At 42.9% G+C, this 72089-nt stretch overlaps 2 protein-coding genes across 6 annotated transcripts; one reads left to right on the forward strand and one right to left on the reverse strand.

Annotated features, from left to right (window-relative positions):
• Positions 1–24474: 24474 nt before the first annotated feature.
• LOC132387772 (zinc finger protein 551-like) lies at positions 24475–41557 on the reverse strand. 5 transcript variants are annotated; one of them, XM_059960134.1, is made up of 5 exons: positions 41515–41557; positions 37800–37968; positions 36561–36690; positions 29229–29357; positions 24475–26297 (listed from the first exon to the last, which is right to left on the reverse strand). In XM_059960134.1, the coding sequence occupies exon 5, from the start codon at positions 25888–25890 to the stop codon at positions 25036–25038; it is 855 nt and encodes a 284-aa protein (XP_059816117.1). In that variant the 5' UTR covers positions 25891–26297; positions 29229–29357; positions 36561–36690; positions 37800–37968; positions 41515–41557; the 3' UTR covers positions 24475–25035. The 5 variants fall into 5 exon arrangements, with proteins under 5 accessions (XP_059816117.1, XP_059816116.1, XP_059816118.1 ...); XM_059960133.1 differs by having other exon boundaries at positions 29224–29357; XM_059960135.1 differs by lacking the exon at positions 36561–36690 and having other exon boundaries at positions 29224–29357.
• A 25111-nt stretch (positions 41558–66668) lies between these two features.
• On the forward strand, positions 66669–67622 carry LOC132387775 (C3a anaphylatoxin chemotactic receptor-like). The gene has a single exon (XM_059960139.1). The coding sequence runs from the start codon at positions 66669–66671 to the stop codon at positions 67620–67622; it is 954 nt and encodes a 317-aa protein (XP_059816122.1).
• The last annotated feature ends 4467 nt before the right edge of the window (positions 67623–72089 follow it).

The raw sequence follows: 72089 nt of genomic DNA on the forward strand, positions 1-72089 counted from the left end.
TAAAAAAAAAACTTACCCCTGATAACTCTGTGTACCTATTCCCCAGCAGCCTATACCTGTGTCCTCTTGTGGGAACAATTTCAGCCCTGCGAAAAGCCTCTGACTATCCACACAATCAATGCCTCTCATCATCTAGTGCACATCTCTCAGGTCATTTTCGCTCCAAGGAGTAAGAGCCGAGTTTACTCAACCTATTCTAATAAGGCATGTTCCCGATTTCAGCAACATCCTTGTAAGTCACTTCTGCACCCTTTGCACCTCTACATTTCAGTCCTCATGAAGGGTTTTGCCCCGAAATGTCGACAGTGCTTCTCCTTATAGGTGCTGCCTGGCCTGTAGTGTTCCAGGAGCGACCAACTGCTCACCGGTACGTGAGTCGTGGGACCCGGATGCCTCGCTCGAAAGTGTCAGAATGTCGCCAATCCACTGACACTCATACCTGTCATTGTCTTGCAGCCGGAGTGCAGCACCTGATCTGTAACTTTCTGTGGTTAGGCAAAACAACTTTTTAAATATTGAATGAAAATGTTCAAATTAAATAAATCCATTAATTTAAATAAATAAGTGCGTAGTTCAGTTGATGAATTGATCGAAATTAGACCCACCGAGGCAGCGCTTTTCATGTTCCAGCATCATTTATCTGAATATATTTCGTCTCAGCAATTCTAAAGTGCTACCTGCACCTGCATGTCTGCAATCTTATGTTCGCCGATCCAGTCACATATTCCTCAATATGCACTGGAATTTATTCCAGTTATGTCCTACTTAGAAACAATATAATATTCATTTGGATTTTCTTATGACAGCATAGACGGCTCTGCAAGATTGCATGCATGTTTTATTGATAAAAAAAATATTGCGTTGTTCTGTGCAACACAGAGTTTGCGAGTAGGAAAGAGAGGGAACCTTAAGTTTCACTCTTAGCATCATCCCAAGTTACACATTGCAGCACGTGGCTGATTGATGAACTGCTGAGACACTGGCGTCATTAATTACGTCACAGCACAACCCCGAATATTTCGCTTGTCAGGGACATGGTGGACGAAAGAAGTTACTGCTGTGCTGCTAGGTACAATGTCCTATATCACACTCATCGGGGCAGAAAAACGAGATGTATTGAGGTGTAAGGACAGCGATTGATGAATAGATCGATATTACAATGTGAACACATCACCGGCACATGTTGGAGTCATGAAAAATCAGAGCACAGGAACAAGTCTTCTGACTCACTTCTTCTGCGCTGAGCAAAACACCGAATGAAACTAAACTCTGATGATTGGACATGACCCATCTCCATTCATTCATTGCATGCGTATGTGCTTTAATTGATTATTTACGTTATGGGAAGCTAGAGGTTATAGCTTAATAGATGGCAAACCCGTAACATCAGCTCCCTTGGTGAAGTAAATACTTCTGAAGACAAGAGAAAACACTGAAGGATTAAACAATATCTGAAGGCTCAGTTAAAGACATCCACGGAAGTGAGCAAGGCCGGTGAGTTAGACAAACTAGAATCAAGCTGCGTGGTGAAATAGAATAGAGTCGTGGAGGTCGGAATGACAGAGAAACCTGCAAACCGTACACCTATAGACTGGGTCATGACGCAGCAACAGGATCAGGATTTAGCAAAGGTACAAAGATCAGATTATTCTGAACAGTGTGGGAAATATCGAGTGATACAGGTACGGAATAGGTGGATTAGAGATGCCAGATTGAGAAAGAAACCAGATGATGTATTTGCACCATGACATTTGTGGGCATCAAGGAGCAAGGAGGAGAAATAGAAGGAGGGATGGAAGATAAACCGACGGTGGCGCCTGCACCAGCGCCCTATATTAAGATAAAACCATTAACTCTCTCATTAACTTTACGCCTGAACGATATTCATCATGCCTCTAACTTGGAACAACTCATAATGTTTATAAGTCGAAGAACTACCTACCATGGTTCAGAAGCGCAGAAACCTCTCGGATGAGTGGCAAAATGTCTTCTAGAAAAGAAGACAGCAAGTCCAGTTGCTTTGATTTACTAAGGTTTGGAACAGACGACGTACTGGAGCCATAACACTTCTGGGCACCATGAAACATACAGAATCATGGAACAGATAAGAAATCTATGTCAGTGGACAAAATTTCGGGAAGATGTACATTACTGTAATAATCGTTTGACTTGTGCCCAGTGATAACCCAGATAAATCGGCTAGAGAAGTATTTTAAGATATGCCGTGTACAAGGACCATGTGTTAACCTACATGTGTATTCTGTTGGATCTTCGCTTCCATCCCCTGGAACACTGAACCAGGTCCTCGATGTGGATAGTGGATGTGTTCACCAAGTGGAGCGAGTCCCTCCCAACTGGACAATGACGAGCGATGACGTAACAGGCAGGATTTTGCACAAGAGAGTTTTTACCCTTTGGGGATTGCCAAGAACTCTGGAATCAGATCATGGTCCCCGCTACACCACACAGGTGACACAAAACCTAATGACACTGTTTGGGGTAAAATAAGAGGTTCCATATCCCTATCGACCACAATCCAGTGCGATTGTTGAACGGATGAACTGGCCTTTAAAGGCAACGTTGTCTAAAACGGCTAATCTGTCATAGATCACTGTCTTATCCTATGTTCTTATGATAGTAATCAACACAGAAGCATCCTTTCCTGCATTTAAACATTTGGGTAAAAAAGTAAAAGAGTTAGTATTCCTGCTTGGTTAGATTTATCACAGGCCGAGTATGACAACATTGGAAAGGACAAATGCAAGCAGCAACTAATTAACTCTAATAAGGAGGCCCAATATAATGCGGCCCATAATACGTGACGGAAAAAAACGGCAGAGAAGCTTATTTCGAGGTGGGAACTAACCCGCGGGCGTTGGAAATAGGACAAAAGGAGATGATGTCATTGCATCAGCCGAGCCCTTTTACACCTTCGCGATTGGTGGGGACAGAGCCAGTCCATTAGTATATGGGATTCAGATCGTTGCAAACAAGTTGAGCTGGTATCATATTACCAGACCTCTTGGAGACAGTCAATATCCTCTAGTATCTGAGTTCCAGAAAACATATTGTCAATGGGATGCTCTGGTCCAAGATGAGATGATCCTCATACATTTACGTTTCAGGCAATGGTTGGTAATGGAGATAAAGGAGCAGTTGCTCCCTCAGTAAGTTGGGCAACAACTTCCAGTTTGTAACTGGAGATTAAGAATAGTTCACATCTTTGCACTTCCCTGAGCAAAAGCTGAGACTCTGCAAGGGGGAAACAGATGGGATACTCTGTTTGTTACGTGGTCTTCTAGAAATAAACTGGGTGATAATTGATCTGATATGAATTGATTTTAACGAGGCGTTAAAGTTATCCATGGTAGGAACATTTATAACGCCAGAAGGTTTGAAATCCAAGGAACGCTGGCTGATGGATTCGGACGTGGCATCCAAAGAAGATAAAGGATGACTGTGGTATGAGCTTTTACTCCCTGGATGCCGGTGACCAGTGGAGTCTTGCAGAGATCTGTTCTGAGACCCCCGGCTTTTAATGATTTTACGAACGATTTGGACGAGGAGGTGGAAGGGTAGTTTATCGTATTTTCAATGAGGTGGAAGTTGGTGAAACTATGGAGAGTATAGAAGGTTGTCACAGATTACAACAGGACAGTGACAGGACGCAGAGCAGCGCTGAGAAGTTACAGATGGACCTCAACCTGGAACGTCAAGGAGTGATTGACTTTGGAAGGATGAATTTGAAGGCAGACGTGACACTTTCTGGAGTCGACCGAGGACCGCACGTTAGTAGGAGTTCCACAATGGAAACAGAGTGATGAGACTTTTTCAATAAACCGAGACCCGCTTATCGCTACGTGGTTCACCGTAGGCACGAAGCGGTGAACTGCAAGCGCAGGAAGAACTGTGATTGACACGTGAGCATGAACACTTCCGCTGTTCTGCACCTACTCATAGTGACGCTCGAAAGGCAGTATACCTGAACGTAAATCAGGAGAGAAAGAATACAACTTCGTGGCAAATAATAGAACAGCCTGGGAACCTGCGGAAAGTTCACAGACTCCACTTGCTACGTTTGTTAAAAGACTGAATGAATGGGAAAGAGTGGTAGAATTGTGGCAGGTTTTAGAATATCTTTAAAGTTAAATAGACTGCATCGCACGTCACGGGTGTGGGGTGGTCAGGTCATTTAACGGCAGAGGTCAGGTTTCTGCCAAACGGCCCATGTGTGCGATGGAAAACATTGTTCTTCAAACTGTCCACAGTCTTCACGAATTTCCTGATAACACGTTCAGTTTTTGATCACAGGTCTCTGTAATATCGCCGTGGATCTTTTGCAATGTATGCAGGAATAAGTGCAGTCTATTTTATTGTAACACGTGTCAGTTGTCACTGAGATTTCCATCACTCAGACCGCCCGGAATGACTGGAATGAATGAAAGAAAAGATGAAAGAATGTTCCCCTTTAATAAAGAAGTTTTCTCCATTTTACCTGCCAGAACAAACACCTTCCCTCAATTTCAGAAGTGAATGTGCTCCGTCAAATGTTACAAAATAAATCCACTTCAAGATGAATGCCTACTTTAAATGCAACACAGATATTCAAAACATATCCTATTTAAATAGCTCAAGCCAAGTATCATGGCAAATAACATGGCAAATACGAATCATATATTGTTTAAAGTAAATAGATTATAATTTCCCTTGAGGAGTCAAATTCGTGACATGGGAACAGTGAGTAAAAATAGTTTAATGGAAGTGTTTGTGCAGTTGGTTGTCACTAATGTCCCTACGTGACAGCCATGCTAATTGCCTCAGTGGAATTGATCTCTCCTCAATAAAAGTCTGCTAAACCGATCAGAAGTACATCCCAGCAGCTGAAACGTTCCGTACAACTGAACGCTGCCTCTGACGGAATATGGGATATCCGGCGATTTACTACATCGCGGGCATTTTCTATCCCACACTTGTAGCGGTTGGTGTCGCCGGTAAGATGGCAGAGCTGGTTACTTTATGTATGGTGTCGTTGTTTTGCTGTTACTTTGCTGCGGTATCCGCACTGTTACTAAGCACAGATGCTACCACCGGCTGAAAAGTGTTTCCGAAAATGGAGGATTCAAACATCCCATGGTTTTATTTACATTTTCCATATTTCGATAGCAGTGTTTTTTTATGTCAATTAAGTTAGTGCCGCTATTGTCCTGGCTTCATAATTTCACCTCTTTAGGCTTTCTGAAGTGATGCTGGTCTCTGCTTTTCTAAGCCTGAGTCTCTATGTCTGTCTGAGTGCAGACAGTTCGCCCTTATAACAACGCGGCAGCTTATTGTAATGACGGTCCGGTCTAATTTTTACATGTAGATCTGTTCTTCTGGAAGTCCGTAAATGAGAACTGGTGCTTTATATCTCCTTGACACCACTTTATCACCGCTCCAAACAATCCCTTCAGCCATTTCACCTCTAAAAACGGAAATTGTGTTGTTTACAGGACGATCAACTGCTCACCGGTCCGTGAGTAGTGAAACCCGGATGCCTCGCTCTAAACTGTCAGAATGTCGCCAATCCACTGGCACTCACGCCTGTCATTGTCTTGCAGCCGGAGTGCAGCGGCTGGATTTCCGCTTTCCAATTCCAAACAGACCATACCCTCTAAAGCATCGGTAGAATGGGGCATTCTGGGAGCTGACCATATTTACATTTTGTTTCCAAATTTCTTGTAGTTAATTTAACGGCTATCGTGATCCTATCTCGGGGAAAATGCGGACTCTCCAAATGCATCACCCGTTACCTGGTTGGAATGGCAACAGCAGATCTGATGGTGGTTATCGTTGTTGCTTTAGTGGAACAGACCAACAATATCTACATTTATTCCAGGTCCCTGCTCATCACTCCTGTATGCGCCCTGACACTTGTATTTGTGGCTATGACTCAGGACTGTTCTGTTTGGTTTACGGTCAGTTTTACATTTGATCGCTTTATCGCAATATGTTGTCAAAAGCTGCAGGAGCGATACTGCACTGAGAGAACAGCGACGGTGGTGATTGTGACCGTGGTTATAGTGATCTGCGGGAAATGTGTTCCGTTTTACTTTGCCGTTGAACCTTACGTCATAATTGATAACACGCCGTGGCGGTGCACCGCCACATATGAATACGCCACTTCACCCGTGTGGAGAGGATACCAATTACTGCTCAGTATTTTAACACCAATGGTACCAATCGGATTAATCCTGGTGTTTAACGGGTTAACCGTAAGACATATCGTTGTGGCAAATAGAGTCCGCAGAAGGCTTCGGCACAGCAGCGACAATCAGAAAGATGCCGAGGTGGAAAAACGCAGAAAATCGATGATTTTGTTGTTTGCTATATCAGCTAATTTCATATTATTTTGGATGCCCTCTGTCGCACATACCCTAAAATGGCAGAGGGAAAACTATTTTTACGAGGATAGGTATTTGAGTTCCCCGGAATACATCCTACAGCAATTTGGTTACATGCTGCAGCTTCTCAGCGTGTGCACCAATACTTGTATCTATACACTGACACAAAGGAAATTCAGAGAAGAACTGAGGAATGGAATGAGGTATGTGTTTACATTAAATGGCCATCTGTGTAGATAACGCCCACGTTTAATGACAATTCAGAGTTTTCAAATAAAGCCGTTTTACAACGAAAAGGTTTGGCAAATATATCATAAATTCAAACCATCATATGCCTGGTCAACCGGAAATTGCAGAATTGGTGGAAGATTGCTGAATTCATACTGTTCAGGTAGGTAGCATAGCAATTGCTCAATGCTGCTGGCCTGATTGTTACATTGTTTGAATTATGATCCAAACAATCACACACACTCGACTGTCACAAGGGCAGGGGTGGCTTCTGGACGCTCCCTGTTTTGGATGTTGAAAAATGGACAGGGTCGGGTAACGGAGTGTAAAGGGAGTGTGATGGCAAACCGGCGATACTATCGCGGTTGCAGAAAGGGAGGACAACGTGGGGCGTTTGCTTATTAATAAATGGTGAGGCTAACACTGAAACATGAAGGACGCGATCACCCCATCTGGACTATTCTATACAGCCGCTCACCAGATCAAAGAAATAAATACAACGGGGACGGTAAATAGCAGATCGGGAAGCGGATATTGGACAGCGGCCATGTTATTGACACGTCTAACTGAAACTTCGCAATATTATTTGCCACCTTCCCAGGGTAAAAGTTCTAGGTATGGCATAATTTCTCAGTTGTGTCCAGGAAGGATTCATGTCACTATATGAAGACAGGCGGTCCTGCGAACAGTCCATACCGGATGTAATATTAGAAAAGGAAGCGTATCCGTTGACAAATCTCTCGGTGGGTCAGCATTTCAGAGCAATAGGGTAGATCTGCCCTCTATTTACCTTGAACAAGGTTAGGACTAGGGAGCAGGGAGTATGTTTAATTGGAAGTCTGCTTCCTGTCAGGAAATTGGGAACGTACATTGGGAAATGATGTACTCAGGGAAATGCGCAAGAGATGTGTGGAGATTGTTTAGGGAACACTGACATGGGTTTCAGTGAGGGCTTGTCTGATTGTCGCAGGGAATGGATGATAGCATAAAGTAATCCTGGGTGACAATAAAGTTGGAACAACTCGTAAAGAGGAAGAAGGAAAGGTTCATAAGGTTTAAGGAGAAAGGATCAGGTAGAGTGAAGGAGGGTCACAATGCAAACAAATGAGAATTTACCAATGGACTTAGAAAAGTTAGAAGGGGACTTGATATGTCCTTGGCGTGTTGCCGTCTGAACAACAGGAGGATGACTAGAAAGAGTGTGGGCTGATCGGAAATAAAAGAGATAAACTTGTGCCTGGAGTCCAAGAACGCAGTGAAGCTCCTCACTGAATACATTGATGAAATTGAATACAAAGTAAATAGGTAGATATGTTAGAACATTCCGACGCTGAGAAAGAGGATGCGCTGGAAACTTGGAAAACTCTATGATAGATGAGTCCGCGGTGATGGAAGGGATATAGTCCAGATGATTTGGGAAGGGAAGCGAAGACTGCTGAGCGTGTGGACAGGACACTTGTCTTTTCCCTGGCCTCGGGAGTAGAACTGGTAGAGGGTGGCAAATGTTATTCATTTGTTGAGGCAAGATAATAGCGATACTCGTTTCATTATAGGCCAGTGAGTCTTTCATCAGTAGTGGGTGAACTATTGTAGAGGATTATTGAAGATGAAATTTATGAGTACTTGGAGAAACGTAGTCTGGCTACGGAGAGAACGTGGCTCTTTGAGAGGTATGTTGTCCTATATGAGCCAGATTGAATTATTTGTAAAAGTGAAAATAAGACAAACAAAAGAATCTGAATAGTCGATGTTGGTGTATTAATTCAGATAGTCAGGGGGCATGGAATCTAGGTAATCCTGCGTTGATTCATAATTGGCTTCCTAATAGAAGGCAGATAATGTAGTGGATAGAGTGAATACTGGCTGGAAGACAGCGGGCAGCCTCGTCCCGCTAGGAGGGTGGAAATGTTGGGACATTTTACAACTTTTGGACTCTGCAGTTACAGTATTCAGAGTAATCAGGCTGAGGGAAATAATCGATTTAATGTGACAACACAGCAGCAGCTGGATAATTTATGGAATTAGGGCTGATGACGTAAACAATTGCTGAGCTATTGACTTCACCAGCGCGTTATCTAAACTTCCATTTACATATTACAACGGAAATGCTACAATGACCTCAAAACAATCTTTTCCAATAGAGACCTACAACTTAAAACCTGAATTTAAAAGTGTTGAGAGCAGCTTCTGGCACTCAGTGAAATAACCAGCTTTCCAATATCACAATTCCGAATTCCCAATTCAAGTACACACCAATTTATCCCAAAAATTCTATATCGTGGTTTTATCGTATCGGGTGTAGACACGCTCAAACTTTGAAACATTTAACTCTGAATCCACATGGCCTGTATGAGATCCATGTCTATCTCTGAAATTACTAATCAATGAAACATACAAAACTGCACAAACTAAAAACGCAGGGAGAGAAAAGCAAACATCCGGGCTCACTCTTGTCTTCCTTCAATGCCATCGCAGGCAATTGGAGATTAAACAACTTGCAAAGCAAAAGGCATCAGCACGTACTTTGAAGAACTTAGGAGAGTGAGATGTGGAGAGCTGAGGCCAGCATACATCAGCACTTCATAGAACTTCGGAAGGATATGCAGCCTTCGAAATTCCATCACTTCCGGGTAATCACTTTTCGCTAGATGATACAATTTTTAGTCGCGTGCATAGAGAAAAAGAAGATTAATTCAATCATCCCAACACAAGGAAAAGAAACACACAACTTAAATAAAGCCGTAATCTTTCTCTTTCTCTTTCAATTGAACTCACTTATGTCGAAACCTCGTGCTATATTTTAAAACTGCAATGCATTCATATTTTCAAAACATCACAGAAAATGACATGCTCTTATTTGTTCAATGGTTAACAAGCATCTGTTATTGGAATCATATAACACTTAACAACGCCTTTCGACTCCAAGACAAAGAGACGCATAAAAGCAGCGTATCGTCCACGAGTTAATATTCAACACAATTAAAACATGACGTCCCCACACATCCGACGACTTCCAGGATCTTTGACCTCCAATTTCCGACCAAGGATAGGATTCGGATTAAATGAAACCTTTGCTGTGTAGTATCGGGAGGAATGATCCCCATTACCACCGCTGAAGCAACAGATTTGTTCACTGTGCTGGGACCACTGACACAACCACACCCAACCCGCAACTATTGCCTTTACCGCCTTACGTGTGGTGGGATACTCCCTTTATCATCTTACATCTGCGCTTCCATCTTCTCATGCTATAGCCATCCATTTTACTCAGTCTCCATGCTTCAGTGTGCGCAAGGACAGAGGGAGCGAACAGTATCAACGACTTTCCAGATTCGTCGGTCCTGTGAAACACTAAAGTTCTAACCCAGATATACAGTCAGACAGCCAGATGTAACCACTGCACAGAAACGGGGACTTCAGTCCTCAGTCCGTGAGGAATTATTCAAACTGCCTACTCCCATCGACCCGCACATGGACCATGGCCATCCATATCCCTTTCAACCATGTACTCATCGAATCATCTCTTAAATATTGACATCGGAATCTCAATTACCATTTGAGTTGGCAGCGCTGTTTGCACTCTGGCGACCCTCTGGGTGAAGAAGTTTCCCCACATGTTTCCCTGAAACATTTCACATTTCACCCTTCACCCATGACCTCTAGTTGTATTCTCGCCCAAGTTCAGTGGAGACAACCCGCTTGCATTCACACTCTGTATACACCTCATAACGGTGTATACCTCTATTGAATCTCTTTTTCTTTCTTTTTCAATCTTTTTATTGATTTTCACATGTACACAAAAAAAAAATAACATAATAATGAGTAAATTATGAATACAATAGACTTGAAATCACATTGATAATAAGATAACAATATCCTATTAAACATCAACAGAAGAAAATACCTTAATCAATCAGGTCCATATGATTATATATGAAAAAAAAACAAAAATAACCATTAAAAAAGAAAAAAAATGAAAATATGTGAAAAAAGTATATATTAAGAAAAATAAAACTCTAAACTAAACTAACATGGGCAATAATAATAGTTTACAAGTATATGATAGTGTCAAAAAACTCCAGAACTCCATACCTGAACATGAATAAGCAGAAAGAAGGTCTGGAAAAGGCCAAATTAATTCATATGAAAATGTCGAATAAACGGTCTCCAAGTTTCTTCAAATTTAATTGATGAGTCAAAAATAGTGCTTCTAATTTTTTCCAGGCTCAGATAAGAAATAGTTTGAGAAAGCCATTGAAACGTGGTAGGAGGATTTACTTCTTTCCAATTTTGTAATATAGACCTTCTGGCCATTAATGTTACAAAAGCAATCATTCGTCTGATTGAAGGGGAAAACTGATTACCATCTTCATTTGGTATGCCAAAAATTGCAGTAATAAAATGAGGTTGTAAATCTATATTCCAAATTGAGGAAATAGTAGTAAATATGTCCTTCCAGTAATTATGTAAAGTGGGACATGACCAGAACATATGGGTCAATGAGGCCACTTCTGAATGGCATCTGTCACATTGAGGGTTAATATGAGAATAGAATCGAGCAAGTTTATCTTTAGACATATGAGCTCTATGTACAATTTTAAATTGTATTAAAGCATGTTTAGCACATATAGAAGAAGAATTAACCATTTGCAATTTTTTTTCCCATTTATCTGTTGATATATTATATCGAAGTTCTTTTTCCCATTCTTGTTTAATTCTAACTGATATTTCTAGTTGTATCTTCATAATCATATTATAAATAAAAGCTACTAATCCCTTCTGACAAGGATTTAAGGTAAAAATCAAATCTGTAAAGTCCACCAAAGTTGAATTAGGAAAAGATGGTAAAACTTTATGTAAGAAATTTCTAATTTGTAAATATCTGAAAAAATTAGATTTAGGTAATTCAAATTTGTTGGAAAGTTGATCAAATGACATCAAAGTATCTTCAAAAAAGAGATCACGAAAACATTTTATACCTTTCCTTTTCCATATGTTAAAAGCTTGATCTGTCCAAGAGGGTTTGAAAAAGAAATTAAGTAAGATAGGGCTGTCAAGAACAAAGTTTTTCAAAGTAAAAAACTTACGAAATTGAAACCAAATTCGTAATGTATGTTTAATAACAGGATTAGATATTTGTTTATTAAATTTAACTAAATCCGCAGGAAGACAAGAACCAAGAACAGAGAATAGAGAATATCCCTTTACCTCATTACATTCCAAATTTACCCACTGTGGGCACAGTGGTGAATCCAAATCTAGTTTCCAATACATTAAATTACGAATATTATTTGCCCAATAATAAAATCTAAAATTGGGTAAAGCTAAACCACCATCTTTTTTTGATTTTTGTAATTGCTTTTTACTTAACCTAGGGCTTTTATTTTGCCACACAAATGAGGAAATTTTTGAATCAATGTTATCAAAAAAAGATTTAGAAATAAAAACTGGTAGGGCTTGAAATAAGTATAAAAATTTCGATAAAATCATCATTTTAATAGCATTAATCCGACCAATTAATGATAAAAACAAAGGAGACCATCTTGTAGTAAGTTGATGAATTTGATGAAGCATAGGTAAAAAATTCAGTCTGAATAAATCTTTATATTTCTTGGTAATTTTTGTACCTAAATAGGTAAAGTTATCAGTAACAACTTTAAATGGTATCCTATCACTCAATAAAGTTTGTGCATTTAAAGGAAATAATTCACTCTTATCTAAATTTAGTTTATAACCAGAAAAAGTACCAAATTGAACCAACAAGGATAAAATAGCGGGAATAGACCTATCAGGGTTAGAAATATATAACAGCAAATCATCAGCATAAAGTGATAATTTGTATAACTTCTCTTTACGGGTAATACCAAAAATATTAGGAGATTCACGAATAGCAATAGCTAAAGGTTCTAATGCAATATTAAATAATAAAGGACTTAAGGGACAGCCTTGTCTCGTACCACGAGATAATTGAAAAAAAGAGGATCTATAGTTATTTGTAAAAACAGAAGCAACAGGTTTATGATATATTAATTTAATCCATGATATAAAGTTAGGACTAAAATTAAAATTTCTCAATGTATTAAATAAATATATCCATTCAACTCTATCAAAAGCTTTTTCAGCATCTAATGAAATAACACATTCTGGGACTGTGGGTGGTGAAGTATGAATTATTAATCAATTTTCTAACATTAAAAAAGGAATACCGATTCCTCATAAAACCAGTTTGATCTTCTGAAATAATCTGAGATAGTACTTTTTCTAATCTAATAGCTAAAATTTTTGTAAGAATCTTAGAATCTACATTTAATAGTGATATAGGGCGATAAGATGTACATAAAGTAGGATCTTTATCTTTTTTAAGAATTAGAGAAATGTTAGCTTCATAAAAAGATTGAGGTAATCTCTTCTTAGCAAACATCATTAAAAATTTCACATAACCAAGGAGAGAGCAAAGAAGAAAAAGTTTTAAAAAATTCTACTATATAACCATCAGGACCAGGAGCTTTCCCTGAATTCATTAATGAGATAGCCTCTCCTATTTCCACCATAGAAATAGGAGCATCTAACAGGCCATGGTCTTCATCAATCAGTTTAGGAATATTCAAATTGTTAAAAAAATTATCTATCATGGACTGGTCACCATCAAATTCTGAATGATATAATGATTTATAAAAATCTTGAAAGGTATTATTAATTTCTTTATGATCAGTAGTTAAATTACCGTCTTGTTTGCGAATTTTAATAATTTGTCGCTTAGTCGAGATAGCCTTTAATTGATTAGCTAACAGTTTACCAGTACGATCACTATGAATATAAAATTGAGCCCTGGTCCTAATTAATTGATTTTCATTTGAAGAAGATAATAGTAAACTATGTTCCATTTGAAGCTCAACTCTCTTCTTATAAAGTTCTTTGGTAGGAGTCACGGAATAAATCTTATCAATTTCCTTGATTTTATCCACTAGTAAAGCAATATCTAAATACCTTTGTTTTCTTTTACCAGCAGAATATGAGATAATTTGTCCACGAATAAAAGCCTTAAAAGAGTCCCAAAGTATTCCTCTGTCGATTTCTTCAGTACAGTTTGTTGAGAAGAACAAGTCAATTTGCTGTTTTATGTAAGTAATAAATTCTGGGTCTTTAAGCAAAGTAGCGTTAAGCCTCCAAGATCTGATATTATTGGAACAGTCCGAAATCTTAATAGATAACTTCAAAGGTGCATGATCCGAAATAGTAATAGAATCATATTTACAATCAATAACATCCGTTAATAACCGATGATCAATAAGAAAATAGTCAATTCTAGAATAGCTATGATATACATGTGAAAAAAATGAAAATTCTTTATCTTTAGGGTTCAAAAACCGCCATATTTCTGTAATTCCCGAGTCAACCATAAATGAATTAATAAGGAGGGCTGATCTGTTCGGAAGAGTACGAATAGGTTTAGATCTATCCATCGAAGGATTCAAACAACAATTAAAATCTCCACCCATTATCAGCATATATTCATTTAGATTAGGAAGGGAAGTAAATAAACTTTTAAAAAATTCAGGGCAGTCAAAGTTTGGAGCATAAATATTAACTAGAACAACTTTCCGATGGAAAAGTAAGCCAGTTATCAACAAAAATCTACCCTGTGGGTCAGAGATAATTTCATGATGTGCAAACGATATTGAGGGATCTATAAAAATAGACACACCCCTAATTTTAGCGGTACAATTCGAGTGAAATTGTTGACCCTTCCAGAACCTAAAAAAACGTTGATTATCCTCCCTCCTGATATGGGTCTCCTGTGCAAAGATAATATTAGCATTCAGTCTATGGAATACTTTAAATATTTTTTTACGTTTAATCGGATGATTTAAACCATTAGTATTCCAGGAGATAAAGTTAACAGATTTATCCATCATACCAATATTAATTGTGTGTATCATAAAAGGTTAGAAAGACACATAACCCACAATTCAGGAAGGAGGAAAATTGATTCAGGAGCAACCGGAGAACATGACACCTCAACAATATTAATAGTTTAAAGTCGGCCCATAAACTCAAAGCAAAAAAAATAAAAAGCAAAAGCGTGAAAAAAGATCCCTACCCCCTCCCCCCACCCTTCGAAAAAAAGCCAAGCGGCAGGCGCATAATCTAATACTAATATTACCCCCATTTCAAGATGGCAGCTCTATAAAAAAGATTAAAAGAAAACTATATAACACCCAAATTAAGATATAGAGTTGCAAAAATATATATATATATATCTTTCAGAATAAAAGAAAACTAATATAATACAACAAACAATCATTAATAAAAAAAGTATAAACGTCAAAATTTAAAAGTGTAATATACCTTTAAAAAAAATCCGGTGTTCAAATACAAGATGACGTTTCAAAAGCAAAGGCTTATGGGAAGAAGAAACGCCATTTTGAAAAAGCCATATTACTAAATACAAATGTGAGTTCAGCAATCTGTTAAAAGACAAAATAAATTTTTTAAAAAAGGGATATAATAAACAGTACAATATATATAAAAAAAACCAAAAATCCAGAACATTCGTCCCATATCTGAGTACAGGCAAACAGATAAATGCTTGCAAAAAACAGAACCTTACGGGAAAAAGAAACGACATCTTAAAAAAAGGTAAATCATTATTGCAAAATATAAACGTATATAACCAAAACAGAAAGAAAAGAAAAAGATATAATGAAAATTAAAAAGAACATCTATAAACAATGATGATAGTAAAAAAAAAACCCGACCCATAGATCAAAAAATAAAAAGTTATAATCCAGCTTCATAGGTTAAAACTTAAAATAGAAAGATATCCTCTCTCCGAAAAATCTTCCACATAATACATAGTTCTAGTTGCAGTAGAAGATCGAAATTCTTCAACAAATTTCTTCGCTTCTTCCGGAGTGTTGAAAAATCGTTGACTGTTGTCGTCCAGCACAATTCTAAGCTTCGCTGGATACATTAAAGCTTGTTTAAGTCCAATCGAGTGAATCTCTGCCATCACTGTTTTAAAAGCGATTCTGGCTCTCATAACCTCATAAGAATAATCCTCAACAATTCGAAATTGGAAGTTATTGTAAGAAATCATACCTTTTTTACGAGCTAAACGAATTAAAAGCTCTTTATCACGGGGATAATGAAGGCGAACAATCACCGCTCGTGGTTTATCATTCATAGACGAAAACCTCGCAACTCTATGAGCGCGGTCAATAACAGGTTTCGATTGCAAACCTTCAGCACCGAAAATTTCCCACAGTAATTTAGAGAAAAATTCAGTTAAATCACCGGACTCAACTTTTTCGGAAAACCCGATAATACGCAAATTCTGTCTGCGATATCGATTTTCGAGATCAGTAATTTTAAACTTATGCTGATTTACAACTTTAAGAGTCGATTGTACCTTCTTATCCAACTCCTCAAGTGTACATGCTTTTTCAACAATTAATTTTTCAAGAGTCTCCAACTTATCTTCATGCCGCTGAATATCCGTTGCCTGCGACTGAAACTTAGTATCAAGCGATTTAACAGCTCCTTCAAGTTCAGACATTTTCGTGGTAAACGTGTTTTCCAAACTTGCCATTTTACTTTCCAGCTTGCTATCCAAACTTGCAAGTTTAGTGTCCAGACGATTAGAAATTGCATCGATAGATAAAGGCTCCTTAGACGATTTCTTACTTGTAGCCATTTTAAGTTCGGCAAAGTTAGATCAAATATAGTTTTAAGAGAAAAAAAAGTCAATCGAAAATATCAACTCATTTGATTAAATTCGAAAAGATTTGATTAAAGAGTGATTATAGTTAGAAAAGTGAAGAGCTCCTAAAAGGCAGATGTTTACGTCGCCATCTTGAAACTCCACCCCCTCTATTGAATCTCCCCTCAGTCTTCTACCCGCTCGGATTAAAGTGCTAACATGTGTAATTTTTCCTTTCAATTCAAAAAAACCAGTCCCGGCAATAGCCGTGTAATATTTTTTCTATATTCTTTCAAATTTATTTACATCATCCCTGCAGGTAGTTGAGGCCCACAGCATACAATATTCCAAATTAAGCCCCAGTAAAATCTTAAACAGTATCAACAGAACGTCCTACCTCGCGTACTCAGTACTTTGGCCTATGAAGTCAAAAGCTTCTTTTTCCACGACCCTGTCTTCCAAGATTCGTTTGTTCCATCGTACTCCTCGGTGCCTTATTTCTCATTGTGTCAGACCAACCCTGGCTGGTCCTGCCAAAGTGCAAAACCTAACACTTGTCTGGGCTAAATCCGATCTACCATTGTTCAGCCCATCTCTCCAACTTGTCCAGATGCCGCCTGATGCCCGGTAGTTTTCCACGCTGTCAACTACACCCATAGTGTTGGTTCTTCGGGAAATTTGCTGATCCAGTTAACGACATTATTATCGAGATCGTTGATATAGATTGCAAATATCAACGTACACAACAAGGATCCCTGCGGCAATCCTCTCGTCACTGGCCTCCAATCACTTCCCCAACACTGCCAAAGGCTAATCCAGTTTACTACCTCATCGTTAAAGCCAAGCGACAGAACCTTCCCGAGCATCCTCCCATACAGACGCTTGCAAACTCATTGATTTAGTCCCTGTAGACGGCATCCACTGCCTTGCCGTCAACACCATTCCTAGTAACTACGTCGTAAAGCTTTGTAAGTTTGGTTAGACATGACATTCTACGCGCTGGCCCATATTGACTATCGCCAATGTTCCTGACTGTCCAGATACTTCCCTTCATACCCCATGACCAGCGTAGTCTGAACACCGAGGACAATTACTCATTACGTAGTATTTGACGAGTCCCTTTCAAACAAAACTATCGATTCATCCTGTGGCTGTCACTAATATTTATGGCCAATTGTTGTGAAATGATGCTGCAATATTATCAGGAGCATTGAGAGTAGTACGGAAAGGAAGGCGTCATAGCTTTAAATAATTAATTAACTGGACTTAAATAATGAGGTACTGTGCACTAAATAGAGCATAGATAATAGAGTATTACTGTACAGCACAGCCCTTCGTCTCACGAGATTCTGAGATACTTTTAACTAATTAAAAAACTGACACATCCCCGCTGCCACTGAATCATAATTGGAAACAGATACAATATCACAGGCATACGTCGTGAAATTTGTTAACTTTACGGTAGCAGTACAATTAATCTCCCTCCCGATGGTAACACTGTGTAAATGACGAGTCCTTTGGGGGGGGGGACTACTTTAATGATGGGCGCCGCTTTTACAACAATCATCCCTTGCATTAATGATCAGTGAGGTACAGAGAATCTGCATTTGCAGAATCTTTTTTTTATTATATCAACTCTAAAACGCGTAGGTTCGGACGCTATCTTCACTCCATGACATTCCATGAGCAGTCAATGAAGAGGAAAGTTATTATCCGGGTAAGGAGTCGACGCTGGCCAGAGAGACGGGAGAGAAGGACTGGGGAGAAAGAGACGGGGACAGAGACTGGTGAGGTAGCGAGAGAAAGAGGAGGGTAGAGAAACGCCGGGGAAGTCGAGGGATCTGGTGTGGAGAGAGATCGGGGGTAGGAGAGTGACATTAGATATGGAGAGAGATCGGAGTCGGGAGTTTGGTGTCGGGAGAAAGCGGGAGAGGGATAGCCGGGAGAGAGAAAACCGGCGGAGAGTGGAGCGGTGCAGAGACCGGGGCCCGAGGAAGTGACTGGCTGAGAAACAGAATGGCGGAAGGAAAGTCCGGAGGAGCGCGAGGGTTTGGAGCTAGTAGAGAGAGGGGTAGGGAAAAAAAGGCCGCGGTTACGGAGGGATCGGATAGATAGAATGTGCGATACGGGTGGGGGGGGGTGCAAAGTGACTGAATCGACGGCGAGAGTCTGAGAAGAGTGGAACGGGAAAGAGAGAGTGAGAGACGCTGCCGAGATTCTATGAGAGGAGAAACGGCAGAGGGAGACGGAAACTGAGCGAGAGAGGGGGGCGGGGTATAGGGAGAATTGTATGACAGAGCTAGGTTAGAGAGATAAGGCAGAGAATTGTGACGGAGGGACTGGGGGAGAGTCCGGAAGTGAGACCGGTGAAATACAGAGAGATCGATGAGTTGGAGAAAGACGAGGGGGTGGTGATCCGCCGAAGTCGAGAGATCTGAGGTGAGGAGAGATATTTGGGAATTGGACTCAGGAAAGAGATTAGAACAGACCTCGGAAGCGGAGGCCCCCAGATGGTGGCGCGTGATGGGTAGGGTAGGAGTGACGGTGGGAAGGGAGAGAAATTCCTGACAAGGAGAGGTGGAAGGGAGAGACCAGGACTGGGGAGTCAATGGAGGGAGAGAGAGGCAGGATTAGGTCCTGGTGGACGGAGGGGTTGAATGGACTGGTGGATACGGAGAGGCGGGAGAGTTGGAGAGGGAAATAGGCATTGAGGGTTGAGAGAGAGAAAGAGAGAGTGAGAGAGACTGGGATGAGGTAGGGAAGTGTGAGTCAGAAAATGCATAAATGCACTGAGCGATTACAGGACTTTCCCTCCTGCAGGGCATTCTGGGATTATAGTGCTTCCATTCTAAAATCCCTCTGAAACAAGCAACCAGTGTCATCTCGCTGATCTCTCCCACCCCGCCCGCTTGAACCGTGTACTTCCCACACCGTATCCGTGATTTCACTTTCTTCAACCGTTCTTCGCGATATTCATCCTCACTCCCCGTCCCTATGACCACAACGGACTGCTGCTGTAACGAACGCGCAGAGTAGAATGATGAAGCTCATATACTGAGTCAGGTTAGTAACGGAACACTGTGGGCAATTTACAGTGTGGGAGCTACAAACCAAACCCACCCGAGCCGAAAAACATGGACACCGGATAGCCCGCGCGGAGGCAGCGCTTCATACGCGCAAGAGATCAAATCGATACACACCGCGCTATCAAACCGCCGCATGCGCAACAGCCACTTCATCGTAATCGATCTGATGGAGAGTTTCACATCCTGCCCCTGCACTTCTTCCCGCCTCCGCGACACCTTTACTACACTCCGATGTGACCCTCGCTCCATCTCTCCAAATGGATCATACTCCCTGCATCGGAACCCTGAGCTTCTCGGACTGCACTGTCTCCCTGTCTATCGGCAGGAGGCGAAGATTCCTCGGGAGAATATGATGAGAGGCTGAGGACGTCAGGAGCGGCTGAGAACTACAGAGTTAAAGTGTTTTCTGGACACGTGCCAGGGCTGGCGAAGGTCGCAGCTCCTGAGTGACTGTCTCTACGGAATCAAGTTTGAAATGAAGACGGAGAAACTGGAGAAAGTGATCTGGAACCATTTGGACGACTTACAAGTTGGAGAGAACGAAGAAAGTTGTCTGACTGAGGGCAACAGCAAACTGAGAACCTGGAGAGGGGAGTTTGCTGAGGTGAAGAAATTACAGACAAATCGCGGAAGAGGGTAGCGGAAGCTTGAAGGGAACCTGAAGATGACCATCGACAGTTCAAATGAAGTGCAAAACCTGAAAGTTGATCTGGAAGAAGACAGGAGGAAGAGAAGTGCTGTGAATACTGAACTGGAGGCTGGCCAATCTTTAACGGTTGCTTTTCGGGTCGGGGTGGAAGAAGCTGTTGGAGTAACTGTGTCCCAGATTGAGATGGCCGGGATGCGTGAGTCAGAACTGCTGAGCCTGTGGCGAGAGTTGCAGGGGCCAGAGAAGATGCTGATATCTCACTTGCAGGAGGCTGAAGAGATTGCAGGAGCAGTGCAGGCCACATGTTTCCATTTGGAGAAGATCAAACAGCAGCTACCGATCACAGGAATGAGGAAGAATACAGATTCGATGGATGATGTGCTGGATGTGTCGTACATGCTGCCTTTTGCTGACTTTCCCTCGATTGAGGAAGAGACCTTTGGCCCTTCTCCCACTGAGTCAGGTGCAGCGGGGAAGGTAGCTGTGTGCAGTGGGGGGCATGAGTGAGAGGTTGAGAGAGGAGTTGGTAGTGGGTCCAAGGTATCCCCAGTTGTGTCCTAGCCTGAAGGGATTAGATGAGGGGGTAGGGAGCTCTCAGAAGGGTTAGGGAACTCCCAGATAGTTGGCTATGTAGCGCCTGAGGAACAGCGCGTGAGGTTTACTGTGTGGGGAGGAGATGTCACTGCTTGTGCTTGGGATACGGTGTGTTGGCAGGAAAGGTGGCGAGTTATTTAATAATCATGAGGACATGACTTTTATTTGGTGAGGGGAGAGTGTAAAGGGGGTTTCTTCTTTTTTCTTTGTTACTGTGTATGTAATCAAAATGGCTTCTTTGTTTTGTTAAAAGGAGGAATGTTTTTTTGTTGCGAGAGAGTGCTGAAACTTGTTTGGGTTAAAATTTACTGATAACGAGAATTGTTTTCCTTTGTAAACCAATTGGGATTAATGTTGTTTTTTTCTTCTGAGTCTGTAAGCTATTGTTGACGGGCTTTTGGGGAGATCGGCGCGAGGGGTGAGAGAGAGAGGACGCGAAGCTGTAAGCTGTGCGAGGAACGGGCCCCAAGCGGGGGTCCGAGGCCACGAAGTACTCCGAGGAGAGGAGATGAAGCTAGATGTGCTTGGTTGACCACTTAGGATGGTCCTAAGCTGCGACTCGAGGAGTTCGGAGGGGATCGAATGGTGGCCAGAAGACTTCAGTTATTGAGCTCCAACGGTTGTGCACGAAGTGGTTTGGACTTTGATAAGTTTGGTGCCTTTTCTTTATTTTTTTTTCCTTCATATATACTGTATTGTTATTAATCACTTAGTTATAGTAACCTTTATAAATTGTACTCATTTAATCGCATATGGTGTACTGTCTGTTTTTGGGCGAGGCGGGGACATCACACAGCATCCACACCAGCTGATTACCCAGTTTGGCGGGGCCGAAGGCTGCTCCCCCTAGACGAGAACGAGCTGAGCGAGCCTGAGGCGACCCAGGGGGTTACACACGGTATTTTCTTCTCAATATGCAAGGCTACACACTTCCCTACACGATATTCCATCTGCTTCATTTACACCCATTCCTCTAATCGCCAAAGTCCTTTCATAGCCTCTCTGCTTCCTCAAAACTACCTGGCCCTCCAGCTAACTTGAGATCATCAGCAAACTTTGCAATAGAGCTATCCATTCTGTCATCCAAGTCCTGTGGAACATCACTAGTCACCGGCAGCCAACCAGAAAACCTCCCCTTTATTACTGTCCTTTGCGTCCTGCCAATCAGCCGCTGTTTTATCCATGCAATAATCTTTCCTGTAATATCATGGGCTCATATATTGTTAACCAGCCTCATGACTGACACGTTGTCAAAGGTCTTCTGAAAGTCCAGGTGCACATTATCAACCGGTTCTCCTTTGTCTATCTTGCTTATTACCACGCCAATGAATTGAAGGAATGTCAACACACTTTTTCAGGCAAGGTTTTCCCTTGAGGCAAACGTTCTTCAGGCCGATTTTATCATGTGCCTCCAAGTGCCCTGAAAAACACCTCCGCAACAACCGACTCCAATATCTCCACAACCTGTGAGGTCAAAGTAACTGTCCTAAAATTTCCATTCTTCTCTCTCCCTTCTTGAATAGCAGAGTGGCATTTCCAAATTTGCAGTCTTCTGCAACCATACGAGACTTCACTGATTCTTAAAATATCATTACTAATACTTCCACAATCTGTTCAGCCACCTCTTCCAGAACTCTGGGATGTACACCATTTGGTCCAGATGATCTATTTACCTTCACACCATTCTGTTTCCCAGGATCTTTCTCTCGAGTAACGGCAACTTCACACACAATCTGACCACTCACATCTGCACTTCCACCATCCTGCTGGTTGTTTCCACAATGAAGACATATGAAATACTTATTCAGTTCACCCGCTATCTCCTTGTTCGCTATTACTACCCACCCCACCCTCCCCTGGCATCGTTTTCCTCTGGCCTGATGTCCACTCTTGCCTCTCTTTAACACTTTATGAATCTGAAGAAACAATTGGTGCCATCTTTAATCTAATTAGCTAGCTTCATGTTCCATCTTTTCTTTCTTAATTAGTTTTTTGGTTGCCTCTTCATTGTTTAGAAAAGCTTCTCAATAATCTAACTCCCCACCAATTTTTGCACTGTTTTCTGCTCTCCTTTTGGCTTTTATGTTGGCATGGCCTTCTCATTAGCTGTGGTTGTATGATGTTGTCGTTCGAATAGCTCTTCCTTTTTGGAATGTATATAGTCTGAGTCTTCCGAATTGCTTCCCGTAATTACAGCTATAGATGCTTCGCCATCATCCCTGCCAGTGTTTTTTTCCCTATCAAATTTGGCAAGTTCCTCTCTCATGCCTCTGCAATTGTCCTTATTCCACGGTTATACTAATACATCTCACTTTGGCTTCTGCTTCTCAAATTTCAGGGTGAATTCTGTTATATTAAGGTCACTTGTCCCTCAGGGTTCTTTTCCCTTAAGTGCTGTAATTCGGTTCATTGCACCATACCAAATCCAGAAATGCTGATGCCCAGCTGGACACAACCAGGAGGTCGTTGACCAGTGGAGTGACTCAGGTATCTGTTCAGACCCTTACTCTTGGTGATTTTTAGAAATTATCTATATGGTAAAGTGGAGGGATAGGTAGTATGTTTGCTGATGACAAAGGTTGGGGGTGTTGTGCATAGCGCGGAGGGCTCCGGGACATTGATAGGATGCAAAACTGGGCTGAGAAGTGGCAGACGGAGTGGTGAAGTGTGAAGTGTGATGGTTCATTTTGGTAGGTCAAACACGATGACAGAATATAGTACTAATGGTAAGACTCTTGGCAGTGTGGAGGATCAGAAGGATCATGGGGTCTGAGTCCATGGGAAGCTCAAAGCAGCTGTGCAGGTTGACTTTGTGGTTAAGAAGGCATACAGTGTATTGGCCTTCATCAATCATGGGATTGAATTTAGGAGCCGAAAGGTAATGTTGCAGCTATATAGGACCCTGGTCAGACCACACGAGTACTGTGCTCAGTTCTAGTTGCCTCACTACAGGGAGGATGTAGGAATCATAGAAAGTGCCGAGGAGATTTACAAGGATGTTGCCTGGAGTGGGGAGCATTCCTTGTGAAAACAGGTTGAGGGAACTTGGCCTTTTCTCATTGGAGAGACGGAGGATGAGAGGTAACCTATTGGAGGTGTATAAGATGATGAGAGGCATTGATCATGCAGATAATCAGAGGCTTTTTCCCAGGGCATGAAATGGCTGCCACAAGATAGCACAGGTTTAAGATGCTTGGAAGTATGTACAGAGGAGATGTCAGGGGTATTTTTTTTTTTAACACAGTGAGTGCATAGTGCATGCTGGCAACGGTGGTGGAGGTGGATACAATAGGGTCTTTTAGGAGACACCTGGATAGGTACATGGAGCTTGGAAAAATAGAGGGCTATGGGTAACCCTAGTAATTTCTTGGGTAGGAACATGTTCGGCACAACTTTGTGGATCAAAGGGCTTGTATTGTGCTGTAAGTTTTCAATGTTTCTACCTTAACCCTTTAGAAGCAGGAAAAATAACCCATAATGTGGAAATGAGGCATGAATAAGGGGGTTAACTACCAATATCATTCCTCCTCAGCCCAGAGATTTGAAGGATGAGGAAATTGTCAGATAGAACTGCAGTCAACTCGACTTCTTCGGTCTACAGAGAATTCAACGGGAACATCTTCACCCACGGAGTGGTGACTGTTTGAAACCCATTACCACAAGGAGAGCGAGAGATGAACAACAGGGGAGGATTGAAACAAACTGTCATGGAATAGAATCACTGGCAGGGCACAGCTGGCCTGAGTTGACTCTCTACTGTACACTGTTATAACTTCTCTACTGTACACTAGGTGTGCTATACATTCACTAAGTACCAGAGACACAGTTTAAAATTGAACTGATTTATTTTTCCCAGATCCAGATTGTAAACTCTAGTCCCATTAAAGGTGAATATCCAGAAGAAATTGCATTCAGCAATGGTGATGGACAAATCTCCAGCATGAAGCTTACTGAAACTTTCTCCCCAGTGTGAACCCAGTAGTGTGTCACAAGGTTAGGTTACTGAGTGAATCCCTTCCCACATTCACAGCAGGTGAACGGCCTGTACCCAGCCTGAACTCAATCATGCACATTTGATTGAGAAGGCTGAGAGAAACTCCTCCCAGTGTCTGAGCAGGTGAACAGACTCTACCACTGGTGTGAACTTGCTGGTGTCTCTGTAGTCAAGATGACCATATGAATTCTTTCCCACATTCACAGCAGGTGAACAGTCTCTCCCGTGTGAACTCGCTGATGACTTAGTAGGTGGGACGACCGAGTGAATCTCCTCCCACAGACTGAGCAGGTGAACGACTTCTCCCCAGTGTGAACTCGCAGATGTCTCTGTAGGGTGGATGACTGACTGAATCTCATCCCACAGACTGAACAGTTGAACGGCTTCTCCCCAGTGTGAATTCACTGGTGTACCAGTAGTTTGGATGACCGAGTGAATCCCTTCCCGCAGTCTGAGCAGGTGAACGGCCTCTCTCCAGTGTGAACTGACTGGTGTACCAGTAGGTCAGATGACTGAGTGAATCCCTTCCCGCAGTCTGAGCAGGTGAATGGCCTCTCCCCAGTGTGAATTCGCTGATGTACCTTCAGTTTAGATGACGAAATGAATGCCTTCCCACAGTCTAAGCAAGAGAACGGCCTCTCTCCAGTGTGAATTCGCTGATGCTCCTTCAGGTTAGATGAGCAAGGGAATCCCTTTCCACAGTCTGAGCACGTGAATGGCCGCTCCCCGGTGTGAAATCGCTGGTGTGCCATTAGGGTGGATGACCGAGTGAATCCTTTCCCGCAGTCCGAGCAGGTGAACAGCCTGACCCCAGTGTGAACTGACTTGTGTACCAGTAGTTCAGATGACCGAGTGAATCTCTTCCCACAATCTGAGCAGGTGAACGGCCTCTCCCCAGTGTGAACTCTCTGATGTACCTTCAGTTGGGATGAGCAAGTGAATCCCTTCCCGCAGTCTGAGCAGGTGAACGGCCTCTCTCCAGTGTGAACTCGCTGGTGTACCAGTAGGTCCGATGACCAAGTGAATCCCTTCCCACAGTCCGAGCAGGTGAACGGCCTCTCCCCAGTGTGAACTGACCTGTGTGTCAGTAGGTTGGATGACCGAGTGAATCCCTTCCCACAGTCTGAGCAGCTGAACGGCTTCTCTCCAGTGTGAACTCGCTGGTGTTCCTTCAGTTTAGATGAGTATTTGAATCCCTTCCCACAGTCCGAGCAGGTGAATGGCCTCTCACCAGTGCGAACTCGCTGATGAGCCATTAGATCAGATGACCGAATGAATCCTTCTCCACAAATTCAGCAGATGACCAGCCTCTGCCCAGTGTGAACTGACTGGTGTCTCCACAGCTGGGAAGAGTGACTGAATCCCTTCTCACCCACAAAACAGATGAATGGCCTTGCCCAGTGTGAACCCGCTGATGTTCCTTCAGTTGAGATGACCGAGTGAATCCCTTCCCACAGTCTGAGAATATGAACGGACTCTCTCTTGTGTAAAATAACGGGTGTGCCAGTCAGTCAGATGAGCAAATGAATCCCTCCACACAGTCTGAGCAGGAAGGAAGGTTGAATGAATCCCTTGCTCCTCGTCTTAAATATCTGGATAGAGACAGCAAACCTGACGTGATCTGTTTGAGATTCCCGTAGACAAATTCCTTGTCATTTTTAACCTGTAAAAAAATTTACAAAATCCATCAATGGGTGAAGTACAACATTTCAAATGAGATCACCGATTTGTCAAGGTGTGATCTGGCATCACACTGTTACAGTGAAGTTCAACCCAAGTTGGAGAGAGAAGTCATCATCTAACTGGGAACAGTGCTGGTATCTGGAATGACCAGCAAACTCTCTGATGCCCTTCCTGTCTCTGCAAGAATGGGGCATTTCTGCCATCTCCAATCTGTGACCTGGCTCAGTCTGACTCTCTCCATTGATATTATTCCCTGTTCCCACTGAGCTGCATGGGTGCCCGACCCCACAGTAACTGAAACACTCTCACACAAACATCTGGCAGTGCATTCCACGCACCCATCACCCTCTGTGTAAAAAAAATTACCCCTGACAGCCCCGCAGCATCCATTTCCAAGCACCTTAAAACTATGCCCCTCATGTTAGCCATTTTAAACCTGGGAAATAGCCTCTGGCTATCCATGCAATCAATGCCCCTCATCATCTTTTCATCTGAAATACGCTCTGAACATAAACAAGGGAACCATACATTGCTTTCAGGTTTTGTTCAAAGTATACAAAATTATTTGTGTACAGATAGGGTAAACGTGAGCAGCATTTTCACTGAGGTTGGGTGTGGCGATGTAAGTGGTGAAGGTAAAAATTTAATGGGAGCGTGTGGAAATAGACTTCACTGAAATGGTTGTGTGAGACTGGAATGAGATGTCAGCACAATCGGTGAATATGAGCTCGTTTTCAGCATTTAAAAGAAGTTTGGATGGGAGCCTGGATGGTAGGGGTATGGAGAGTGATTGTCCCGGTGCAGATAGTTGCATTTGACAGCTTAAATGTTTTTTCAGCATTGACTAGATGGGCCAAGTAGCCTGTTTCCGTACTGAACTTCTCCACATTTCTGTGACAGAGAAGCTGGCCAAACTTGTTTGGAAGGGAAACGGTAGGAGTGACAACGGAGCAGCAATGGCTGGAGTTCCTGGGAGCAATTTGGGAGCTGAGTGATTGATACATCCCAAAGAAGTGAAAGCATTGGAAAGGCAGGAGGACACAACTGTGGCTGAGATGAGAAGCCAAAGCAAACAAAAAAGCAAAACAGAGGGCAAACGAAAGAGCAAAAACTATTGGGAAGCTTTTAGAAACCAACTGAAGACAAGTAAAGAAATTCAGATGAGCTCAGTGCGTGGAATCATGATATTTTAGTCATTAATGAGTCTTGGTAGCACCCAACAGTCTGAGGCATTTAGAGGAACAAAATATCCGGGGCCTCAATACCTCTTGAAAACCAAGGTTTCCTGCCCCAGTCACCTTTCAACTTTTATTTTGTAAGGCACGTACAAACTCTACACCCTCAAAGTTACACTTCTGAAGGCCTCCCACTTACCAAGTACTCCTTGGCCAGAAAACAGCAAAATTTGTTCCTCTAATCTGGAAATTTGTTCCTCTAAATCCCTCAGACTGTTGGGTGCAACCAAGTCCCAATAATGGGTACAATATCTTAATTCCCTGTCCTCAGCTCATCTGGCTTTCCTACGATGCTTCTTGAATTGTGATAAATGCAGCTCAGCACATTCATACCATGCTTGACCATTTGATTGCTGACTCTTATCTGAGGTCTGAACAATATCTGACTGGTGTCAAGAAAACAACCTTTCCCTGATTGTCACAAAACCAAAGGAGCTGATTGTGGATTACAGAAGGAATGGAGAAAGGCTAGCCCCTATTGACATCAATGGATCTGGGGTTGAGAGGGTGAACAGCTTTAAGTTCCTGAGTACAAACATCAACAAGGATCTCACATGGTCTGTTCATACCGGCTGTGTTGTGAAAAGCGCACAGGAGCCACTTTTACACCTCAGATGGTTGAAGAAGTTTGTTATGGGCCCCAAATCCTAAGTGCTTTCTACAGGGAGACAATTGAGAGCATCCTGACTGACTGCATCACTGCCTGATATGTGAACTGTACTTCCTTCAATCTCAGGAACCTGCAGAGTGTGATGCAGACAGCCCAGTGCATCTGTAGATGTGAACTTCCCATGAGTCAGGGCATTTACAGTGACAGGTGTTTAAAAGGGGCCCAAACGATATTGGGGACGCAATTCATCACAACCACAAACTGTTCCTGCATAATGTGCATCGTGATTATTCTGTACTGAGGTATTCATTTTAACAGCTAGCAAATCACTGTCAATAAGAACTTTGACCTCCTCTGGGTTTGTTATGAATGTACCACAGCTCGGAGGGGCCGAAGGGGCGGGAGCAGCCCCTTCCTTCCGGAGAATCGCAAGATTGCTATTAATTTGGGTCTCGGACCCAGGAAGTGAGAGACAATGCAACGGTTTTGGCCATTGTTCTTAGAGGCACCTGTGTGACGTGCATGTCCCTGCTACGTGACAGTTACCATGGATATGGACACCCTCGGGCAATGTGGGGGTGGGGATTGCATCACCCTACTTTGATGGACATCTACAACTCTGCAAGTCAAGATAAAAGGGGACTGCAGGAGGCAGTACTCCAGCGACGCACCAGAAGGACACCCTCGCTCAAGGCTCCCGTAATAGCTGGAAGTCACTCAACGCCATGTGCGCTCCTAACTCCTTTGCCTGGGGAGCGGGTGGCTGATAATACCGAGAAGGACTTTGAACTAACAACGGGGAAACCACGTTCCCCTGATTTTACGGAGTGACTTCATAAAGACCTGGGCAAGTTTTTTTTCGTTTTTCACCGATCCCTCTAAAACATGTGAAACCCCGAAAGGCTAAAGTCTGCAGACTTCTGAGTGACTTTTATATTTGCAACAGACAATATATTATCCCCTAGACAACAGTCTAGATTACTTTTTAATGATGATTATTACTACACCCGCGCTTTAGACTGAGTATTGACGACGTGCATTATCTGAATGTTTGTATTAACCTTACTGTAACGTTCTCCTTCGGGTGTAACGAAACGCCGAATTTAACGTCCGGATAAACCACAGCCAATGCAAACCAGATCGCAGTAAGATTAACCATTTACTGTTCACTCTTCACATTAACATATGGTGAAAACTGTTGATAAAACAATACAAGATTGATACAGTATTTGTTCCTTCCTTAATATCACATTTCAAGTGTAAATACTTGCAAAGGTGACTATAACTACATTACACTAAGGTGCAGTATACAGGGAGAGTTTACCTGCTCCATTGACTACTTTAAATACACTTCCATGCAAACTATCTGCGACTCTTTAACTAACGAAAGCATAAACATTATCTACCGTCGTTACCTCTAACAGGATCAGCATTAACATCTTAGTTCAATATATCGATTATCTATTAACTTACAGCGTTGCTCTCACTGTGATTTCTCATGCCTGCAAAACTGCTTGTGCTCAGGTGAGCCTCGTGGAAAGCCCCCACCCTCGCGCTAATTTCAAACCGGTGTTTTCCCACAAGACGCGGCGAAACCGGATGTGACGTCATCGCATGCCGATATATTTTACATGCAATGAATACACTTTAAACACTTCTAATTCTAACTAGAAAATACTATTGAATAAATTACTAAGCGAAAATATTATAAACTAAATAACTGTCGTAAAGACAGCACACTTACTTTTGTGCCGCTTTATAAATAAAAATGTTTGAAAATAGTGACATCAGACTTCAACGGACCTCTCTATCTTTGCTGGTAAGTTATCCAGTTACGGGATACGTAACAGGTTCGACTGAGTTCATCTGCTCTCTCACACTCTATAGCAGGCCTGTAATGGGTAATGAAGGGTTTTCTCACCAAAGCTCTTGCATATTGTCCATAAGTGGATTGTTTGCTAAATTACGGTTTAAAAAGTCAGAGTTCCAAATATCACTCCACTTCTTCCCTCTTGTAAATTCTCCAGCAACTTTTGCATCACCACAATACACACAGGGAACACCAGTTTCTATAATGGACATAAATATTTCCCGTGAACCCTCCTGAGGAATTAAGGATATATATAAAAAAAATATTTTGAACCTATGTAACCTCTGGCTAAAAGAATATTAGGGACTGAATAGGAATTTTTGAACTGAAGTAAACTCTGTGTTTAGTGGTTTGCTAAGACAGGCTCATTACCAGTTTTCTGTGGCATGCAGAGAGACTCACTGAGAGCTGATAATATTATGCATTGTATCCTCGTTAGCTGATAACATTATACATTGTACCCTCGTTTGAGTCAAGGAAGGAGGACTGGCTGAAAAGGACAGGAATGAACATCTGTCTGTAATTAAGTCAGGGCCTTGCAAAGGGAATAACTGATAAGGTCTGGACAGTATATCCATCTGTAATTAAAACCTTCATTTAGTGAACTCTCTTATCTACGTAATTAAGTTTTGCGCCAACAGACCTGGTGGGCATACCAGTTCAAATAACATCTTGCAATAGTAATGTCTGGGGCTTACTATGTATAAATGTCTGGGTTCATGTATAAATACACGGCTGTAACCTGACTAAGTTAGTCCACTTGCCAGATGATGGCAGTGCTTACGTGCCTTTCCTTCGACGTGCGTCTCAAACTCCTGCAGGAGAATGCGCAATAAACCGTGGTGACGATAAGAACCTAGTCTCCCAAGTTTTATTCAGATTCAACTTTAACATTTGGCATCATGAACAGGATCCCAATATAGGGAGTGCCAAGCAGAGAGGCTGAGTAAGTGGCTGGACCACTCTGGGGAATGTGGAGATCGACCGGGCACCTAATAGGTATTTTACCTTTCGTCGCTCTCCATTAGTTCCTGGTACGAACCCTCGCCCAAGGTGATCACATACCTTGAAGGGATTGGGAAAGAATCTGTTGGGAGACGCTTCTAAGGGAGGCTAAATTTTACTAAGTGGGCAGGAGGCAGACGTGCCAGGTAAATTAATTAAATGAGCATGAAGTGCCAGCCGGGTAAATTAATTAAATGAGCATGAAGTGCCAGCCGGGTAAATTTATTAAATGAGCATGAAGTGCCAGCCGGGTAAATTTATTAAGTGGACAGGAGGTGCCAGCCGGGTAAATTTATCTGTTTGTTACTTAAGCAGGAGGCTTTGTGCCGGGTAAATTACTTAGAGAACATGGGTCAATTGCAGTCGATTGATACGAGTGGGCCAGGAGCAGCCCTACACAATGTGTGAGAGTTTTCCAGACAAGGAAAAAGATTGCAGCGCTGAATAAGAAATTGGGGAACAAAATCTGGCCACTGGGGGGGAACCTGGGATATTACCTCATGAGAACAAGCAGTAAATTTGATATGGAATAAGAACAGTGGAAAGAAGTGGAAATTGTTGGAAAGGGAATGGAAGGATAAGGCAGATGCAGAGTGGAATGGTACGTTATTAGCAAGTTGGAGGAATAATGCATGTGACAAGGGTAGAGGTACGTACAGCAGGAGGAACGCCAAAGGTTTGGAGACGCGAAAAGCAGAGCGTGAATGGGTGGATAGACGCAGAAAACAAGAGCAGGGAAAACAACATAAGCAAACCGTGCCCAGCCGAGATAGGACAGAATGGCAGGAATGTCAGTCTGAAGTTCGAACTGATAGGGAAACAAGAGATCCTGAACCCACGTCTGGCATACTTACCCTGTTTGAGGACAGTGACTGAGGTGTGGGCACCCACCGTACACCCCGCCCCAACACCCAACCAGGAGCCGAGTGCACCCGGTGCTCCCGAACCCCAATCCTCCCAGTACTCAGATACGGTGGCTGCTGGGGTAAAACAGGGGCGGCAGGGAAGGGGGAGGTCCCAATACCCTGAGATGCAGAAAGGGAATACCGATAACTATTCCGAGACGGGGAGGGAAGGATCCAATAGAACCCCAGAGTTAATGGCTCCACAAAGACATTGGCTCAATGGAAGAAGCCAGAGAGTGGTAGTGGAGGATTGCTACTCTGAGTGGAGGCCTGTGACTAGTGGTGTGCCACAGGGATCAGTGCTGGGTCCATTGTTATTTGTTATTTGATACATAATTCCCTAAAAGTGGCGTCACAAGCTGTAAAGAGAGCTTTTGGTACATTGGCCTTTATAAATCAAAGTATTGAGTATAAGAGTTGGAATGTAATGGTGAGGTTGTATAAGACATTGGTGAGACAGAATTTGGAGTATTCAGTGCAGTTTTGGTCACCTAATTACAGGAGGTGTATTAATAAGATTGAAAGAGTGCACAGAAGGTTTGCAAGGATGTTTCCGGGACTTGAGAAACCAAGTTATTGTGAAAGGTTGAATAGGTTAGGACTTTATTCCCTGGAGCATACTGGAATTAGGGGTGTTTTGATAGAGGTGTATAAAATTATGATGGGTATAGATAGAGTGAATGCTAGCAGGCTTTTTCCACTGAGGCCAGGCGGAAAAAAAAAACTAGAGGTCATGGATTAAGGGTGAAGGGGGAAAAAGTTTAAAGGGAACATCAATGGGGGTCTTCTTCAGGCAGGGAGTGGGGCGAGTGTGGAATGAGCTGCCAGATGAAGTGGTGAATGTGGGCTCACTTTTGACATTTAAGAGAAACTTGGACAGGTACATGGATGAGAGGGGTACGGAGGGATATGGCCCAGGTGCAGGTCAGTGTGACTAAAATGGTTCGGCACAGCCAAGAAGGGCTAAAACGCCTGTTTCTGTGCTGTAATGTTCTATGGTTCTGAAGGCAATTGCCCACCCGAATGCTGCCCAGTCCACCAGCTGGAGGAGGGACAGTCCTCAGTGATTCCTGTGTATGCACCCTGGAAGCCTCAAGAAATGATAATGATCATGAAGCAGGTCCCAGGTAGAAAAGAAAAACCAGCAGAGTTTGCTCAGTCTGTCCGCAGTACTATCCAAATGTTTAATGTGACTCTGCAAGATTTATTCGGACTCTGATGGGTGACTCTCTCAGCTGATGAGGGGCGGAAATGGAAAGCAGAATTGTGATACCAAACCTGTCAGGAGTTACAGGCAGGAAACCATAATGAGAATGAACAGACAGACTGGATTATTCAAGCCTTGGAAAGGGCTCTCCAGCAACCTGTAAACATCACTGAAGTTCTTGAATGCAAACCTAAGCCTGGGGAATCGGGAATAGACTATTGGGAGTGGTTTGTGGCTTGCTACGGCACTTTCGCAGGAGACCGGGTCTTTAATGATGGGAATCTGTTCCCCAGTTTAACACCTTACTGCTCCAATGCTTACAAACTGAGATAGCCAACATGATTAATACAAATAATATGGATTGGCCTGACAATGATCGAAATCGAATGCGATGAGCTTTGACATATTATTGGGACCTGACATTGTGTGCTGTATCTGGGGATAAGAAATGGGAACAAACACCTACCAAGGGACAGGTGGGGACAACAACCTGTTTAGAAATTGACAATCAAGGATGCTTCCTACCGTGAGCACCACCCCTCAGGAAGAGCCCAATGTAACATTGCAAGTTGCTGGAATTCCTGTTCCGTTTACGATTGATATGGGGGCAACCACAACCTCTCTCAATCAGGAAATAGTATCAGAAAAGAGATTTCAGCTATCAGATGCGACAATCACTCTGTTTGGGTTTGAATGAATGGATTGTACGTATTCACGTACCCAGCCACTGCAGGTGGAATTCCCGGGGAACCAGTGTGAGGTTTCAGCTACAGTCACCACCAGTCGGGGGTGTAGTTTTGCAGGGAGAGACTTGCTCTGTCCATTGGAAGTTGAGATTCTATGCATGGACAAGGGTATCACTCTGGGACTATCGAACAGCTTCCCCAGTTTCTGAACTCCCAGTGGTGGGCACTTAATCTGGACTCCACTGTGTTTGAACCCCTTCTGCCCCCGGCTGGCTCTCATGTGACTCTGTGCTGTGACCCTCCGGGGTGCTCAACTGAGCAAAGCCAGTGTTATGCTCCCCTCGAGGGACAGAATTTCCCAGTCACGGTGATTGGGGAGGTTAAAGGAAATGAGGGCAGTGCATTTCTGGCCGAAGTTCCAGATTTCCTTTGGTGACACACAGGACTGGTTGTTCCCCACGCCACCTTTAGGGTTTGCCTTGGGTTCAAACCAAAGACCCTAGGGTTCCTTGCCTACATTTTGATGTAACAAGCCTCCAGCAACGAGGGAGACTGGCAAAACTTGGTCGCGGGACAACTCCAATACTGGAAGGAGTCTGAGGTGAAGACGGGATATCTGGTAAGACACTCTATTAATATTGACCGAACCCTAGACGTTTTACCCCGTCTCTGGGCAACCTCAGGCCATGAAGTTGGCCGCACCAACTGCCCCGTCTGGATCACGGTGATAGATTCTCCCATCCATACCTCAATACGCCCTCTACCCTGAGGCAACGTTTTGTGAGGATGGAAGCTCTTTTGTGGATCCAGCCGGGAAACAATATTCTGGCTATGCGATAGTGACGGACAGTGAAGTAACTGAGCAGGCTTCTTTTGAAGCAGCTGCCCCCACCCAGAAGGCTGAGCTGTTTGCTCGGACTCCTGCCTGTATCCTAGCAACAGACTAAAGTGTGAACGTTCACACAGACTCCCGTTATGCATTTGGAATTGTACATGACTTCGGGAACATGGGGATTCCTGACTTCCTCTGGCCACCCCATTAGTAATGTTACCTTTGTAAACAACTTACTCACCGCTCTACAGCTACCTCGAGATTTGGCTATTATTAAATGTGCGGCCCACACCCGCCAGTCAGACCGAGTCACTAAACCCAATGCTTTAGCAGATTACACAGCGAAAATTGCTGCACAATGCTCAATAGTTGTAGTCCTCTCAGGTTCCCGTCAAGCAATCCTCCGTGACTCAAGCAGAACGGGTTTGCCAGACATGTGGGAGGTACGTATTTTTCAGGGGGACGCCTCTGAGGAGGAGTGCAAGCTGTGGTCCCAGATGGGGTGCCAGAAAGACCCCGAACTAGGATTTTGGATCACGCCAGTGGGACAGGTTTGTGTTCCTGCACAGTTCTTACCAATATTGGTTGATTATATACAGAATTGTACACACCTGGGAAAGGAGGGAATGGTTGGTAACCTGTAACCAGCACACCGGGTATGACTCCCCTGACAGGTGGACCTTTTTCGTGTCTACAAGTTGATTTTATTCAATTGCCTAGAGTACATTGCTATAGATAATGCTTAGTTATTATACATGTGTTTAGTAGATGGACTGAAGCTATTCTAACTCCCAATAATACTGTTATGACTGTTGTGAAGGTATTATTACAGGAAATAATTCCCAGGTATGGCCTGCCAGAGATGCTGAGCTCTGTCAAGCGCCCACACTTTGTGGTGAAAGTGAACAAAGAGGTATGTAACAAACCAGCTATCAGGCAATAATTCTACCGTACACCACCCACGGGTTGCTGCCATAGTGGAAAGAGCCAATGGTACTCTGAAGATTAAATTGCCAAAGTAACAGTGGAGACTGACCTCACTTGGTTGAAGGACCTACCGTTAGCCCTATTCCACATGAAGGTTACCCGACGGGGGAAAACAGGGTCATCACCAGCTGAAGTGATGTATGGACGGTCCATAAGGACACCCTGGGGACCACCTTGTGTCCATTGCTCCCAGAAATTCTACCAGCAAAATTCAAAATTGATACCCTTGGGGAAGAGATGGGAAATAACCAAAATTCTCCAAGCCTTACATATACGACAGGCTTAGAAGGAAGAGAATTTTCACTCCTCCTCACAGAGGAGTGATTATCCCACCAAAGAACCGGGGAATATTGTCCTGATCAAGAACTGGGATTGAGGGAAACTCAGATCTCGGTGGAGAGGAGCATATCAGGTGTTACTGACCACTCCCACGGCTGCAAAACTGAAGGGGCAATCTCGGTGGATACATCGAATAGACTACAGACATGTTACTGAAGGAACTGAGTAGAAGGACTCTCTCAGACTAAAGGAAAATGTATTTTCTGATAGTGGTGTTCATGCTTGTGTCTTTGACAGGGCTCACCCCAGCATCCGGGGGCCCTCATGTTAACACATTTCTGTGTCTCTGTCACACCGATGCCAAACAGGTAGAACTAGGGGCCTGCTGGGTTTGTGCTGAAATTCCGCAGCATGGTAAAACTATGATTCCAATGTCAGTAATCCTACTCAACCAGAGTGAGGAACTCTCAGCCTGGGCTTTCTCAAACAACACCCGGGAAAGTGAGGTGAGGAAATGTGGTATTATCAGAAATGACTGTGGCTGTCGGTGTTCTGAGGGATGGTATCTCAGGCTACCACCAAACACAACTTCCTAGACTGGGAAACATGAATCCTGGCCATACTCACAGGTGCACGGCAGCGGAGAGGAACAACTGAGCGATTCTGGATGATCACTTTTCTCTCCTATGGAGTAGCCAGGAATCCACCAATCAATTTGGCTATAGCACGAGGAGCTGGACACAATACTGCAGGGTCCCTGACAGAAACACAGGCCCAAGTAACAGAAATATCCACTGAAATGATTGCAATCCGGCAAACAGTCCTACAGAATTATATGGCTTTAGATTTTATCCTCACTGAGAAAGGTGGAACCTGTGCTAATATTGACACAGAATGCTGCACCTATATCCCTGATGAGTCTACTAACGTTACATCCCTCTCTGAGCACACTGCCAAGGAGATTGACAGCATGAAGAAAGTAGGGCAGGATTTAAACGGGTTCACTGAAGGTTCGAAATGGTGGCCTTTGAAGGCCTGTTAGTTAATATGTGGGGCGTGATATTGCATTATGGCCTAATAGTTGTGCATATCATTGTTACAATTACTGTTGAACGCTGTTTTTACTCACTGATAAGTCAATGCTGTACTCAGTTGCTTTCTCTGTAAAAAACTACTGCTTTGTTGATCATTTAATGATCAAAAGGAGGGAGTGATAAAGTATGCAAAAGGGTTAACACTTGGTTAAACAATAGCAGCCTGTTTTTCTGAAAGAGACTGCTGATGAGCACCAGATGCTCTAAGCCATGCTGAGCCCTATTTCTTCTTGAGGTAAGCTAGCTCGGGTTCCAGGATGCTCATCTCCTTGTGCACTCACGTGTAGAGATAGGACAGCTTCAGTCTGTTCTGTGTGTGTAAGCCTTTATGACTATTTTGTAATTTGTCTTTAGGGGCTGTCATGTAGTAAATAACTTTGGCTCCAGCCTGTCTTATGTGGTGGGTATCTGGCAGATATATCTGTGGTGTAAGGGGAATTGTTAGTCAGTTAGTGGATTGGGCGGGAACAGTCATAGACTCTTCCTGTTTGAGTGACTAACTGAATAAGCCCCGGGTGCTTCGAATAAAGAGTTTGTGCTCATACGGTCTCTGAGTGACTTTATCTGGATTTGACTTTGACAGAATGGGATAGCTTTTAAAGGGCTGGGCTGCTGGAAGCACATTACCAGACCTGAAGTGATTCCAACTGGGTCTGACAGAGGCATAACTGGTACTTCTGGGCACATTCAGTCACACTCCAACTATTCCCTACCTTCTTTTGTAGAGGTATGTAATGTCTAAAGGACCAGTGTTTGAGTAAATGAGACTCACCAAACTTTCTCGTGACTGAATCACTGGAATCTCTGAGTTAGATGGGTTTCTCTCCAGTTGATGCTCTCAGTCCTCGGGCAGGTTCACTTGTTGCTGTTCCCTCGTCTACAGTCGTGGTTCCCTTCCAGTTGGGCTTTTTCTTCCAATAAATCTCTCACCGCAGGTCTAACTTTAACATGAAACATAAAGAAACACATTAACAATAAAAAGGAGCACCAGACATTTCTGCTTAATGTTACTAAGAACAAAACTCACTGAAACTTAAACGTTGAAGATATAATGATCTCAGTGAACAATCTTTTATTGTCCCTCACACATCACAAAACGATATGGGATAAGAAGGAGCCATCATTCAGTCATGGTAAGACATACGACACAGGAACAGAATTAGGTGATTCGATCCATCTGGTCTGCCCCACCACTCAACCATGGCTGATTTTTATTCCAACACCATATTCCTGCCTTCCTCCTGTAATCCCGAAGTTACTCAGCAATCATGAGTATATTAATCTCTGCCATAAATATACCCAAATGGCAGCCTCAACCAACCTCTGCGGCAGCAAATTCCACAGATCAGACATCTTTTGGCCACTTTTTTTTCCTCATCTCAGTTTTAAAGAGAAGCATCTTTATTCTGAGACTGTGCTGTCAGATCGCACTGTCCGTCTAATGGAAACATCCTCTCCATGTCCACTGTTTCCAGGCTTTTCAGCATTCGGTAGGTTTACTTAACCATACATCCCTCCACCACCCCCACCGTCCCTCTGAACTCTATTGAGCACAGGTCCGGAACCACCAAATGCTCCTCATACATAAAGCCAATCTTTCCTGTGATTATTCTTGTAAATCTTGTCAGCAACAACTGTACTGAACACAAACAGGTACCAGGATAATTTACAGAGAAAAGTTGTGCTTGCTTTACTGCTCTACTATCACAGAATGACCCATTTCCATTTCCAGGTTAAAACAGGTCCATTTCAGGAAATATAAACCATTCCAGGGTGAATGTAATAAACAGAAACTGGAATTACCAGAAACACTCAGCACGTATGGAACAGCTGTGTTGAGAGGACAAACTTTACAATTCAGGTTAATATATTTCATCAGAATGACTTCAAACATTTTCAGTTTTTAATGCAGATCTCCAGCAACTTGAGATTCTGCTTGATTTCTGCCGAGTGACAGACAGGTGACAGTGGGTGTGTGTGGGGGGGGGGGGGGGGGGGTGATTTCCAAACACAGTTCAACACCAAACTCAAGGGTCTATATCTACTGTTGTAAACACGGAACTGCCCATTTACTCATAGCCTCTCCCTGTGAGAGATGGAATGGGAATTCATCCTCTCCTCAGATTAGCAGTCTTTGCTTCCAAGGAACTCCAGAAACAAACTGCTGATCCCAGACCAGAAATACTCACTCAACACCTCATAAGCCCAAGCAGCTCGATCCCCGGGTCCATTTTACCTGGATCAAGAACTGTGAATAGTGAAGTGAGTAGAAGATGAACTGATCTCCAAAAGTCAAAGTTAAAGATGAAACACCCTATTCAACATTTTAAGCAAGATTAGTGTATTATTTTTGTTTTGTGTAATTTTAGAGTGAAAAAAAATAAAAGGAACAGCATGCAAAAGTTTGGGGACCCTAAGAGATTTAAGCTCTCAGATAACTTTTACCAAGGTCTCAGACCTTTATGAGATTGTTAGTGCTATGGCTTGTTCATGATCTTTGTCAGGAAAGTCCAGGTGATGAAAATTTCAAAGCTTTATAAATACCCTGACTCCTCAAACCTTCTCCCAGCAATCAGCAGCCATGGGCTCCTCTAAGGAGCTGCCTAGCGCTCTGAAAATTAAAATAATTGATGGCCACAAAGCAGGAGGAGGCTATAAGAAGATAGCAAAGCATTTTCATGTAGCCGCTTCCTCAGTTCGTAACATAATTAAGAAATGGCAGTTAACAGGAATGGCAGAAGTCGTCCAAGAAATCTTTCCCACAGAACTGCTTGTAGGATTGCTAGAAAGGCAAATCAAAACCTCCATTTGACTGCAAAAGACCTTAACGAAGATTAAGGTCTGGAGTGGTAGTGCACTGTTCTACTGTGCAGCAACATCAGCACAAATATGACCTTCATGGAAGAGTCATCAGAAGAAAACCTTTCCTCCATTTTCACCACAAAATTCACAATCAGAAGTTTGCAAAGGAACATCTAAACAAGCCTGATGCATTTTGGAAACAAGTCCTGTGGACTGCGGAAGTTAATATATAACCTTTTTGGCTGCAATGAGCAAAGGTATGTTTGGAGAAAAAAAGGGTGCAGAATTTCATGAAAAGAACATCTCTTCAACTGTTAAGCATGAGGATGGATCAGTCAAGCTTTGGGCTTGTGTTGCAGCCAGTGGCACAGGAAACATTTCACTGGTAGAGGAAAGAATTAATTCAAATAAATACCACAAATTCTGGAAATAAACATCACATCATCTGTAAAAAAAAAGCTAAAGGTGAAAACGGGATGACTTCTACAACAGGATAATGATCCTAAACACACCTCAAAATTCACAATGGACTACCTCAATAGGTGGCAAGCTGAAGGTTTTGCCATGGCTCTCACATTCCCCCAATCTAAACATCATTGAAAATCTATGGATAGACCTCAGAAGAGCAGTGCATGCAAGACGGCTCAAGAATCTCACAGAACTGGAAGCTTTTTGCAAGGAAGAATGTGCAACAATCCCAAAAAAAGAATTGAAAGATTCTTAGCTGGCTACAGAAAGCATTTACAAGCTGCGATACTTGCCAAAGGGTTGTTACTAAGTACTGATCATGCAGGGTGCCCAAACATTTGCTTCAGACCCTTTACTTTTTTTGTTATTTTGAAACTGTAAAAGTTGGAAAAGAAAAAGTAATCGAGCTTAAAATATTAAAAAATGTGTCATCTTTAACTTTATGCCTTTTGGAACTCAGGTCATCTTTTATTCACTATATTGCTATTCACAGCAACAGAAATTTTGACCAGGGATGACCAAACTTTTGCTTGTCACTGTATGTGATTTTCCTGCTAAATGATACTTTAAGTCAGATTTCCCCTGAACACCCACCCCCCTCCAGGTGGCTGTCAGTGGTGAACTCGGTGATGGCAATGCCAAAGAATATGAAGGGAAGGGCAGTAGTCTGTCTCACTGGAGTCTGGCACATTTGTGATGTGAAAGCTACTTGTTGCCCAGGGCAAAGGTGTTTGATATCAGTACGTACCCAGACAGAATGGGTTAAAGCATGTCCTCACCGGTAGAAAACGCCAGAACAAGAGCAGGCAGAACAAGCAACACACACAAAATGCTGGAGGAACTCAGCAGGCCAGGCAGCATCGATAGAAAAGAGTACTAATGCTGAGTTCCTCCGGCATTTTGTGTGTGTTGCCTGGATTGCCGGCAGCTGTGGTTGGAGGCGGAACAAAGGTGATTGTCTCAACAGCTGATAGAAAGATTTTGTTCCCTTTCTACGAGTTCCTGATCCCTGCATTTAGTTTTCTGGAGCTCGGCTCTGTCTGTGAGATCTATTTGCTCCCATTCCCTGATCAGCCGGAAGCTCCCGGGGCCCGAGTACGGTTCGTGGGGCTGAGAGAGAGGAAAAAGTCCTGGCCTGTGCCGAGTTTGTGAGTCACGGTGTTCAGTGTTCACAGCAATTGTCACTCAATTAAAGCCCACCCAGCACCCGTTCTTACCTCTGCCGGTCCTCCCGACATTTTGTGTACTGCGCGCATGCGGAGTTATCCAAGACAGCGGCAAGCTTGACGCCTGCGCATTTGATCGGTACTTCAAGCGACAGCGAAATTTTACACGCAACGCTTTATGGGTAATCCCGGTGCCATTAAAACTTTCTGCAAGCACTGGTTTCATGCCTGTACCTCAGTTTGTTTTGTGTGTAGAAAAATCAGCAGGTTTTTTTTTTACCAAGAAAGCGGCTCCCATAAACGATACACTCAATATCAACAGGCATTTCGTTTATTTAATGCCAAAGTACAATCCTCTTACAAATGCAGATATGAAACAGAAGAGATTCTGCAGTTGCTGGAAAACAGCGACGCACACACACACAATGCTGAAGGAGCTCTGCAGTTCAAGCAACAACTAAGCAGAGGAGTACACAGTCCAGACATGCTGAAAGGGCTCAGCCTAAATGCTGTCCATTTATTCCTCTCCACATTTGTTGCCTGATCTGCAGATTACCTGCAATGTTTTGTAGACATTAACCATTTTGTTTTTCAATTGACCAGTTTCCAAATGTTACTCATCTTTCATTCATAGCCACACCCTGCTGGTCTGGTTCCTCTTCCTCCTCCTCCTTGTAAGCTTCAGACCCCGTCTCTTTCCGGAGACCTAGAGCCCTGATTGGTGCTGGCAACTCTTTGGATTCTGACTTTGCTCCACCGAAGATTCACTCGCTAGTCTGCTGTCAGGCTTTAGAGGCGCATTGCAACAACCCAGCTGTCTGAGGCACAGTCCTTTGAAATTAGTGAGTGTGGTAGAGACAGGGGATTTGATACAGAACTGATTTATCTTTCACGGAACACAGTAATAAACATCAGTCTAGTTTAAGGCTAACATCAGCAGAACAGAGTCCCCCAATGCTCAGTGACCAGGGTTCACAAGAACTGCAGAATCTGACAGTAACAATCCCTCATGAACCTGCAGCGGCTTTCAGTCACCGTGGTGGTTAAACATTTAACACGGAGCTGATTTGATCTTCCTCCCTGACGTGCAGTTGCTGGTGCTGCAGCAGCTGGGATAATTGAGTAAAGCTCATTGCTCACTCCGGACAGAAATGTGGCCTCTATTTATTGTGAACTCACCGGAGCATCACAAGGTGGGTTAACTCTTCATACACACGGAGCAGGTGAACGGCCGCTTCGCAGTGCGAAGCTGTTGGTGTATCTGCAATGGCTGACTGATTCCCTTCCGAAAATGAGAGCCAGAGTATGACGTCAAACTGCTGTAACGTCACGGCATTGTATCCAATCAGATCACAGACATGGACACGTGATCGGGCTCTCCTGGCAGCGAGTGGGGCGCTGTCTTCTCCAGCATCTCGGCCTCGACATTCAAGGATCACTGGCATTCAAACGCTGGTGAACTGACAGATACAGCGGAGCTATCGTTCTGTTGTGTTTGTGATTCCCACACACAGATCTTTTGACATTTCTACACTGTTAAAAGTTTACAGACCACGTCAGTGGGTGAAGGAGAACATTTCAACTCAGGTAATTTTAATCTCCTTGGTGCCTTCAGAGAAAAACACTGTTACAGCACAAAACAATTTGGAGGAACAAGATTTCATCTTCTAGCTGTCTACAGTTCCGGCATCAGGCACAATATCAAACTCTCTGCTTCCCTCTCTGTATCAAAATGGATCATTCCTCCCCTTCATCAGTCTGTGACTTTGCTCAGGTTGTCTATCTCCTTCGCATTCTGGGCATGCGCCACACACCCACTAAGATTACATTTTATTTACACGGACGCGACGAGAAACTTTCTGATTATTGTGTCCCTCATGGCATCTGACAGTGGTAAACTCAGAGTCAGCAATGCTATTGATCCTCAGGAGTAGGTGATTAGGCTTTTTCGTTGGAGATCGATAAACTGAGGGTAGTGTGCAGCTGGATGAGTGGTTCATTTTCAGACTGGAAGGAGGATGCGTTTGGAGTTCCCCAGAGATCAGTCCCTGACCACAGTTGTTCACAGTTTAATGTCCTGGTGGAGGCAGCGAGATGTGAGATGTCCCAGACTGCCGGTGATGCAGAAAGAATGGAGTTGGGGAAGGGGAGGCTATTCACATGCAATTTCGTAGCTTTGCAATCAGTACATAGTGCACTGGGGAGCTGCAGTGGCGGGATCCATTGCTGGGATCAGTGCACAGTCACGTGGGCTATGAGGATTTTGTGAATAAAGCGCCATTCTCCAATTAAGAATCTCAAGCCGCGGAGTAAGCCTATGGTTTGTATATTTAAGTTGTATGTATGGCATTGTGATAACCTGATACTTTAGCCCTCCACGAGCTCTCTATCCTGACCTTTCAATATCCGACTTCATCCGTAAATTTGACCACGGCCATCAATACTGTCATCCGATGCATTGACATAGAACAGAAAAAGAAACGTTGCTAACCAGACCCCTGTGGACCTCTGGGGTAATAATCTCAGAATTGGTGCCTGTGCCCCTGCTAACGATGAAAGAATATCATTGTCAGGCGTATTAATGTGTGGCTGAGAGACTTGTCTAGGGGTCAGGGCTTCAGATTCCTGGATCACTGGGGCCTCTTCCGGGGGAGGTACGACCAGTACGAAAAGGACGGGTTACATCTGAACCCAAAGGGTTCGAATATACTCGCGGGCACAGATGAAAAGGAAAAGAGGAATTATGGGAGGAAGCTGGCAACAAATATCAAAGAAGGTATTAAAAGCTTTTTTGTTAAGAATATAAAGAATAAATTAGAGTCAAGTGTAGATATAGAACCAATGCAAATTAATGCTGGAGATATTGTAATGAGAGATGCAGAGAAGGCAGTGGAACTGAATGATTGGAAGACATCTGCAGTATATCGGACATTCAAGAGTGTCATGGAAGTGAAGTTTGTGCAGTGAAAATTATGACTGAGAAGATGCTCAGGAAGCTCAATGGTCTGAGGTTGGATAAATCCCATGGACTTTATGGAATGTTTCCCTGTATTCTGAAGGGAGCAGCCGGAGATATTGCAGAGGCATTAACGATGATCTTTCACGAATTGTTAGATTTGTGGCATTGTACCAGGTGACTGGAAAATTGGAAATGTTACCCCGCTATTTAAGAAGGGTGGGCGGCAGCAGAAAGGAAACTATAGACGTGTTAGTGGTTTGGGAAGTTGTTGGAATCGATTGTTAGGGATGAGATTACGGAGTACCTGAGACACATAACAAGAGATGCCAAAGCCAGCATGGATTCCTGAAAGGAAAATCCTGCCTGAGAAACCCACTGCGAATCTTTGAGGAAATTATCAGCAGGGTACACAAAGGAGATGCGGTAGATATAGTGTACTTGGATCTTCAGAAGACTTTGACAAGGTGCTGCATATGATGCTGCTTAGCAGGATAATAGGCCATGGAATTACAGGGAAGTTACTAGCATGGGTGGAGCATTGGCTGATCAGCAGAAAGCAGAGTGGGAATAAAGGGGTTCTATTCTGGCTGGCTGCCGGTTATGAGTTCCACAGGGGTCGGTGTCCGGACCGCTGCTTTTTACGATGTATGTCAATGATACGGACAATGGTATTAATGGATTTGTGGCTAGGTTTGCCGATGATACAAAAATAGGTGGAGGAGCGGGTAGTGTTGAGGAAACAGAGACCCGACAGAGAGACTTAGATAGTTTATGGGAATGGGCAAAGAGTTGGCAAATGAAATACCAAGTTGGAAAGTGTATGATTCTGCACTTCGGTGGACAGACAATTATTTAGTTGGGGAGAGAATTCAAAATGCAGAGATGCAAGTGGTCTTGGGAGTCCTTGTGCAGGATCCCGAAATGTTACCTTCCAGGTTGAGTCGGTGGTGAAGAAGGCAAATGCAATGTTGGCATTCATTTTTAGAGGTTCAGAATACAAGAGCAGAGACACGATGGTGAGGCTGTCGGGGGACCACACTTTGAGTATTGTGTGCAGTTTGGGCTTATTTTAGAAAGGAAATACTGATGTAGGAGAGGTTTCAGAGAAGATTCATGAGAATGATTCCAGGAATGAAAGGTCTACCGTATGAGGAACGTCCAGCAGCTCTTGGGCTGGATTCCCTGGAGTTCATAGAAACATTCAGAATTGAAGGACGTCTGTTTAGAACTGAGGTGAGGAGAAATTACTTCAGTCAGAGGGCATGAAAGGGTATGGTGTGAACCAGGGGAGTGGGCATGACAGGAAGAATCGGATCAGCCCATGATTTACTGGTGGATCAAAATCAATGGGTTGAATGACCTATCTCTGTTCCTGTATCTGATGGTCTTATAGATTTACTCGTCCGTGTGTCTCCAACCATTTCAAATTTTCACAAAGTATGTACATTTCAATATCTTAAACACATGGATTTCTGCAGATGCTGGAAATCCAAAGCACCACACACAAAATGCTGGAGGAACTCAGCAGGTCGGGCAGCATTTCTGACATGAATCAACAGTCTACGATTCAGGCCGAGACCTTCCTTCAGTTCTGGAAAGTTAGGAGGAAGACTCCAGGCTAAAATATCGTGGGGAGGGGAAAGTGACAGGTGAAGCCAGGTGAGTATGGAAGGTAAGGGGCTGGAGAGGATCTGGTAAGAGGGGATAGTGGAGCACAGGGAGAACGGAAGCAGGTCAAGACGCCGTGTGAAGTGATAGGCGGGTGAACATAGGCATGGGACCAGAGAGGTGAATAGAAGGAAAAGGGAGGGGTGAGGGATTATTTTTTACCGACATTCATGACATCAGTTTGGAGACAAACTCGACGGAAAGTAAGTTGTTGCTCTTGCACCGTGACCGGAGAGGAAGCAACGGAGCCAAAATGGGAATGAAAATCAGAGTTAAAATGTTTGGACGCCGGAAAGCTGATCTTGTCACCGATGGCGTGGTGGAAATCAACCCCAGTTCATCACGGGTCTCCCCAATGTACAGAAGCCCGCATCGGGAGCAGGAAACACAACAGACTTCCACAGCAGTTTGGCAGCTGAAGTGGTGCCTCACCTGGGAGAAATGACTGGGGCCCTGACGAGAGCTGAGTGGACAGGTGGTGTACTTTGTCCACTTGCAGGGAAAGGTGCCGGGTGGAAGATCAGCAATGAGGGACAGATGAAAAGTGGAATCACGGAGGGAGCGTTCCCTGCGGAGTGATGGGTATGGGAGGCAGTGATATGTTTGTTTGTAGCGTCCATTTAAAATGGATACAGGCCAGCCACGCTCACCTGATCTTCTGGCTGCCCTAATAGTGATAGAGTTCCTCTTGCACTGCCTACCACATATTCTGCTCATGCAAGCGGGCAGTTCGCTCCACCTTGTCCATGGAGTTTCACAGCATCAATGTGTGTAGTGAGGTCTACAAAGTCCATTCTGGTGTTTCTGCCCACGCCAATCTCTTTAATTCTCTCATGTTGCAGTAATGAATTTTCCTGTGATGGGGAAATATCTCTGTCTATCTGTGCTTCTGTCCATCTATCTATTTTTCTGTCTTCCATTTAAGTTTCTGCTCATTTCTCCCTCGCAAAATACTCACACACACACACACACACACACACACTCACAGAGACACACACTCACACACACAAACACACACATACACACACACACACTCACACACACACACACACACAGACAGACACACAGACAGAAGACACACACAGAGACACACTCACAGACACACTCACAGACACACACACACACACACACACAAACACAGACAGACACACACACACACACACAGACACACACATTCTCTCACACACAGACACCCACACACACACACACACACACACACACACACAGACATACACACACACACACACACACACACACACACACACACACACACACACACACACACACACAACTAGAGTTTCAATTTCACGGAATTTCAATTTCTTTGCCCCAATGGAACTTCATTTTTTCGGTCTTTTTCATATATTCTGCGCTTATCTTTTCACTGTTCACTGAATTTAAGGTACTCGGGAGTATTTATTGAAATTGTATTTTATATTAGCTTATAGATAGCGTGGTCAAGGGATATGGGGAGAGGGCAGGAACGGGGTACTTATTGTGTATGATCAACCATGATCACAGTGAATGGCTGTACCGGCTAGAAGGGCCGAATGGCCTACTCTTGCACCTACTGTCTGCTGTCTATTGAAATTCATGCAGAAGCGCCAAATGGATTTTAGTGAGAATTTTGAAAATGTTCCCCAGATTAGGCCGGGTCAGGGTGGCAGGAAGCAGAGATCCAGGGGAACTTGGCTTTGTGGATACTGAGATGACCTGACCACAAAGGCAGAGGGGGCTGGTAGAGTGAGAAGCGTATTCTCTCTGGAAGCCGGTACCCAGGACTGTTCTGAACAGATCTGTTCCGACAACCCTGTTCGTTGTGATTTTTACTTCAGTCAGAAGGTGATGCAAACGTGGATGCGGGTTCAATTGCAGCATTTAAGTGAAGTTTGTCTGGGTACATGGATGGGGAAAGTATTGACATCTAGAGTCTGGGTGCACGTGGATTGGTCCATGCAGAGAATTGCACAGACTAGATGGGCCGAAAGCCGTGTTTCTGTGCTACAAGAGAAAGAAATACATTGTGCGTCCTGTACAAGCCAGTTTCCCAGGAGACTTAAATCATTCCAACGAAATGTCCTAAAAATCTGCAAAAACAAGAAACACTCAATGGATGAAGAATATCTGTGGAGAGGAACAAAGACAGGCAGACAGACAGACATACTTTACTGATCCCGAGGGAAACTTTTCGTTACAGCCGCGCCGACCAAGAATAGTGAAGAAATATAGCAATAGAAAACCATGAATAATTAAATAATAATGTTAATCATGCCAAGTGGAAATAAGTCCAGGACCAGCCTATTGACTCAGGGTGTCTGACACTCCGAGGGAGGAGTTGTAAAGTTTGATGGCCACAGGTAGGAATGACTTCCTATGATGCTCAGTGTTACATCTCGGTGGAATGAGTCTCTGGCTGAACGTACTCCTGTGCCTAACCAGTACATTATGGAGTGGGTGGGAGACATTGTCCAAGATGGCATGCAACTTGGACAGCATCCTCTGTTCAGACACCACTGTCAGAGAGTCCAGTTCCACCCCCACAACATCACTGGCCTTACGAATGAGTTTGTTGATTCTGTTGGTGTCTGCTACCCTCAGCCTTCTGCCCCAGCACTCAACAACACTGGCCACCACAGACTCGTAGAAAAGTTAATGTTTCAGCTCCAACACCCTGTGCTTGAATGGCTTCAAACAATTTCTGATGTGATTTCAGGTCTCCAGCAACTTGAGTGTTTGTTTAGTTTCCAGCTGCTCACAGACAGACGACAGTGAGTGGGAATTCCCAAACACGGTGAGGACACTGAACCCGAGGTAAATAACCAACGATGCAAACACTGAACAGCTCATTCCAGGTACTCACTGCCTCTGTGTATTGAGATTACCTCGCAGGTCTATTCCCTCTCTCCGATCTTTTCGTTCTGTGGCCATTCAGCCCCTCTAACCATCAACAAGTTGGCAGCTTCCATTTCCTTGCACTCTCTATAACAAATACTCTCTTACCACTTTGTTAAACTTCTACTGAATTAATTTCCATCTTCTGCAGCCCCGTGTTGCCCCAACCCCTCACCTCCCACCCCCGTCACTATCTCCACCTTCCCACCTCCCACTCACCTGGATCCACCTCTCACTCCCCAGCTCTTGCCCCATCCCCACACCTCACCTCATTTCTCTGACTATTTACCGTCCACTCTCAGTCCAGAGGGATGGTCTCGGCCCGAAATGTTGACGGTCCATTCTCCTCCACAGATCCTGCCCGACCCACTGAGTTCCTCCGGGAGAGGCGGTAGAGTAGCATAAAGATCCACACTCAGCAAGTCACGTGACAATTTCACGCAGAGGCGATCTCTGCCGTCTGTTCTAGGGGGAGCACAGGGCAAAGACGTGGGTCCACCAACATCTGACGCCACGATCCAACCGACCTCGCTCTAGAAAGTATTTTTTTTCCGCCAGTCTGTACCTTCTCTCCTCCGTGGCAAGTCCGAAGAGCACCCTTCTGACCAACGGTATCTACCGCCACCGCTCCCACCCAAACCCACCGCCCCTTCCCTCAAAGAGCGCGCCCGCCCTTCCAACCCAAATATGATGGCGGGAGAAGAGGGTGACCGACGGCGACAACCGTTTGCGTTTCTAACCATTGGTTGGTCCACCTCGACCGCCCGCCTCGGGGCGGGGGAGGACATAAAAAAGCTGCGCGCAGCGTGGGACAAAGGCGGATCCACACGCCGGGAAAACAATCGGGAGACAAAAACACGACGGGAGCAGTTGCTTCGAAATTCGTGAAGTACGCATGCGCACTGTCTGGAGGCACCTGGGGAATGTAGTATAAATGTCTATATCCTCAAATAATTTAAAATCAGTTATTTTTTCATTGAACTTCTTGTCCGCCTTTTTTCACAGAGAGCGTTGGGTGCCTGGAATGCGCTGAAAGAGTGGTGGTGGAGGCAGATACATTGAGGATTTGAGAGCCTCTTGGATGGGAACATGAATGTGAGGGAAATTGACATTGTGTCAGCAGACGCCATTAGTTACGCAGGCATGTGATGATCGATTTGATTGTTTCAGTACAAAATTGTGGAGTATTCCTGTGCTGGATTCTTCTGCGTTCTTGCAGGACTTTGCAAACGTCCTGGGCCCATTTCGGTAGAGACGGTGGCTTCGACCTTTCCACTGTACTGTATTTATCAGCATAGACCGGAAAGCGTCGCGCGGCAGCAAGGGATGCTGGGAATGGCGAAGGTGAAGCGCCACGGGAGGGATGTGGGACAGGTACCAGAGAAGGAGTGCCAGGGTGGGTGTTGGGAGCGGTTGCTGGCGCTGATGCAAACATGCGCGGACCTGAGACACCAGGGAAGGTCATTTGATTCCAAACAATTAGTTTATTCATTATTGCAGAATGGTGCTTCCCGCTTCCTCCCATCTCCATTCCCCTTTTCCCAATCATGATTCCCTTCTCTCAGCCCCTTTCCCTGTCTCAGTGCACAACAAAGACCCATATCAGAACCAGCTGTATCGTCACTCGTATATATCACTAAAATAATTTATCTTTTGGCGATAGTGCCATACATCAAGTTACTAAAGTACCCAACGATCCGCACTGCCCATCCACGCACCTAGGTAACCCGAGCCAAACAACAGAAAAGTTTACACAGGTCAATTAACATAAGAGGCAGAGCGTTTTTGGAATGTGGGAGGAAAGCGAAGTACCCGCAGGAATCCCGCAAGTTCACGGGAGCTAGAATTAGTGCTCGCAGTAGTTTGATCAATCGAGTCCAGTAGAATGTTCTTCTAAGGGATTGTCATCCGTGGGTCCTCGGCTGGCTGAAGAGGCCGATCCAGGATTCACATAACGGCAGTGTTAGGGTTTATTCCCTTAATGGAGATCGGCCGCGCGTGACTGTCTAATTTGGGGAAGCTAATGCATGGTCATACATCAGATGGTCCTTAACAGATCGGGGACGTGACGGTCAGGGTCCAGTGGCTTGGAATGAGAGACGACTCTGGTCTCTCAGCAGACTTCCGCCGCCTTCACTGCCGTTGCGTTGTGTTAGGTTTCTGTACCGTGTTACGCCCCATCTCTACTCCACTTCCTCTCATACCCTCTTCGCTCTGCTTGCCTCCTGAATTCGCCGCCCCTCCATTCTGTATCATTCTCACTTCCACAATATCTTCCCCACCAGATCACACAAGAGTAATGTCCACATGGAGTGTTTCCTGACTCTGGCTCTGACTGACCTGATCGATTGCCTGACCCTTCCCTTCCGCATGGCCAACGCCTAGTTTTCCTGTAAGTTTATTGGAATCTTGATGTTCCTCGACGCATCCGCCAGCACGTGTCTGTTATGTCTGATCAGCAGCTGCCGCTGCCTGGCTATTACTCGGCCCACGTGGTTCCTGCAACATCTGAGCCTCACGTGGATTCGTGCGTCCTCCTTCGGAGTCTGGATCTTAGCCTTCGTCATGTGCCTGCCTGTCCTCCTGCTTCGGGATTTGAAGAAGGAATCGACCGTCTTGGAACCAGTTTGATTTGTTTTCACCTTCGGCCTCCCCTTTCTAATTATGATCATCTGCTACTTCCTGATAGGTTGGAGACTGCAAGGGAACAGGTTCGCCAAATCGAAGAAACCTGTCCGCCTCATCATCACCGTGGTCGTGGCCTTTATGAGCTGTTGGATCCCCAACGCTGTGTGCGACCTCCTATCGACTTTCACCACACCGATTTCCCAGGACTGGTCATTATTCACTGTCGCCCTGGCCTCCTTCAACAGCGCCCTCAACCCCCTTATCTATGTCTTTGCTGTCCGTGAATTCTGCCAGGTCTTCAGGCGCTCCCTCCTCGCCTCGCTCCATCTGGACTTTGTCGAGCAGAGGCCAGAATTGGAGACCCAGTCCCAAACGCCCAACCTCACCTCAAATATAAATGTCTGAGGGTGTTCTTCGCGGCCAGCCGTCCGACCGATATCCCCTGACTACAGACACAGTGGACAGTCGGTTGCAGTGATGATCGGCAGTGGAGGCTTTGCTACACTCATATTTTAATCTCTCAGAACATAGAACATAGACCACTCGGCCTACAATGTACCGTATCAAATCAATCTGTCAATAAATGGCCAATTAAATAAATACCTTCCGCCTGCACAATGGAGATATCCTTCCTTTATGCTGATTATACCTGTCTAATCATATTTCAAAGGTCTCTAACGTTTCTACACATACCACAATTCCAGGCAGCGTATACCAGGCACACACCACTGTCTGTGCAGTAACATGCCTTTCTCATCTCCTTTGGAATGATGACCTCTCACTTTAAATGCGCGACCTCTGGTGTCAGACATTTCAACCCTGGGAATCATACTGAACGTCCATGCCTTTCATAATTTTCTAAACCTCATCCCGTCACCCCAGTGAAAATAAACTAAGTGTGTTCAACCTCTCGTAGAAGACAATGCTCTCTAATACGGGCAGCATTCTAGTATATCTGCACACTCTGCAACCTCTCGACATCTTTCCTGCAATGGAAGACCAGAACTGTGCACACCTTTCACCAAGTAGTCTCCACGTTCCTCTGTCCTCTCTACTTACAAGTCATTTTCACCCACAGAACAGGATGATTTGTATCCCACCCTTCTCTGTAAACTCTACAGACTGTCGTGCGTAAAAAAACATTAAATCATCAGTTTCTGAAATACTCTAAACGATCCGTCTGGCGTGAACTGTCAACTGTCGTCAAAGCCACTTAGCTCACGTTTGTTCCCCATTTCTGATGTTTGCTCTGAACAACAACTGAATTGCTTGACCATGTCTGCCTCTTTCTATACATTGCGTTGCCACCATATGATTGGCTGATTAGATGTTTATATTAAAGAGCAAGTATACAGGCTTACCTTATAAAGTGGCCTCATGAAACGTAAAGGTTCTAACTACCAAAATAATACTATAAATAGCAGTAAATAACACATGCCAGTTAATTTAGTTTTTAAAATTATTTTTTGGGCGGGTTTTGTCTATTTTGCTATTTTTTTGTAACATACTATGACTTTGGATGGTTATTATATTTGAATTATTAACTGTTCGTATCTGTATTCTACCCTAACTATTATGTACTCTCAAGCTCTCTGCAATCAATGTTTTTCTTCTTATGTTTGTCTGAAAACTGATAAAAAGATTTAAAATAAATATTGACAACTTGAGTATCGAGTTCTTGAAAGCGAGTCTCTAGGTTGTGAGATCTTACAGTGTTGGGGTGAGAGAAGTTAGCTTCTCTGTTTCAGCAGCCTGGGATTGTCGACGTGTCATAACTGTTCCTGAACCCGGTGGTACGCTGCTGAAGGCTCTGATGCCTCCTGTCCGATGGCTGCAGAGAGAAGAGAGCATGGCCTGGATGGCAAGGGTCCCTGTTGATGAATGCTGCCGGCTGATCTAATGAGACAACGAATAGATTTTAGGGAGCTCCGTAGATAGCTCAGAATCGCGACCACCCGGGTAGTAATCGCTGCTTTGCTGGCTCTGGCATGTGCCAGTGATGGTGAGAATAGGAAGAATTGCCAGGTAAGTGTGTGGCTGATGAGTTGTTGTAGGGAGCAGGCAAGGATTCAGATTTAAAGATCATCGAAATCTCCTCTGGAGAACGTGTGGCGGATTACATAAGGGGCGGATTACATCTGAATATCAATGTTCGCGGCTTCGCTGAAGCGGTTCGAGAATATTTTTGGCAGGGCAGTGGGAACAACAGAGTTAGTGCTGAATATGAGGCAGTTCGTTTACAAATAGAGCTAATGTATATTGAGGCACCTGGCAAGGAAAGGCTAACGACAGGAAATATATCAGACAACACTATGAGTCACGAAGTAAAAGGCGGACAAAATCGAAAATGTTGAACAGAGGACTGAAGTTATAATATTTTAATTCACACAGCAGAGGGAATCAGGTAGATAAACCTGCACTGTAACAGAGTTACAGATTGGCATGTTTAATCGTGTTGACATTACTGAATCGTAGCAGAATGAAGATTGTAGCTCGGAGCTTAAGGTCAATGAATACACAATATGTTGAAAGGTCAGGCAGGGAAGCAGACAGGAGGCGTTACTCTGTTGGTAAAAAGAATAAATAGAATGAAATAATTGCGGATAGAACTATGGAACTGCAAGTGCAATAAGTACTGGTTGCAGTAATTGGCGAATTGTCTGGAAAGCTTAAGGTAAAAGACTCCATACCGGCAGTAATCATAATATAAAAGAATTTACTCGGAGAAGATGCTAAACGCACTTGTATCAGTATTACAGCAGAGAAAAGGGACTTGGAGTCATGAGAAAGGAGTTGGCGAGTACTGATTGGAAAGGAACACTGGAAGGGACGATGGCAGAGCAGCAATGGCTGGAATTTCTGGAAGCATTTCTGAAGGTACAGCATTTATAAATCGCAAACAGGAAGAACTATTCTAAAGGCAAATTGGCCAAGAAGAGAAGTTAGAGCCAACATACACCCAAACACTGGCTATATAGTGCAACAAGAATTGCTGGATTTTAGGGGATCAGCAAGGTTTTAAAAACTAATTGGAAAAACAAAAAAGCCATTAAAATCCTCAAAATGGAATAGGAAGGTAAGCTAGCCAATAATATAAAAGAGGATACTAAATGTTTCTTGAGAGACATAAGGTGCTAGGTCGAAGCGAGAGAGGGAGTATTGGACCGCTGTAAAAATGTGCTGGAGAGATCCTAATGTGGAAACGACGGAGCACCTGAACAAGTATTTTGCATTAATGTTAATTGTGCAAGACTCTAGCATGAACTGCGTGGAATGTCAAAGGTCTGAACGTAGATAAATCCCATGTACCGGATGGGGTTAACTTCAGAAATTAACCACGTGGCCTCCTTATCTACTTTACTTCTCAAAAATAAAAGGAAATGGTTGTTTCGTCACATCTCTCTGAGTAAAGTATTATTTCCTGATGCCAACAGCTCAGCTTCTTCTAATTGAGCTTCTGCGAACTTCACATCCAGAAAGTCTCTACCCTATCTTCACCCAAAGCGTTGAGGCCTAACACAAACCAACATAGTTCTTTGGGCCATTGAGGTACACAACCATCGAAACCCCACGTCGAGATTCTGGTCCTTTTTAAGGGTGCAAATGTCAGATATTTGACCCAACAGACACAGGACACTGAACTGGATGAACCCCATAACAATTTTCATGCTAATATTTTCAACTCATTTATATTCTGGTGAATCCCGTGACAATATTGACAATATTCGCAACAATTCAGTGACACCGATTCTTTATTTAATTTGTAAATGTCATCTCAAATTTACCCATGAGCCAAACTCAATTTTTGTCCAAATCTGTTTAAGCTGTCACAAGCAATAGGACTCTGAACGCCAGTGTTTGTGCAGCTTCCCCCAGAAGGGCACCCCGACACACGGACAGTCCGTCCTCTGTGGGAAAATAAGTTCTGTCTAAAACCTACCAAGTTCAAATTTCAAAGTAAATTTATTATCAAAGTACACGTCACCGAAACAGCTCTGAGATATTTTTTTTTCAGACCTATCACAGTAAATACAAAGAAATAACATACAATCAATGGAAAATTGTTTACCAATACAGTCGGACAAACAACCAATGTGGAAAAGACAACAAATTGTGCAAATACAAAAAAGGAGAACAAAGTAACAACAAAGAATTAAAAATAAATATTGACTATTATTCTTTTGATGTTCAAAGCTGCTAATTAAATGTTATTTAAGTTTGAATACGCTTCTCCCTTGTATCTTGTGTGCTGAAGTATTTAGTCTTTTTTTAATTTCTTTTTCCAAGATGTCGTTTCTTCTTCCCATAAGACCTCAGTTCTTGAACACTTCACATCCGATCCGTTGTGTCTGAACAAGATTGCTGGTCTTCTTTCGAATTATTAGTAAAAAGCTATCCTGTTTTAGGTTTCAACGGTTTAGTTTTTTTTTTCCCCTTCTATCTTTCTTAATCGTTTCTTTTTTTTAGTAATATTAATTTTATCGTCTTATTACTGTTATACTAACGCGTTACCTTTTTTGAATATGGGTGGTTTATGTCTTTTTTATATCTTTTTTTCTGTGAGATGTGAGTAAAATTAGTGATAGTTTGCCTGCTCGCCACTGTCTGGCCTTTATTTGTGTTTTCGTGGGTGGGGGAGTGGGTTCTATTTTGCTTTTGCTTTTCGCTTTATTTTACCTTCATGGGCTAACTTGATACTACCAAAATGGCTGACGTATCGTAACTTCGGTTCCTCTTTGAACCTGCTCCCCTCTTCCACATTAATGAGTTTATTTTCTGCTTAAACTTGTGCATTTACTACGATATATATGAACAACATGGATAAGATTATTAATTTTGTTTCTTGGAAAACAAATGGTTTAAATCATCCGATTAAACGGATAAAGTATTTGACGTATTCCACGGAATGAATGCTAATATTATCTTTGCACAAGAAATTCATGTGAGGAAGGAGGATTGTCAGCATTATTTAGGTTTTTGAAGTGACAACAGTATCTTTCGAATTCTCAAGCTAAAGTAAGAGGCGTTTTTATTTTTATAGATTCCTCAACCTCTTTTAAACGTTATGAAACAATTTCAGATCCACACGGTAGATTTTTGCTCCTTACTGATTTACTTTTCATACAAAAAATTGTTTTCGTTAATGTTCATGCTTCGAATATTGAATGTCCCAAATTTTTAAAATGTTTAATCCCTCGATGGACAGATCTATGTTCATTCAGGTTCTTCCGAATAAATCGGCCTCTCTCATCAACTCCTTTATGGTTATTTCTGGAATCTCTGAAATTTGGCAATTTCTGCATCCCAAGGATAAAAAATTTCAATATTTTCGCATGTTTATAATAATTACTCCGGAATTGACTATTTCTTTATTGATCATCGTTTCCTTGCGGACGTTATTGATTGTAACTACGACTCTATTACTATCTCTGATCATACACCTTTGAAGCAATCTATTAAGACAACGGATTCATCCTCAATTGTTAAATCATGGAGGTTCAACTCCACATCAGTGATGAGATTTTCTAAACTTTATTAAACAACAAATTGATTTGTTTTTTTTTCAACAAACTTTACAGAAGAAACTTCTAGTGGAATATTATGGAATACTTTTAAAGCTTTTATCGGTTGACAAATTATTTCATACTCTGCTGGAGTCAGAAAACGAATTAACACTGAAATACATATGTTGGTTGATAAAATTAAAGAAATTAATAAGACTTACTCTGTGACCCCTAGTAAAGAACTCTGTAAAAAGAGAGTTGAACTTCAAATGGAGCACAGTTTGCTGATATCCTCTTCGACTGAAAATCAGTTAGTTAAATCTGGGACTCAATTTGTAATCATGGGGAAATATCTGATAAATTATTGGCTAATCAATTGAAAACTCTTTCAGTTAAACGACAGATCATTAAGATTCGTTAACGAGATGGCACTTTGACGATTGATTATAAAGAGATAAATAAAGCATTTCAAGATTTATAACTCTCTATATCAATCAGAATTTTCCGATGATTCTTTCATAATGGATTTTTAAGGATGCGTTAACTGCAGGTAAACCACCGCAATCTTTTTATGACGCCTCAATGTCTTTACTTCTTAAAAAAATAGATAGACCCTACTGAATGTGCATCATATCGGCCAATATCCTTACTGAATATGGATTCCAAGATTTTTACCAAACTTTTGGCCAGTAGATTGGAAAACATATTACCTCAAATTATATCTGAGGACCAAATGGGATTTATTAAAAATCGTTATTCATCTTTTAGAAAATTAATTAATATAGCTCACACTCCTACATCTAGAAACCCAGAATGCGTCATTTCCTTAGATGCTTAAAAAGCGTTTGACAGAGTTGAATGGCAATATTTATTCCATACTCCGCAGTATTTTAACTTCAGCCCGACATGTATATCATGGAATAAATTAATATATAATAACCCTTTGTCTTCGGTTCTTACCGACAAACAAATATCTCCCTTTTTTCAGATGTTTCGTGGCACGAGTCAAGACTTTTCTTTTCGTCCTCTACTATTTGATATTGCTTTAGAACCCCTAGCCATTTCTACTCATTCAACATTTTTGGTACTTTACTTTACTTCACTTTATTGTCACCAAATAATTGATAGTAGAGCGTACAATTATCACAGCGATATTTGATTCTGCGATTTGCGCTCCCTGAAGGACAAATCGAATTAAATATAATAAAAAATTAAATTATATGTCATAATTACAAAATAGAAAAGGGAAAGTAAGGTAGTGCAAGTCAGGTCCGGATATTTGGAAGGTCGGGCCCAGATCCGTGTCAGGATCGCTTCAGCAGTCTTATCACAGTTAGAAAGAAGCTGTTCCCAAATCTGACCGTACGAATCTTCATGCTGCAGAACCTTCTCCCGGAGGGAAGATGGATAAAAAGCGTGTTGGCTGGGTGGGTCGTGTCCTTGATTATCCTGGTAGCACTGCTCCGACAGAGTGTGATGTAAAGTAAGTCCAAGGATGGCAGATTGGTTTGTGTGATGTGCTGGGCTATGTTCACGATCTTCTGCGGCTTCTTCCGGTCTTGGACTGCACAATCTCCGTACCAGGTTGTGAATCACCCTAGAAGAATATTTTCTACTGTGCACCTGTAAAAATGGTGAGGATTTTAGGGGACAGGCCAAATTTCTTCAGCTTTCTCAGGAAGTAAAGGTGCTGACGGGCCTTCTTGGCAGTGGACTTTGCCTGGTTAGACCAAGTCACGTCATTTGTGATATTCACCCCGAGGAACTCAAAGCTTTCGATTTGTTCCACCTGCGCACCACCGATATAGATGGGGTCGTGCGGTCCGCTACACTTTCTGGTCAACAATCAATTCATTCGTCTTGCTGACGTTGAGGAATCGATTATTGTCTTCGCACCATGCCACCAGGTTCTTAATTTCATTTCGGTACTCAGAATCATCATTACCCAAGACACGGCCTACAATTGTGGTGTCACCGGAAAACCTATATATTGAGTTTGATGGAAACTTGGCGATACAATCCTGGGTGTACAGTGAGTACAGCAGGGGGCTGAGTACACAGCCTTGTGGGGCACTGGTGCTCACATTTATTGTAGAGGAGACCTTGTCCCCTAATTTTACAGCCTGGGTCCTGTCTGTGAGGAAGTTGTGGATCCAGCTGCAGATCTGATTGCTAAGACACAGGTTCCGGAGCCTAAGAATCAGTTTATTTGGAATGATGGTATTAAAGGCAGAGGTATAGTCAATGAAAATGAACCTTACATTTGCGTCTTTATTCTCTAGGTGTTCGAAGGAGGAATACCGTGCCAGAGAAATGGCATCTGCCGTTGTCCTGTTGGTCCGGTAGGCGAATTGCAAAGTGTCCATGTTGACAGTTCGGTTATGGTTGATCTGTAACTTAACCAATCGCTCGAAGCACCTCATAGCAATTGATGCTAGAGCCACAGGTCGTTAGTCAATTAGGCATGCTACCTTGCTTTTGTTCGGCAGCGGGATTACCGTTGCATTCTTCAAACACGAGGGAAACTTGGACTGAAGCAGGGGAAGTTGAAGATGACAGAAAACACTCCAGCGAGCTCGCTTGCACAGGCCCGGAGAACCCGTCCCGGGACGCCATCCGGCCCATTGCCTTCCTTGGATTTATTTTCATGAAGGTTCTTCTAACGTCTTCCCCGGTGACGATGAATCTTGAAGCCACCAGATCTGGTTCATCCAGAGGGGACGGGACGCTCCTATTCTGTTCGAAACTTGTGTGGAATACGTTAAGTTCGTCAGGAAGAGAAGTGCAACAGTTATTGATATTACCCATGGGAAAGGGACATATAAGCTATCACTATATGTTGATGATTTGTTATTATACATCTCTGATCCTGAGAGATGTATTCCTGTTATTTTAGCTTTTCTGTCTATAAAGTGAATTTTAATAAGTGAATTATTCCTATTAAATATGCAAGTTCTAATATATAACAATCTACCATTTAAAGCAGTTACAGATATCTTTACTTATTTGGTATTAAAATCACCAAGAAACATAAAACCTTATTTAAACTTAACTTTTCACCTTTAATTGATCAAATCAAGCAACTTGTTAGTAGATGGTCAACATTGTCTTTCTCATTGGTTAATCGAATCAATGCTATTAAGATGACAGTTTTACCTAAATATTTATATTTATTTCAGGCACTACCAATTTTTATTCCGAAATCTTTTTTTGATATTATTTATTTCAAAATATCCTCGGATGTGTGGCAGAACAAAAATCGTAGATTAAGTAAAATATACTTACAGAAGTCTGAGAAAGAAGGTGGTTTGACAAAGCCATTTTACTACTGGGCAGTCAACATGCGATATTTAATATTCTGGAGACAGGGATCGGAGACATTACAAAGTCCAGAATGTGTAAATTGGGAGTGTAAATTTGTACAAGGCTTTTCACTGTTCTCTATTTTAGGATCTTCGCTTCCCTTTGTTTTTTTTTTTCTAAACTGAATAAACAAATAACTAACTATAATTAAATATAAATTACGAATATGGTTTCAATTTCGTAATTTTTTTGGTTTGCAAAAGTTCTTCCTATGAAGCCCTATTATAGATAACTTTTTTTTCAGCCCTCTTTTATGGACCAAGCCTTTGAACTATAGAAAACCCGAGGTATAACATGTGTTCGTGATTCATTTTTAGGTAATTGATTTATGTCCTTTGAACAGTTGTCCAATAAATATAATTTGTCTAGAACACATTTTTAAATTCTTACAAATATTTTTTTTGAATTATATGTTACAGTCCGTTCCGAATTTATACCCAATTGATATTACGAAAAATTCTAGGTTTGAATCTCTGTCAGAAGGGTTTAGTAGCCGTCATTTATAATATGATGATGAAAATACAACCATGGATGTCAGATAAAATGAAGAAGGAATGGGAAAGAGAACTTCATTGCTCTTTACCTACAGAGCAGTGGGAGAAAATTCTACAGTTATTTAACTCCTCTTCTATTTGTGTCAAACATGCCTTAATACAATTCAAGGTTGTATATAGGGCTCATATGTCCAAGGACAAACTTGCTCGATATTTTTCTCATGTTAATCCAAACTGTGACAGATGTCATTCTGAAGTTGCATCATTGGCTCACATGTTTTGGTCTTGCGCTTGGTTTCAAAATTACCGGAAAAGATATTTTTGGCATTATTTCAACAGTTTTGAATATTGAATTGCAACATTCTATTACTGCAATTTTCGGCTTAGCAATAGTGGATAACAGTCGGTTACCCCCTCAGCTCGGCGAATGATTGCATTTGTCACACTGATGGCTGGAAGATCTTTTCTGTTGCACTGGAAAGAAAGTTATCCCCCAACTACATTTCAATGGTTTTCCCAAACTATTTCTTGCTTGAGTTTAGAAAAAAATTAAAAATGTCATTTTTTACGTCTTGCTCAAATTTGAAGAAACCTGGAGACCAATTATTCAGCATTTTCTTATGAGTTAATCTGACCTTTACCAAACCTTATTCTTATCATCTTAAATTATTTGGATAGAGGTGCAGAGTTATTGACATTACTGTGTATATTTCATATGATACAATAATCCATGTCGGTGAGGTTAGTTTTTTTTTTGTTTTTTTTTTGTTTTTTTTTTCCAGTTTTGTAACATACTATAAGTTTGGGAGGTTAATATATTTGAATTATTAACTGATTGCATTTGTATTCTAGCCTATCAATTATGTACTCTCAACGTCTCTGTATTCGATATTTTTCTTTTTATGTTTGTTTGAAAACTAATAAAAAGCTTTAAAAAGAAAAATAAATATTGACAATTAGAGTATCGAGTTTTTGAAAGTGAGTCTGTAGGTTGTGAGATCTTTTCAGTGTTGGGTGAGAGAAGTTACGTTCTCTCGTTCAGCAGCCTGGGATGGCCGACGGGTCATAGCTGCTCCTGAACAGGTGGTGCGCTACCGAAGGCTCTCCTGCCTCCTGCCCGATGGTTGCAGAGGATGAGAGCATGGCCTGGATGGCAAGGGTCCTTGAACATGAATGCTGCCCCTGGACTAAGGAGAGAACGTGAGGAAGTCCTGAACAGATTTTAGTCAGTGCAGTAGAAAGCTGAGAATCGTGACCACCAGGGTACTAATCGCTGGATTGCTGGCTCTGGCATGTGCCAGTGATGGTGAGGATAGGAAGAATTGCCAGGTAAATGTGTTGCTGCTGAGTTGTTGTAGGGAGCAGGCAAGGATTCAGATTTAATGATCATCGGGATCCACTCTGGAGAACGTAAGGCCTGTACAAAAGGGGCGGATTAAACCTGAATATCCATGTGGGCGGGTTCGCTGAAGCTGTTCGGGAATGTTTCTGGCAGGGCAGTGGGAACAAGAGAGATCGTGCTGAATATGAGGCAGTTAGTATACTAATACTAATGTATATTGAGGCTCCTAACAAGGAGAGGCTAATGACAGCAAATAATTCTGTCAACACGATGAGTCACAAAGTAAAAGGTGGACAAAATCGAGAACGTTGAATAGAGGGTGAAGGTATTATATTTTAATTCACACAGCGTGGGGAATCAGGTAGATGAACTTGTATTGTAGCATAGTTACAGATTGGCATGTATGCTGGTGTGGACATTACTGAATCGTGGAAGAATGAAGATTGCAGCTGGGAGCTTAAAGTCCAAGAATAGGCACTATATGTCGAAAGGTCAGGAAGGAAAGCAGAGGAGAGGCGTTACTCTGTTGGCAAAAAAACAAGTGAATTGAAATCATTGCGGATAGAACTATGGACCTGCAAGTGCAAGAGGCCCTGGTTGAAGTAATTGTGGAATTGACTGGAAAGCTTAAGGTAAAAGACCCCAAAGTGGAAGTAATCATAATATAAAAGATTTTAGTCGGAGAAGAAGATGCTGAACGAAGATGTATCAATATTACAGCAGAGAAAGGGATTTAGAGTATTGAGAGAGGAGTTGGCGAGAACTGATTGGAAAAGAACACTGGAAGGGATGATGGCAGAGCAGCAAATGCTGAAATTTCTGGAAGCAACTGAAGGCACAGCATATCTAGATCACAAACAGGAAAAGTATTCTAAAGGCGAATCGGCCAAGAAGAGAAGTTAGAGCCAACATAAACCCAATAATGGACTATATATTACAAAAAGAATTGGTAGATTTTACATGATTAACAAGCTTTTAAAAACTAATTGGAACAACTAAATAGCAGTTCAGAACCTCTAAATGGAATAGGAAGGTAAGCTAGCCAATAATATTAAAGAGGATGTTAAATGTTTATTTAGAGCCATAAAGTGTCAAAGAGAAGCGAGAGAGGTAATATTGGATCGCTCTAAAAAGGTACTGGAGAGATACCAATGGGGGATATGGAAACGGCGGAACAACTGTACAAGTATTTTGCATCAGCGTTCACTGTGAAAGACTCCAGCATGAAGTGAGTTGATTCACTATTCCTCGGGAGAAAGCTTCGTTGAACTTCAAAGTTCAGATCATAGGTAAGTCACATGGACCAGATAGGGTTAACTTCAGAAGTTAACCACGTGGCCTCCTTATCTACTTTACTTCTCAAAAATAAAAGGAAATGGTTGTTTCTTCACAGCTCTCTGAGCAGAGTATTATCTCCTGATGCTATCAGCACAACTTCCTCATATCGAGCCTCTTGGAACTTCTACCGAGGTGGACTAACTCATCTATTCGGCTCATTCGGAATTAAGACCGCCACCATTGCTAAATTAGCATCCAAATTCCCCACAGGACACCACTCCCTGATGTACCTGGAGCACGCAGGAAATCCCACCGTCGAATTTAAGGTCTGAGCGCAAGTATTCTATACCACTAAGGACCGGTGACGGAGCAGGAGATTCCAGGGAAAGGTGAGATGAATTTCCATGGGTTTTATATTAATTTGGAAGAGTGGCGTCTGATCACGGTTCTTCAGCGTGGCTGTGTTCCGGAATTAACATGGACTTCCTACTTTCGGGTGTTTTTTTTCAGAGATAACTCAGTTATCCAGTGAAGGCAGGACAGTGGGATTGTCAATATGCAGTTCAATGAGGAGAACTTCAGAGATTACAGAGGCTGTGCTTGTTTTTTTATGTGTTCGAAGGACGCTGACCGATGACCTGACAAAATAAATTAAGATAACAGATGCAGAGATAGTGTGTACAGAATCGCTTTCCCATGGTAGGAGCAACGTTAACAGAAAGGCATGTATTTATCTTGAGGAAAGGAGAATTAAGTCGAATATAAGGGAGAGTTTTTTAACAGTTTGTTCTAATTGCCAATTCAATTTCGAGATACACCACGTGAACAAACCTCTCCGGCTTTTCGAGAACGCCCCGCCCAATTACACCCGTGTGACCAATTGACACTCCAGAGTCGCAGGCCTTCTGGGTTTGAAAGGCTTATCACATAAGGAACGTGTAACGGTGCTGCTCTTCTACTCACCGAAATTCAGAAGAATGAGAGGTGACTGTATTGAAACCTGAGGACTGTTGAAAGGCCTCAATGCAGTCGATGTGAAGTAGGTGTTTCCTACGTTGCGGGAGGCGACGAGGCTCAGAAGGGAGGGCTGACCTTTTAAACAAGAGATTCGGATTAATTACTGTAGCCAGTGATTGGTGAATCTGTGACATTCATTTATGTACATTTTAAGATGTAGGTGATAGGTTCTTGATTGGTCCGTGTCTGCTCGGAAACAAGTGGAAGGGAAGAGACTGGGGCTGAAAAACAATATGGCGGAGCAAATTCAATGAGCCAAATGGACTAGTTCTACTCCTATATCTTACGGAATTATAATCTTATGTGTGAGGAAACTGGAGCACCCAGAATAAACCCACGCAATCGTGGGGACAAATTCTAAACTCCCTTCAGACAGCGGCGGGAGATGAACCCGGCTTGTTGGCACTGCATCAGAGTCATGTTAGTCACTGCGCTACCATGCTGTCCATTATGAACTGACACTTTGAACGTGGCTGCCAGTGGAGTTGACAAACATCATATGGATTGGTGTAAACGGGGAAATGGGAGGCATGGCCTTCTAGGCCAAGGACCTGTTGCTGTAGTGATCTTGTAGTAATAGTAGTAATATTTGCTAGTGATGTGCTAGTGATGGTAGTAACGGTGGTAGTGGTAGAAATCCTTTATATGATGATGAGAGGAAAAGATGGTGTAGACAGTCAGTATCGCTATTTTTCAACTGTTGAATTGGCCAGTACCAGAAGGCGTGCCTTGAAGGTAAGAGGGGATAAGATGACAGGAGACGTGCAGGTAAGTTTTTTTTTCATAGAGCGGTGGGTGCCTGGAATGTGCTGAAAGAGTGGTGGTGGAGGCAGATACATTGAGAATGGTAAGAGCCGCTTGGATGGGAACGTGAATGTGAGGGAAATGGGCATTGCGTTAGCAGACGCCATTAGTTACGTAGGCCATGTGTTTACTTACTTAATTGATTTGGTACAATATTGTGGAGTATTCCTGTGCTGGATTCTTCTGTGTTCGTGCAAACGTCCTGGGCACATTTCTGTAGTGAAGGTGACTTCGAACTTTCCAGGGTACTATAGTCGTCAACGTAGACCGGAGAGCGGCGGGCGGAAGTAAAGGATGCTGGGAATGGCGAGGGTGATGAGCCGCGGGAGGGATTTGGGACTGGTACCAGAGAAGGATGGCCAGGTTTGGTATTGGGAGCGGTTGCTAGCACGGATGTAAACACGTGCTGACCTGAGACAACAGGAAAGGACATTTGATTTTCAAATAGTTTGTTGTTCTTACAGAATCGCCCTTTGGTGCTTTCCGCTTCCTCGCATTCACTTCCCCTTTCCTCCAAGCATGATTCCTTTCTCCCTGCCCCCTTACCTGTCTCGGTCCACAACCCATATGAGAGTCAGGTGTATCGTCACTCACAATCAGTATATCATGAAATAATTTTGTCTTTTGGCGACAGTGCAATACATCAATTTACTAAAGTACCGTGCAGTAATAGACCCTTCCGGCCCAACGAGTCGCAGTGCCCAGCAACTTACCTGGTTAACCCGAGCCTAACTACAGGAAAGTTCAATAAGGTCAATTCACCTAAGAGCCAGAGCGTTTTTGGAATGTGGGAGGAAAGCGAAGCACCCGCGGGAATCCGGCACGTTCACGGGAGCAAGAACTAGTACTGGTAGTAGCTTGATCGCTCCAGTCCAGTAGAATGTTCTTCTAAGGAATTGTCATCCTTGGGTCCTCGGCTGGCTGTAGAGGCCGATGCAAGATGCACAATACGTCAGTGGTCGGGTGCATTTCCTTAATGGAGATCGGCCGCGCGTGACTTTCTCTAATGTACGGCCATACATCACATGGTCGTTGACAGATCGGGGACATGCCGGTCAGGGTTAAGTGACCTGGAATGCGAGACGACTGTGGTCTCTGCGACGCTGCGCTGTGTCAGGTTTCTCTTCCGTGTTGCATCCCATCTCTGCTCCCCATCCTCTCGTCCCCTCTTTGCTCTCACACCTCCTCCTGAATTCGCCACCTCTCCACTCTGCACCCCTCTCACTTCCACGATATCTCATCTTCCAGATCCGACAATGTCGTTCTCCGAAGGAATGACCAGTTCGACGCTCGCTGGGAATCTCTCCTCTCACAATTCCACGGCCGATGGAAACAGAATGGAGTGGGGAGCACCTTCCGTCGTGTCAATGGTCATCTTCACCCTCACCGTCCTACTGGGCGTCACGGGCAATGGCGCAGTCATCTGGGTGACGGGCTTCAAGATGAAGAGTAAGGTCCACACGGTGTGTTTCCTGAACCTGGCTCTGGCTGACCTGATCTATTGCCTCACCCTTCCCTTCAGAATGGCAAACATCTCCCTCATCTGCTTTGGGGACAACGCCTACTTTTCCATGGAGTTTATTAGGACGTTGACGTTCCTCAACGCAACCGCCAGCATTTATCTGTTATGTCTGATCAGCATCTGCCGCTGCCTGGCTATTACTCGGCCTTCGTGGTTCCAGAAACAACTGAGCCTCACATGGGCTCGTGGGGCTTGCTTCGGAATCTGGATCCTAGCCTTCGCCATGTGCAAGCCCGTCCTCCTGCTTCAGGATTGGAAGAAGGAACTGACTGTCTTGCAGCCATTTTGGTTTGTTTTCATCTTCGGTCTTCCCCTTCTAATTATGATCACCAGCTACTCCCTGGTTGGTTGTAGGCTGCAAGAGAAGAGGTTCGTAAAATCTAAGAAGTCTGTCTGCCTCATCATCACCGTTGTCATCACCTTTATGATCTGTTGGATCCCGAACACTGTCTGCAACCTTGTTGCAATCGTGAAACCGATTCCCCCGGACCTGTCATTATTCACTGTTGCCCTGGCCTCCTTCAACAGCGCCCTCAACCCGCTTCTCTATGTCTTCGTTGGCCGCGAATTCCACCAGGTCTTCAGGCGCTCCATCCTCACTTCGCTTCATCTGGCCTTGGCCGAGCAGAGGCTGGAATCGGAGACCCAGCCCCAAACCCCCAACCTCGCCTCAAATACGAATGTCTGAGGGAGTTCTTCGCGGCTAGACGTCCGACTGATATCCCCTGACTACCGACACAGTGGACAGTCGAATGCAGTTATGGTCGGCAGTGGAGGCTTTACTACACTCTTATTTTAATCTCTCAGAACATAGAACACAGACCACTCGCTCAACAATGTACCGTACCAATTCAGTCAGTCAATAAATGGTCAATTAACCAAATACCCTCCGCCTACACAATGGAGATATCCTACCTTTATGCTGATTCTACCTGTCTAATTATCTCTTAAAGGTCTCTAACCTATCTACAATTACCACCATTCCGGGCAGCCTGTGCCAGGCACACACCACTGTCTGTGCAATTAACCTGGGCTTTGTATATCCTTCGGAATGACGCCCTCTCACTTTAAATGGACGTCCTCTGGTATCCCTGGGAAACACACGGATTACCCATGCCTTTCTTTATCTTCTAAACGTCATCCCACCACCCCAGTGAAAATAAACCAAGTGTATTCAACCTCTCGTAGTAGACGATGCTCTCTAATACAGGCAGCTTTCTGGTATATCTCCTCTACACCCTCTGCAAAGCCTCGACATCTTTAATGCAATGGGCGACCAGAACTGCATACACCTCTTTCAGCAAGTAGTCCCAATGTTCCTATGACCTCTCACCCTACAAGTCATTTTCACCCACAGAACTGGATGGTTTTTATCTCACCCTTCTCGATAAACTCTAAACAGACCGTTGTGCGTGAGAATCCCATTAAATCAGCAGTTTCTGATTTCCTGGTGGTGGCTGATGGAGTAACAGCAATCTGTCGATGCTCTAAATCTAGTTATCATACTATTTCCAACCTGTCCTGAAACTTCTTTTTTAAGTGTGATATTTTTTTCATTATGGCTACAACGAGTGACAGAGGTAGTAAAAAGGATGATCCGCTGCTTCGCTGGATTCTATTGTGGATTTGCTGCAAATCATAAACGAGGAGCTTCTGAGAAGTTTCAACAGTTCAGCTGTGAATTTAAAGTAATGGATGGTAAATTGAATTCTATTCAACAAACTGTTAATGAACACGATAAACGCATAAAAATAATGAAGCAATGTTTTCGTTTCTGCAAACGGAAGTGGATGAACTGCAAAAGATTTATGAAAAGTAATCGACGTCCAACGAAAGTTAAGATAGAAGATTGTCAACATGGAAAATAGAACTAGAAGGTACAGCCTACCGGTTCTGGATCTCGAAGAATTAACAGAAGATAATAGTCCTACGGAATTCTTTGCAAACTTTCTACGAGTACTCCTTCCGGAAATGTTGGCGTCTTTGCCTATGATTGATCAAGTTCATAGGTATCCCGTGTTTAGAACTCATACAGAGATATACCAAGATCAGTAATAATCTGTTTTCATGAGTTTACAACAAAGGAACTGTTAACATGTGATTCTCGACGATGAGGCATGATTGTCTACCTTGGTTGCAAGATTAGAATTGTGGAAGGCTTTTAACAAGGATTCCCTTCACTACCCAGCTCGACTCAGAATCACACAAAAATGGATCTTTGGAATCGTTTCGTTCGACTGCTGAAACACAAAGGTGTTGTTTTTTTCTTTAAATCCGAAGGCTAGCTGTTTAGTTTGTCCTTACATGAAGTTTCAAGATTAAATGAGAAAATATTAATTCTCAAATGCCGTCGTAGGGGCATGATTCGTTATATGTTGGAATATTAAGATTCTCGAAGACGATTTGCTTGAGTTTATGCAGGGACGTGCTAAGTGTAAGCAGCTTTGTTGGAATTTTTAACAAGAGTTTTAACCCGTCCCATGGCTGCCCAGTTTGACTGAGAATCTCACTAAAGATCGATCCTTCGAATGGTTTAGTTCGAGAATCGCAGCAGAAAGATTTTTTTTTAAATTTGAAAGCTAACTGCTTAGCCTGTTTTCCCATGGAGATATAAGTTTAAATGTTCAATGACTTTCTGTATGAAAAATTCTAGGGTTTACTTTTGGTAAACATTTGTCACTAATTTCCTTTTGTATTTTTAATACTGTATTTTTGTTATACGATAATTGTTTGGATATTCTTTAGTCAAGTTTGTAATATATTTTAAAAAACATTGAAACTAATTGGAGCGATCACTAGGTTTTTTTGGGAGGGTTCTCAGTAGTAGTAGATGCTGGCCATCTGTTGGTCGGTCTTCTTTCTTGGGAGGAGGGCGGGGCATGATTATTTTTCTTATACGCTTTTTTCGATTTTTTGTTAGCTAATTTGTTGCTTGGTTGCCATTTCTCAAGGTTTATGGATTGGTTTAACTTACATTTTAAACTTTCCTTTAAATAATATAAAAAAATGAACCAAACTTCTAATTTACTTAGATTTAACGTGAGGGGTTAAATCACCCTGTTAAACGTAATAAGATTTTTGCATATATTGGGGCATTTAAAGACCCTATTATATTTTAGTAAGAAACTCACATCTGCAAATGCGATCATCTACGTTTTTTAGCCGTTGGAACGGCCTTTGTTTTCATTCGTCTTTTCAGGACAAATCTAGCGGAATTTGATTCTTATAGGCAATACATTTTCCTTTGTCGAACATGAAGTAGTGTCTGATAGGATTGGACGTTTTGTTATAGTTTCAGTAAAACTAAGTAATAAAGTAATCGTATTGCCAATGTGCATACCCCAAAAGTAGATGATCCGGATACATTCAGCGTTTTTTTTCGTCTTTGCCAGATCTGAGTCTTTCTTCTTTGGTGATGGGAGGAGATTTTAACTACTGGATAAACCCAAGTTTAAACCGATCATCTTCTAAACCAGCGTCTCTTAATAAGTCAGCTTTGTTTTTTGTTTAATTTTTTTATTGAAATGTGGTATTGTTGATATTTGGCGTTTCTTACACCCTTTAGATTGGATGTACTCGTTTTTCCCCATGTCCATCATACATATTCCAGGATTGATTACTCTTTATTGATAGTCAAATGATTTCATCAGTTCCTTCCTGTGAATATAAAGAGAATGCTGTTTCAGATCATGCTCCTGTATTTCTGTCTTTAAATCCCCCTGGTCGTCCTCAAGCAAACACATTTTGGCGTATTAATACATCTTTGTTATCTGATAAGGATTTTTTTTAATTTCTAAAGAGGCATATTCTTTTGATTTTTGAAGAGAATAAAAAGAATGATACTTCTATTCGTACTGTATGGGATACTTCCAAGGCCTATATTAGAGGACAAATGATTTCATATACTGCGATTGTTAATAATGAAGCTAATAAAGAAAGATTTGAATTAGCCAAACAATTGAAACAATTAGATCAGAAATCCGCTACAGTTCCAGATCCTGTTTTATTTAAATGGCGTGCTTAAATTAAAGCTAAATATGATCTTTTGTTAACATTTCCAATTGAAACTCAACTTTTGTTATTTGCAACTCAACTCAATTGACCACTGTGCAGTGTGTTGGACCAACGGGATCAGGGAACCTCTGCAAGACTGATGGTGTTGTGGTGTCTGGTCCGCAAGTCAGATGAGATCCTTTCCATGGATGGGAGGAGGGTGAAATAAACATGAGAACTTCGCCGCATCTAATCTAACGTCACTGCGAGGGCGATGAATGAGTGGATATTCTGGATGGGATGAGGGACACTCGGAAATTAAGCGCGGACAAATTGCTTTATAAAAGGGATTTGAACTATATCTGTATTAAAGCCCTACATATTACTTTCTATTTTGCAGCCTGTCCACTCACCTGAAAGTTTGTTAACCCACACAGAATGCTGGAGGGGTTCGGCAGTTCAGACAGCATCTATGGAGGTGAATAAAGAGTCGACGTTTCGGGTCGAGGCCATTTTAAATAGAGCTGCGAATTGGACTGGAGAAGAAGGGGGCAAATGTCAGAATAAGACGGTGGGGGAGGCTATACTGAGTAGAGACTGGTACGTGATATTTGTGGCCAAGTGAGCGTTTAGATGGGTGGGTGAGGAAGAGGGATGAAGTAAATACTTTGTATTTGTTATTTGAAAAAAAGTAAGAGATGGAGAAGAAGGAATCTGATAAGAGAGGGGAATAGAACATGGAGAAATGGAATGACGGGGAAGCGATTTGCTCGAGAGAGAATGTAGTACCAGAATGGATAATTGAAGAAAAGAGAAGGGGAGCAGAGAAAATGATGGGAAAACATTAAAACCATGTTATTTTGTTTTTTATGCACGTACCACAGTGAAAATGTTTCCGCAATTATACCCGTCTGCATATCTCATAAGTTGATATATTTCGTTCGTTTCACCTGCAGGAAAAATTAAGAGCAGCTTATCCAATATCTCATCATAACCTGCAACCCAAACAAATTCCCAGAGATTCTCCTCCTCAGCTGATCGTATCCTCCTGTGCTACGGTTACCAGTATTACACATAGTTCTCTAAAGCCGGGCAATTTAATGTTATGCACACAGGAGTGGGGAATATTGGAGAAGTCATGTTGGGCAGAATATCTTCATTA

Source organism: Hypanus sabinus, unplaced genomic scaffold (genome assembly GCF_030144855.1).
Source record: "Hypanus sabinus isolate sHypSab1 unplaced genomic scaffold, sHypSab1.hap1 scaffold_220, whole genome shotgun sequence".
In the NCBI taxonomy this organism is placed as follows: Eukaryota; Metazoa; Chordata; class Chondrichthyes; order Myliobatiformes; family Dasyatidae; genus Hypanus; species Hypanus sabinus.

Coding starts and splice junctions, on each gene's coding strand:
- LOC132387772 (XM_059960135.1), bottom strand. CDS start 25,890: ATGGCTCATCAGCGAGTTCGCACTGGTGAGAGGCCATTCACCTGCTCG.
- LOC132387775 (XM_059960139.1), top strand. CDS start 66,669: ATGTCGTTCTCCGAAGGAATGACCAGTTCGACGCTCGCTGGGAATCTC.